The 64,819-nt window shown below is 39.2% G+C and overlaps 2 protein-coding genes across 2 annotated transcripts in view; both read right to left on the bottom strand.

The window, feature by feature from the left end:
• Window positions 1–920, bottom strand: part of alkal2b (ALK and LTK ligand 2b) — a 9,466-nt gene extending 8,546 nt beyond the window's left edge. Inside the window, exon 1 of the mRNA XM_063007908.1 lies at window positions 882–920. Coding sequence (XP_062863978.1) covers window positions 882–920 — 39 coding nt within the window. The remainder of the gene's footprint in view (window positions 1–881) is intronic.
• A 43,450-nt stretch (window positions 921–44,370) lies between these two features.
• c13h1orf115 (chromosome 13 C1orf115 homolog) lies at window positions 44,371–60,648 on the bottom strand. The gene is made up of 2 exons (XM_063007530.1): window positions 60,300–60,648; window positions 44,371–46,338 (listed from the first exon to the last, which is right to left on the bottom strand). Exons 1-2 carry the CDS (start codon window positions 60,606–60,608, stop codon window positions 46,201–46,203), a joined length of 447 nt encoding a protein of 148 aa, XP_062863600.1. The 5' UTR covers window positions 60,609–60,648; the 3' UTR covers window positions 44,371–46,200.
• Between the last annotated feature and the right edge of the window lie 4,171 nt (window positions 60,649–64,819).

Genomic DNA, 64,819 nt, shown 5'->3' on the forward strand with positions numbered 1-64,819 from the left:
AAACCAGATTCTTTATTTACCTCAGCAACATTAGATCACTACAAACACGACAGCCACTACAAATTGTGTGTTATTGTTTGTTTAAACGACAATTAATGTGTTTACCTGAGTAACCTGAGTAATTAGGCTACTGACAGAACTTCTATTAGCAGTAAACAGCAACATTGCAACATTGGGCGGTTTTTAAATATTTAATATAAGCGCCAGTCAGAGAAAATACACCAAGCAAATGTTTGATGAGCATGTAGGCTAACATAGTAAAGACTACCATTGTAATTAAGTCAATGAAGTCCTTTAACAGTGGTGTACCCGACAATGTATTGATGTCTGATATCACCAACAGTGTTCCATACAGCGCGCTGGACTGTTTGCTTCTTGTTGTTAATTTGACTATTTAAAATTACACACATAAGTTGTTAAATTACACGATTGACGCCATTAGTCCGTCCTCAGTGACATGTAGACCAAGTTATTAAAAAAGTGCGTGAAATTATTCACCATGCGGGATACCACGACCTAACCAATACTACTGTATGGATTTCTGTTATCACTAACAGTGTTCCATACATCACGCCAGTGTATGAACATTTGCTTTCGTTTTTAATTTGACCGGTCAAAACTAAAAAAGTAAGAGTATAAGGCAAATAAGACCCTACCCTGATGATTGAGATCATTAGTACTGTATGAATGAAGTTAAATTGAAAAATGCCCACAAAATCTGTGAAATGTACGGAATACCATGATATAACGATTTCCTGGCACTATGTATGTATTACCGTTAACACTAGCAGTATGTAAAAATTAGTTTTTCATTATAAGTCAACTGGAAGAATTGAGGGCTTGAAATGTAGATAAGACCCTCATGTGTATTTACATGTTACCACCATGGTGGTATCTGGAAGCATCCCTAAAACACGCATGTTGCGCACGGAACCTGTTGCGCGTATTAAATATCATACTATTATTACTAATATTCTACCTGTTTTATCCGGTGTTACTGTCAGTTAGGTAGTGCTGTGGCTCCCGGTGTGGATTACTGTGTTAGTAAAGTGCAAAGTAAAGCAGGAGTCCTGAGTCGGTGTGTCCTTTCCGCAGGTAAACTCCACTCACAGGTCCTAATGCACCATAGTAAACGGTGAGCCCAGTCTCTTTTATAGGTCAACAGACGCCTCGGTCATCCGTTGAGGTGTGTAGTGTGTGTAAGTGGGCAAGTGAAGACCCACGACTTTTTATCTTCTCCACCGTCGCGTTTCTCGGTGAAGTTTGCGCCACTTTCATCCAGCATGTGTTCCCTCGCTTTTTATTGCGCGCTGCAGACGTAAGTTCTCGTCCCATGCGGATTGTCCCGGCATGTGTTCGCTCGAAAACGCGCTCCTACTGAAACGCATTTTACCCTATTCTTTATTTATTCCAGTCACCGTCTCCCAGAGGAGTTCTTCAAGTTCGTCTGTGGTTCAGGTAAAGTGGCTTCCCCCCCCCCCACACACTGACGAGTCTTTCATTCCCTTAAACGGAAATCTCCATATCCGTTTCTGAACATCGGTTATACTGTATCTGAGTAACTTCCACAGGATACCGCAATCGATTCGTGTTTCAATTAGTCCATTACTGGAAAGCCAGATATGAAATCAAATTGCAGTCAAATAAATTCAACAGTCAGTAAGTATGTATCTGTCTCTGGAGAGTATCAGGACACCTGTAGCACCATAAAGTCTCAGTTTATATCACACGGACTGAGCAGAAAACCAAGCAGCTTGGCCTTATCTACCACTGCTTTCACTTACTTCATCCCAACATTACCACTCCCATTCAAAAAGAAAAAAAAAAATCAAATTTTGCTTCCCTCTTTTTACAAAACCTCCCTCATGAAAGCTTGCCACCAGCACCCTCTGGTAATCAGGATTATAAATTGTTGGGACAGTTACTAAAACAGTGCATTATACTGCAGGTCAGTTATATAAAATAGACAGTGGCTCAACACTGCCACATAGTGAATTTTATGTATATGCTTATATGTCATAAATTGAGGTAAATCCTGTTGTTTATAAAAACCCCTTTTAAATTATTTTAAGAGTTTGCATCAGTGGCGTAACTAGGAGCTCACTGGACCCAGTGCAAAAACAAATTTGGGGCCCCCTCAACAAATTTCATATATATATTGTAGCGTCGGCACGGGCTTTACCCAGAAAGCCTTGCGGCAGTGGTGTCTAAGCTCACCGTAGCCGTGTATCCCGTTGTTGGGAGTGGGGTGGCTGCGGTGAGGGTTGAGTAAGTAGCTTAAATGTTTGTCTGTTGTATGAATGTATGTGTGTATGAAAGGGTGTCTGTCCCTAAACCACTGAATAAACTGCCAAAGGCAGTTCACTTGGCGCCACAATATATATATTGATCAGAAGCTGATCAGTGGAGGCCCCCCCCCTGCCATGGGCCCCAGTTCACATCCTCTGAATTCCTCCATCGTAAATCCAGCCAGATGTGGGAAATATAGTAAAAGCTTGTTTAGACAATTGTAACTTTGTCTATTGCACAGAGATGAAGTTTTGTGATTTTTAACACCATGTTACATGTCTTGGTGGCTAAGTGGCACGGTGGCTAAGTGGGTAGCACTGTCACCTCACAGCAAGAAGGTCCTGGGTTCGATCCCCAGGTGGGAGCGGTCCTTTCTGTGTGGAGTTTGCATGTTCTCCCCGTGTCTGCGTGGGTTTACTCACACAGTCCAAAGACATGCAAGTAAGGTGAATTGGAGATACTAAATTGTCCATGACTGTATTCGATATAACCTCGTGTGAACTGATGAACCTTGCATAATGAGTAACTACTGTTCCTGTCATGAATGTAACCAAAGTGTAAAACATGATGTTAAAATCCTAATAAACAAACAAACAAACATGTCTTTGTGCACTGATTTGATATGTTTCCGAATGGCAGCCTGTCACAAAATCCAGCTTTATCAAACGCATGATGTACAGTTAATGTTTAGACTGGCTCTTTCAACCGAGATGGTCATTTAATTATTTATTTATTGGTTATTTTTGTGGATTAACTTTGGTAAGTATGAAGTCACAAATCACAAGTCACAAAATACGAGTCCGAGTCGAGTCACGAGTCTTTAGGCTAGAGTCCGAGTCAAGTCACGAGTCAATATAATATACACAAAACATATATTGGAAATGTAGCGTAGAAATAAACAAATAATTTCTAAATTCAGATAAAAACAACAACAGATTATTGACTGTATTTTGCCGTTTTACTTAGTGTCTTTACTTTCCTAGGTACCAGTTAAAAGCTTAAACTGACGTTTTGTTTTCATTGCAAATCACGGCACAGCAGCCAAAATCCCAAACACAGCAAAAAAAATACATTGATAATACTGCTTACCTTAGCTTATGTTGTTCCAAATGCTAATAAATTTATAAGCGTGTGTCCCATTAGAAATATAATCCGTTATTTTGTAAATGTGCTTATAATTAAAAACCTCCAAACTTTTCCCGGTTGTGAAGTAAAACACGAACTCGTTAGAAAGCCAATCAAGCGTTTCATTGACAATCATCTTTGTGATGCTGCAAAGTAAATACATGCAAATAACAGCATTTCTTACAAAAAATTACAATCAAAAGGTCTGATTGGTTCAGAAAGCGGTTCTTACAGTCATCAGCTCCAAGTCTGTCACATTTTCTGTTACTGTGAAGTGCACTACGTATTCCACCATTTTAAGTAGGGAGCGACGCTTCATCACTGCACCGGAAGCTGGCTGTAACATTTACCCATTGCGTGCGTTGCGGTTTAAAACGGCCGGAGCGTTATATATAATGTTGCTGACTTTTGTTGTCCACAAGTCATTTTATGCGAGTCACGAGTCGAGTCCGAGTTAGGGTGGCCAGCCGTCCGGCTTTAGTTCGGACAGTCCGGTTTTTCAGCTGCCAGTCCTTCGTCCACGCAATGCTAGGACGGACACTTAAAAATCCTCCTTTTGAAGTGAACTGGTTAAATTTTTGATCAATATTATCTGTCATTGGCTCAGGTACATGTTAAAACAAATGCTCGCCCACCACTGGCCAATCGCAGAAGGTCCGCCCTCTAAATGCTAGTCTGTGATTGGGTGGTTGAATTTCGCCTGCTCGCTCTGTTCTGCACACACCTCTACTTGAGTCAATTAGTAAACTTTTGGAGGCAGCGAGGAACAGATTTAAAAATCAAAAGTATACACAACATGGTGAGTAAAACAGTAATTTGTTATAGAATTCTTGCTTAAATTGGTCAAAAACTCTGTTATATGGGTTATGGTTTCATTCTGTGTGTTGCAGTATCATGTCCCCCTGTTCCTGGTATGACGTCCTCCTTTTGGGGTGTAATGTCCTCCTTTTTGTGACGTTGAATGTGGCCACCCTAGTCCGAGTCAAGTCGCTGTGTGTGCGACTTACGTGCGACTCTCTGCCTCATTCCATTTATATTATGGAACGAGATACAGATATTTAGCTGATATATGGCAAGCTGAACCCTACTATACCTAACATACCCAGATGAGCCAAAACATTAGGATCGCCCACCTAATATGTTGTCAAAACAGCTCTGAACTGCCAAGACATGGACTCCACAAATATCTGTTAGAGTCTTGCAGTATCTGGTACCAGAAAATATATCAAAGAAAGCATATCAACCACCATGGATAGCCATGCACACTCTTGGATGGTGGTCCTAATTTCTTTGGCTTTGTATACCATTATTAGCAGAATATTTAATGGAAAAAAAAAACACCTTAAACAAAATAATGTACTGATATAATATTGTACATGCAAACCATACAAATCAACTAACTATGAAATAGCGATGAAAAAATAAGTAGAGAATTAGTTTGCCAGTGCATGACACTGGATGGCACCCCAAGTTACTGTACATCCATATGTAGTTGTATATCTCTAAGGTATTTAAACCATGTAAATACAAATACTGTGCATTCATAATGCCAGTAGCTTTCTAGTATTTCTAAACGTATTAGTACCCAGCAAATTGTGTGTTGGGTCTAATGTCTTCCTAATGCAGTAATTTCCATTTTTTTATTACTATTCACTTGTCACTTGCATCACCTCTACACTGGCTACAGAGGGCCTCTAACTCATATTTACATTTACATTTTCTGCATTTAGCAGACGCTCTTATCCAGAGCAACTTACAGAAGTGCTTCCATAGTAAACATTTCATTTCTCAAGTTTAAGTAAACAACAGTCGAAGAACACAAATCTGCAGAAACCTGTTAGAACCAAGGTTTTTTTTTTGTTTTTTTTTGGAAATGGAAAAAAATGTCAGTAAATAAGTACAAGTCAGCTTAAGTGTTTAGTAAAGAGGTGGGTTTTTAATAGTTTTTTAAAGACAGCAAGAGACTCAGATGTTCGGACAGACAGAGGAAGTTCATTGCACCACTTGGGTGCTAGAACAGAGAAGAGCCTTGATGCTTGTCTTCCTTTAGTCCTGGGTGGAGGCTCAAGTCGAGCGAGACTAGTGGCTTGGAGGTTGCGCGGTACAGAGCGGGGTTTGATTAGACCGCGAAGGTAGCTTGGGGCTGGTCCATTTTTGGCTTTGTAGGCGAGCATCAGTGTTTTAAACTGAATGCGTGCAGCTACAGGAAGCCAGTGAAGAGAACGCAGCAGTGGGGTGATGTGGCAGTGTTTAGGTTGGTTAAAAACCAGACGGGCAGCTGCATTTTGAATGAGCTGCAAGGGTTTAATAGTGGACATGGGAGCTCATATGAATTTGCAAGGTGCTTTACTTTTTTTACACTAGTCAGTAGTGTACACAGTGTACCATTCCTTTTTCAAAAGTTGTACGTGGCTAGGGGTGCTCTAATGTTAATGCTAGTCCACCTCTGTGAAGAATTTAGATCATCTCTGAGTACCTGCATTGAGAAATCATTGGTTTTGGATTCCAATACATTGATATCATCAGTTATTTACACCACGCATTTAGAACATGTTTATCCATTGCTTTAATGCACAACATCTCATATTCACATCCTAACCATGTCCCTTATTTTACTGTGAGAGTTCTCAGTATGACTAATACTGCTAAATATTGGATTGCACAAACCTTTCCTGCCTCCCCTATTTTTTTTACTTGTATCCTAATAGGGGTGATGCTTTCTAGTTAAAAAACTCTTTAAGTCTGACCTTTGTAATTTAAAAGATTTAATAAACCTGACATTATAAACTATCCGAGCACAGTTAAGATAACACAAGTACTGACAAGATGCAAGTCATTTAACCTGGCATATTAAATCTTGGTTTTCTGTCCGGGTACCTACACTTGTTATACGTTTTAGTTCAAACTGCAGCTATACCATGGGCGGCTTGTTCCTTAGGGTGATCGTGCGACGCACCACCAAAGGGCAAAAGGGAAGAAATTTTTCTATCACAGCTGTGACTGTTCTGGACTGTCTGTCTCTGAATATCGTAGTCCAATTAGCATCGAGTTGTGTTCCGTACAGTACCGCCCCTTTTGGGGCGATTTCAGTCAGACTGAAATCGCCCCGGATTGCTCTCATAGACTCTCATGTTTAGGCTCTTTTTTTCTAACTGCAGGCGCTGCAATACAATCTGAATGGGTTCCGGGAGGGCTCGCACTTACGTGCTTGCGTCACACGTGACCTGGTGTCGCGATCTCGTCACCATGACTACCATTACCTCAGTTCGGAGCAACTCCAAATGCCATTCAGTCGTTGTAGTAATCAGGATAAAATAGCAACTAAAGAATTAGGGCCACCCAGACCAAATTTAAACATCGAGCAAGTATCTACAAAGGGGGAAAAATCATATAAGTTACAAGTAAATTACAAGTAAGTAATGTAATTTTTAAATTGTGAATTGTGATTGCACTTATTGTATCTCCCCAATTGTTTAATTGTACTTCTTTATTCATTGCACATCAGCCCTGGTGCCAATCTTTATTCTGGATCTGCTGCACCTAAAATAAAATGCTATCTGATGAAGACTGAATTAAATTGTTAGTGTGAAGGCTTTGCTTAATTTTATGATTAATGGTAAAGCTGGTCTCTCTCCATGTTCAAAGTTATTTGTGAGGGCAAACTGACAGATGACTTAAGATGTTAATTATTTAAGCTTTAATTTACCCATTGAACGGATCACCTTGGCCATCATCGCAACAATTGTCCCCCCCTGAGAGATTTGGCAGGAGCCGCCACTGAGCTATACGTGTAATATAAACTGGGATATAAAAAAAAGGATTATTTGAGTGGGCAAAAAATCTCCAAGGATTACCACTGGAGACTTGGTTAGATCTGGGGATCAAACCAACTTTATAACCAAAAGTTAACCCAAACTTGTTTGTAAGGGTTGCCAGAAAAATGCTTCCGCTGTCTAAGACCAAACTCAAGCACCTACAACTAGAACTTTCAGTGTTGCTATGTTCTAGCCCACTAAATGTAATGCAGACACAAAGATAGGCATGCAAGAAAGCACCAGATCTCCACTGTAAAGAATAGAAATGGATCTGTGGGGCTGTTTTTCCTCCAAATGTTCTTGACAACTTGTCCTGGACTCCATCAAGAACCAGCAGTTCAGGCTTAAACTTGGCTGTGGTTTGATCTTACAGCAGTGATTTAATCCACACGTCAGAAATGGTTTACTGACCACAGAATTAAGGTTTTACCATGGCCATACCAGTTTAATGAAAATTAAAACAGGATAAATTCCTTGCCATGTGTTTCCCAGTTCTATTTCACACTATAGGAGAGATTTGTTGTAAGCAAAGGAAGTACTACTTAAAAGTACTACTTAAAAGAGTGCCAATCATTGTGGCACATATTTCATAGATCTTTTTTTTTTTATTATGGTTCTTTTAATAAAAGTTAACTTTTTGTATTATTTGTAATTATTTGAATGAAACTAAAAGGTCAAAAGGATAAGCAATTCATAATTCTACTATTTTCTTTGCTTGTTATCCTGGGATGCAAATATTTGTGGAGGGGACCATTCACACATTCCACAAAAATAGGATTGTGAGTAATCTGTACATTTTAGATACAAAATTTTAGAGTGCAGGTGCTTTACTGGCCTGCCTGCAGTACAGAACTGTCTGTCATCCACTGACGTGTTGTTTATTATTAAGCTCTACTTTACACCTACAATAATTGGTTCTCAGTTTCCAAACAATTATGGGGTGCTATGTACAAACCTCACTCACTTTCTTAACCGCTTATCCAATTATGGTTGCGGAGGGGCTGGAGCCTATCCCAGCTTTTCAATGGGCGCAAGGCACACAGTAACACCCTGTCCCAGTCCATCGCAGGGCAGACACACACACACACACACACACACACACACACACACACCCATTCGCCTATAGGGCAATTCAGTGTCTCCAATTAACCTGACTGCATGTTTTTGGACTGTGGGAGGAAACCGGAGATCCCGGAGGAAACCCACGCAGACACAGGGAGAACATGCCAACTCCGCACAGAAAAGACCCGGACCGCTCCGTCTAGGGATCGAACCCAGGACCTTCTTGCTGTGAGACGACAGTGCTACCCACCGAGCCACCATGCCATGTACAAACCTAATCTATGTAAAAGTTGGGACATTCGTAAAATGCAGTTAGAAACAAGAAGCTGTGGTTTGAGCCGCTCAGGTGGCGCAGCGGTAAAAGTACGCTAGTGCACCAGAGTTGGGGTTCTGAATGCATCGCATCGAATCTCAACTCTACCTCTCCGACTGGGTTGGGCAGCAGCATGAACAACGATTGACTGTTGTTCAGGGTTAGAGGGTAGAGAGTCGGATCATAGCTCCTCATAACTGGTACAACTGCGGCCCCTGCTGGCTGACTGATGGCGCCTGCACAGGAATGCTGAGGAATAATGCTGATGGGGGTGTGACCCTCCGTACACAGCGTCCATTAGTGTATGAACTCGACTCGTGCAGGTGAAAAATGCAGTCTGTACTGATTGTGTACCGGAGGGGGCGCAAGTCAGTTGAGAGCCGTCCTCAGTCAGCGGTGAAGGGTCGAACCAGTATAGAGCACTCAATCAGGGTAATTGGACACGACTAGAATAGTGGAGAAAAATTTGATTAATTGGTAGATTAATTATAATTTGTACATTTTAAGAAATTTATAATTTGATAAAGATACAGACACAGAGATACAATTAACAACAGACATATTTACTTGCATTGGTAAGTAAATATTACCTACCTATCCTTACATTGGTAATCCTCACAAAAGTGTATACACAAAGGTTTTCTTAAATTTATTTAATACGCTGCTCAGGTGGTGCAGCGGTAAAAAAGACACGAGTACCTCGTATCGAATCCAGCTCTGCCTCACCGGTTCGAGGCTGAGTGGCTGTATGAGCAATGATTGGCCGGTTGCTCAGTTGGGGGGCGGGACAAAGAACCGGATGTGGGTCTCTCTCTGTCAGAATGCGATTACGACCTCTGCCGGCTGATTAGAGGTGCCTGCACAGAGATGAGGAAGAGTGCCCTTAGGGTGTGTCTCTCCGCATGCAACGCTAGGTGGCACAACACTCATCAATGTGTGGGTGGCAAAAATGCATCCGGCTGCTGCCCATGTTTCGGAGGGGATATGGGTTAGCTTCGATCTTCTCAGTCAGGACAGGGTTCGGCATAGACAGGGAGGAAGCACGATGCTAATTGAAGAGGGAGAAAAAGGAAAAAAAAAAAAAAAAAAAAAAAAAAAATATATATATATATATATACAGTATATATATATATACTATATATATAATTAAAATACATTTTAATTTGATCCCCAGGTGGTCAATCAGATTGAAGTTGAACACTGTTTTTGCTACGTATTATGTTAATGCAGCCTAACAATAGATTTTATTGCTAGACTGGCTGACCATCGGTCATCAGACATTTTACACACAACAATATCTTACCATGTTTACAATGTCTGCACTGAGCACAATCTCAGCAAAACTGGACTAATAAAAGATTGTTTTGTTTGTTTTTTCAATCGTTTCCTGGTCTGACAAATCTTTATTTCTGCTACAGCAGGCAGATGGCTGTGATCAGAATTTGGCATAAATCCATGTACTCATGAATAAAACATGCCTTGTGTTAACAGTTCAGGCTGATGGTGCTGGACTGGAGAGGGTGAAGGTTTCTTAGCTCCTAATACCAATCCCTTTATGGTTAATTTAAAATCATCATATAATGGCAACATCCAGTTTACCAATGCATCATGTCATGAAGCAGAAGTGATTTTAATCAGGTTTAATGTTTATTCATTTATTAGAATTTTAATGTCATGTTTTACTTACTTTGGTACACAAGATTCATCAGTTCACAAGTTTAATGTCAAACACAGTCATGGACAATTTATTATCTCCAATTCACCTCACTTGCGTGTCTTTGGACTGTGGGAGGAAACCGGAGCTCCCGGAGGAAACCCACACAGACACGAGTAGAACATGCAAACTCCACACAGAAAGGACCACCTGGGGATCAAACCCAGGACCTTCTTGCTGTGAGGTGACAGTGCTACCCACTGAGCCACCGTGCCGCCCAAGCAGGTTTAATGATCCAAAGGAGAACCTTTGTGATGTGGTAGAACAAGAGAACTACAAGTGTTTCCTAGAACCCATGCCACAAAGAATTAAAGTTGTTCAAAGATCAAATATGGTCCAACTGGTATAAGTATTGAGTTCTTAATAAAGTAGTCACCAAGTGTATTTAAATTCTTGAATAGTTGCAACTTAAAAGCAATGCATCTTAAGCATAACAGTGTCTTAGGCTGTATTTGAAGACAGTGTTTGTAAGGACAGTGTTTGTAAGCCCAAATATCTGCGCTAATCACCACCTATCTTTCTGCCAATCTATTTTATCATGCCAATTTTACAATGCCCATCTGCTTTGCCAGACTATTTTCAAATCAATGTTGTTTTATATTACACATATTGATATATCTGGTCATTTAATATCCATGCCACTGCTGCTGGTTCTATCATTCACAAAACAAACACAGTGCAGTCTAAGCCATGTTTCAAAATCCACTGATCATCTTTTAATCATTAACTCATTAATCTTCACTGGTGCCAGTTCCATGTCCACAGTTTTAATCCAGCTCAAACTCCTTACTGAAGCTTATACCATTCACCATGTTGACAGCAGTTTTTCTTACATTTATCTAATCTGATATGGATATTCATCAGCATGTCAGTTATCACCGCTTTGAGTAAGCTGAGCCAGCAGACTTTTTTTGGCCGTACCTGTAGATTCCAGTTTTTCCAGACCTTCTGAGGCATGTTTTTGCTGGAACAATCCCTTTGCAACTTTGTTACACCAGGCAGAGTTTATTTCCATGATTGAAATGCCTTGTCATATCATGGCTTTTCTACCAAACAGCATGTCATGTCTGACCTTAGCTTGAGTTTGTTAGGTTGGTGTTAAAATAAGCCGGGTCTACAAAATATCAATTAACATGTTGTGCAAAGCAAGTTTTAGAATGAAATTTAGATTTGTTTGGAGTTGCATAGTCTGTAAACAATATGCTAGAGTATTATAGCTGCCACCTTATTACAGTGACATTCTTTTATTTTGGTGTTAATTAAATTATACAGTCAACATGCATATACCATGAAGCTGGTTCAGTGAGTGGGTGTGTCCTTTGTACATATTGAAACGAAACAACGTTCCTCCAGGACCGGGGTGCAACATAGAACAAAAGTGCAAGACAGTACCATACAGTGCAGACAGACAACAGTACAATAAATACAAAAAAGTTCTTAGATGACAGTACTACGTATGTTCTGTGTGGTAAGAAGTACACAGATCAGCCATAACATTAAAACCACCTCCTTGTTTCTAAACTTACTGTCCATTTTATCAGCTCCACTTACCATATAGAAGCACTTTGTAGTTCTACAATTGCTGACTGTAGTCCATTTATTTCTCTACATATATTTTAGCCTGCTTTCACCCTGTTCTTCAATGGTCAGGACCCCCACAGGACCACCACAGAGCAGAGCAGGCATTATTTGGGTGGTAGATCATTCTTAGCACTGCAGTGACACTGACATGGTGGTGGTGTGTAAGTGTGTGTTGTGCTGGTATGAGTGGATCAGACACTGATGGAGTCTGATGGAGTTTTTAAATACCGTGTCCACTCACTGTCCACTCTATTAGACACTCTTACCTAGTTGGTCCACCTTGTAGATGTAAAGTCAGAGACGATCGCTCATCTATTGCTGCTGTTTGAGTTGGTCATCTTTTAGACCTTCATCAGTGGTCACAGGACGCTGCCCACGGGATGCTGTTGGCTGGATAGTTTTGGTTGGTGGACTATTCTCTGTCCAGCAGTGACAGTGAGGTGTTTAACTCCATCAGCATTGCTGTGTCTGATCCACTCATTTAACTGGGCTCCACTTATATAGCCTAAACATTGAAGAGGACAGTAAAACATTATCTTTACTAAGCAGTACACCCTTTTAACCCTGATCTAATTTTCTACAGGAAGGAGGATTGCAGAGGAGGTTTTGGGTTGGAATGTGAAACGGAGATGGTGCATGTAGAATTTATTTGCTAGGTTATATTACAGATAAACACTTGAATATGGTGAATGAACTTGTCACAGCTTTAGCTCAACATCTAAATCCTCTAATACCTTTGGTATAAGACCCTTAGTTTATCTATACTTATGATATAGACCATTAGATTATATGAGTAGAGTTCCAAGATTTGTGGACACACACATACCATACTTACTAAATACACTGATCAGCCATAACATTAAAACCACCTCCTTGTTTCTACACTCACTGTCCATTTTATCAGCTCCACTTACCATATAAGAGCACTTTGTAGTTCTACAATTACTGACTGTGGTTTATCTTTTTCTCTACATACTTTTTAACCTGCTTTCACCCTGTTCTTTAATGGTCAGGACCCCCACAGGTCCACTACAGAGCAGGTATTATGTATTTAGGTGTTGGATCATACTCAGCACTGCAGTGACAATGACGTGGTGGTGGTGTGTTAGTGTGTGTTGTGCTGGTATGAGTGGATCAGACACAGCAGTGCTCACAGTCCACTCACAGTCCACTCTATTAGACACTCCTACCTAGTTGGTCCACTTTGTAGATGTAGAGTCAGAGGCGATCTCTCATCTATTGCTGCTGTTTGAGTTGGTCATCTTTTAGACCTTCATCAGTGGTCACAGGACGCTGCCCACGGGGTGCTGTTGGCTGGATATTTTTGGTTGGTGGACTATTCTCAGTCCAGCAGTGACAGTGAGGTGTTTAAAAACTCCATCAGTATTGCTGTGTCTTATACACTCATACCAGCACAACACACACTAACACACCACCACCATGTCAGGGTCACTGCAGTGCTTGGAATGATCCACCAACCAAATAATACCTGCTCTGTAGTGGTCCTGGGAGAGTCCTGAGCATTGAATAACAGCATGAAAGGGGGCTAACAAAGTATGTAGAGTAACAGATGGACTACAGTCAGTAATTGTAGAACTACAAAGTGCTTCTATGGTAAGTGGAGCTGATAAAATGGACAGTGAGTGTAGAAACAAGGAGGTAGTTTTAATGTTATGGCTACCTGATAGAAGAAGGTGACTTATGCTCTGTGATGACTTATTTGACCTAAAATAATTATAATATATATATATACAGTAATTAAAATCAGTCATGCAATAAAAGCTGATGATTTATAAATAATGTGTTTTGCTTTGCGATTGTAAAGCCTTTCATAAATCTTGGAAAAGAACCAAGGTTTTACACATTTTTCAGTGGTTGCCAAATTGGCACAAGCTCAGCAGTGCAATGCTCTCACTTTTTTAATATTGCAAATCTATGAAATATTCTCACTCATCTAGACAGACAGACAGACAGACACTTTAAAAACTAAGACATTATGAGAATCCATTCTCACGATTCAAATACACACAATTATAATAGCTCACTTTCATTCTACTTCAGGTGTAAACCTGTTGACAGAAGTGGTGGCTCTGCTAATGACCTCAGTCATGGATTACAAATCTAATGAGAAGAAACATGGATGTGGCTCACTTAACTTTGTTTGGATTACTATTTATGGTTGTTAGGTGTTGCAGATGTTTGCATGACTGGTGTAGACAGCTTGATTATGATACAGTGTGCTTCCTTTAAGCCCATAATTTTCTGGCTCTTTAGTGCGTTGATTTTTTGTTGTTGGTTGATTCTTCAATTGTGGGCTCTTTTGACCATCTTAACTTTTGAAAAATAAAATTAGGAATAATTTAGTTTTAATTATGTCAGGATAATGCTAGAGCAAAGACTTAATGATGGCTACAATTGAGCTTATATAGAATTTTAATATTTCATATTTATTTGCGAAGTGGCATAGCAAAATGTCATTATGTGTTGGTAATGACGTGTTGTGGTAATGACAATTTTTACTTTTTTTAAGAAAAAAACTAGATAGGCCATGGATTTGCTAAAGCTAGTCAACAGCTAGTACAAGATGCATTTTAAATACATATAAATGTGTAAATTTCTTTTTTTTTTTTGGTAAAGTACTGCCATACTGATGTAAATGGTAATGACGCTGAATAAATATACTCTATGATCAGGAGGAATACATGATTAAATTACTCACATTTCCAGACATTAAAATGTTCATCTTCTCTCATGGCTGGCATGTGCTTCCTTGCAAGTCTTTGTTTCCATGGTTACAACATAAACAAGTGTTACCTTCAAATGATTCCCTACAGAAACCATACACTGTTGCGGTTATGACGATAATGCTGGGGACAGTAATATATTGCTCAAAAATATGCATAGGTTGTACAAATATGAAAAAAAAATTACATTTTGTTTCTTTTTAAGTTATTATAAAACTCATATTGTGATTTTTATAATGAATTGATCACTTTTTAGCATTTTATTAGAGCAAGCAGATAAGTTTTAAAGTCTGGGTTGGGGACAAGGCCAAAGTAGCAAAATATTGATCATCATAAAAAAATGAAAATCATAATTATTTTGGTATGTAATTTTTTTAGTGATGCAATGAATGATCTTTTTAATACCTAAAATATTTGTTTTGTAATAAAGTATTTTTAACACAAATTTATAACTTAGGGACGTAAAAGTTCCCCCAATTGAAGAATCACCCTGTTATTTAAAGATATAGTTATTTGAAAAAGCAGGGTGTGATTAATAAGTTACTCACAAATCAGTGTGGATGTATCACAGTAGCATTACTGTTTCTTATACAATGCCGTCTTTCATTTAACATAAGTCCTTCACCATCTACTGTACATGATATTGGGAAAATATTCAGGTAGTTTAAAGTAGTAGTACTAAGAAATAACTTTTACTAACTTATAAAGTGCTACATGGTCCGGCTCCACAGTATCTGAGTGAGCTTATTGATCACTACAACCAAGCGCGTCCACTTCGCTCACAAGACGCAGGGTTACTTATAGTTCCAAGAATTAAAAAGATCACGGCTGGTGGAAGAGCATTTTCTTACAAAGCTCCACAACTTTGGAATAATCTTCCTGCCTCTGTTTGGGATTCGGACAGTCTCAATGTTTAAGTCTAGACTGAAAACATATTTATTTTCTCAGGCTTTTGATTAGTATAGACAAAGGCGCAGAGCTTGGGGGTTCTTGGTCATAGAAACTTGGGTTGCTGTCGTTCTGCCTCTCTTATCCGATCACTCAGGTTTGATGATGGTGGGGAGGTGGGCGCTGATGTCCTGTGAAAGCCTTCATGACATTGTTACCTGCTCGCTCTCCCCTTTAGTTATGCTGTAATAATTAGGGCTGCCGGAGTCTTAAACTCTCTGTAAAACTGTTTTACTCAACTAGCATTGTACATTATTAACTACATTTTCTGTTGTTTTACCCCGAGGGCATTTTGATGGCAACCTATTTACCCACCGAGGTTAAGGATTGATGTCGAGACTGCCGTGACAACGATGCTGCTCCTGCCGGATGTGATGGGACCTGGCGTAATTGCACCAAGAATGACAAGAACTCACTGCGGACTTTATTGAAGACTAGACCGAATAACAACTCTATTATTTATTTATTTATTTATTTATTTATTTATTTATTTATTTATTTATTTATTTATTTATTTATGTATTATGGATTTTTTTGAGACAATGTCTGTTGTAAAAAGCGCTATATAAATAAAGTTGACTTGACTTGACAGACTAGTTTGATAAATTTGCTAAATGGCATGTGATGTACTCACCATAAAGAAAAATATTCTCTGGTTTGATGAGAGACAAAGGTAACTCTTTGGGCAGAAGAGTAAGCACTATGTCTAAGGAAAACGGGCATTACACCGATCATACATAACATTATGACCCCTGACAGGTGAAGTGAATAACACAGATTATCTCTTTATCGCGGCACCTGTTAGTAGGTGGGATATATTAGACAGCAAGTGAACATTTAATCCTCAAAGTTGATGTGTTAGAAGCAGAAAAAACGGGCGAGCATAAGGATGAGCAAGTTTGACAAGGGCCAAATTGTAATGGCTAGACGACTGGGTCAGGGCATCTCCGAAACTGCAGCTCTTGTGGGGTGTTCCCGGTCTGCAGTGGTCAGTATCTATCAAAAGTGGTCCAAGGAGGGAACAGTGGTAAACCGGCGACAGGGTCATGGCCAAGGCTCATTGATGTACGTGGGGAGCGAAGGCTGGCCCGTGTGGTCCGATCCAACAGACGAGCTACTGTAGCTCAAATTGCTGAAGAAGTTAATGCTGGTTCTGATAGAAAGGTGTGAGAATACACAGTGCATCTCAGTTGCAGGGCTGTTTTGGCAGCAAAAGGGGGACCTACAGAATATTAGGAAGGTGGTCATAATGTTATGCCTGATTGGTGTACAATTCCTATACTAAAACATGGTCATAGCAGCATCTAGCTATAGGGGTGTTATTTAGATAAACATCTGTGGGAAGACCTGAAAATGGCAGTTTGCAGATGCTATTCATCCAGTCTGATAAAGAATAAGAGGATCTGCCATAAAGAAAAGAATAAACTGCCCAAATCCAGATGTGCAAAGCTTCTCAAAACTTATCTAAGAAGACTTAGCATTTTAATTCCAGCCAAAATGGTAAACCATTTAAGGTGTAGTTATGGGTAAAATGGCAATTATATCCATTTAAAATCAAATCCTGTAACAGGGTGGACCATGCCTGGCCAGTGAGGTGAGATTTAAAATCAAGGTGTATACAAAGTTGTAGCTATACATGGAATCATTGGGACCAGCACTGAGAGCACTCTAGGTGGTCAAGGCTCCCTCCCTTCCCCCATGGCTCCAAGACGTAAGCCAATCATGTCTTTATTACTATATTGTGTGTTTCATGTGTTTCAGCCACAACATTTGCTTATAGGTGTAAAAAATCAGTTATATAAAGTAAATTGTATGCTTTCAACTTTGCACCAACAATTTGGGGAAGGCCCTTTTCTGTTCTAGCATGGTTCAAAGCAAAGTCAATAAAGACATAAAGAAAAGCTTGGTTTAAAGAAACCAAGTGTCCTGCACAACAAGCCCCTGAAAAAGTTAGTTTTGTGTTATATAGTAATAACTGTGAGATTAAAAATAGTATAAAAAGTATTAAAAATAGTAAAACACACTAGCTGGGATTTCGAATACATCGTATCAAATCTCAGCTCTGCCATCCGGCTGCCACATGAACAATGATTGGCTGATCGATGGGGCATGCGCAGAGTTGGGGAATGATGCTGATCAGGGATGGTCCCAGCTTTTCAATGGGCGCAAGGCACACAGTAACGCCCTGGGTGGGATGCCAGTCCATCGCAGGGCAGACACACACATACACACACCCATTCACCTAAAGGGCAATTCAGTGTCTCCAATTAACTTGACTGCATGTTTTTGGACTGTGGGAGAAAACCAGAGCTCCCGGAGGAAACCCACGCAGACACGGGGAGAACCCAACCCAGCCCCGCCTGGGGATCAAACCCAGGACCTTCTTGCTGTGAGGCAGCAGTGCTACCCACCGAGCCACCGTGCCGCCCTAGGAAGACAAATTGACTACGCTATTGGGAGAAAATGGGAGAAAATGCATAAATAAAATAGAAAAAAAGAAAGCTATAATTAGTCTGTAGTTTTGATAACAGAAATCTGTTTCCAGTCAGTCACAGAAAAAGAACAGTTGAAGAAAATGTTTAAATCCCAAGGCTTTCATGTCTTTAAGTGTAAAAATGTATTTTTTATGAAATGCCACCACAGCTTTTTACAGCCAAGCTCTGAAATGCCATAAATGACACCAACAACATATTTCTAAAAAGACATTACGTTACGTCTCTGCTCTATAAAAGCAAAAGCTAAAGAAACAGGTGATGCTTATCAAGTTTGGATTTGCTGATATTGTGCCATGCTGAGATTGCTTAAGATCTATCACTCATGCAGATGTGTGGACATTGCTAGAAACACATTTGCACGCAATTAAGAAAAACTAAGCCAAAGTCAACATTTTTACACCAGCTGCATCTGTCTAGTTCCATGTAGGCATTCAGATCTGAGAACTCTAAACATCGTCCTCGCTACGTTGAGATAAAACTTTTATCACATCTCCACCCACCAAAACATTCTGTCCAATATGTACAACAAGCCTCGATGTGTCAGTAAATATTTCAGTCCCTTTCAAAATGTGCAAACAGCATGTGGTTGAATAGGCTGATCTGTACCTGTCAGTAGCATGAGAGGACTTTGTGTAACTCTTTGTGTCCTTTGGGATTGTATAGGTTTGGGGAATGTGCTGTTGTTATGGTGTGGGTCTAAATAGGCTGTTACCAAGGTGAAGTTATGTTTTTGCTAAATAGTAACTTCATATACTGTATGTAACTCAGTTCTTACACAGCTCTGTCAATTATAATTAAAGAGGTATAGGCTATTTGAGCATTTTTACAACCTGACTAGATGTAACTTTTGATTCTTGGACCTTTTGGTGAGTTTTATGAATTGTAAAGTGTCTTGATAGTAGAATGTTGTATGAAAGGGCTTAAAAGCTATTAAATTTCATCAATTTAATCTTATATTCTACTTAGTTTTATATGACATTTTAGTAGAATATACACTATATTGCCCACTCATCTGCCTTCACACGCATATGAACTTGAGTGACATCCCATTCTTAATCCATAGGGTTTAATATAATGTCGGCCCACCTTTTGCAGCTGTAACAGCTTCAACTCTTCTGAAAAAGCTTTCCACAAGGTTTAGGAGTGTGTTTATGGGAATTTTTGACCATTCTTCCAGAAGCGCATTTGTGAGGTCAGACACTGATGTTGGACGAGATGGCCTTGCTCGCAGTCTCCGCTTTAATTCATCCCAAAGGTGTTCTATCAGGTTGAGGTCAGTTCTCTTTGCAGGCCAGTCAAGTTCTTCCACACCTAACTCGCTCATCCATGTCTTTATGGACCTTGCTTTGTGCACTGGTGCGCAGTCATGTTGGAACAGGAAGGGGCCATCCCCAAACTGTTCCCACAAAGTTGGAAGCATGAAATTGTCAAAAATCTCTTGGTATGCTGAAGCATTAAGAGTTCCTTTCACTGGAACTAAGGGGCCGAGCACAACTCCTGAAAAACAACCCCACACCATAATCCCCCCTCCACCAAACTTTACACTGCTCGGCCATGGAAACCCATTCCATGAAGCTCTCCAAGCACTGTTCTTGAGCTAATCTGATCACTATGCGCCTCATCATCCGCTGACCCCGCTCTGTCATTTTACGTGGCTACCACTTTGCTGTCGTTCCCAATCGCTTCCACTTTGTTATAACACCACTGACAGTTAACTGTGGAATATTTAGTAACGAGGAAATTTCACGACTGGACTTGTTGCACAGGTGGCATCCTATCACGGTACCACGCTGGAATTCACTGAGCTCCTGAGAGCGACCCATTCTTTCACAAATGTTTGTAGAAACAGTCTGCATGCCTAGGTGCTTGGTTTTATACACCTGTGGCCATGGAAGTGATTGGAACACCTGAATTCAATGATTTGCATGGGTGAGTGAATACTTTTGTCAATATAGTGTATGTATTGGATTCAGACAACAAAATGTGCAAAATGTACTGTATAATCAAACAGTTATTATATCCCATATATTAGCTCTGACCTGAACTCAGTTGACTTTTACTTTTGGACAAAATTTAATTTTTTAATTCAATTGTAAGTCAAGTCTTCTCATTCAAACTCAATTTCTCCCGCTGGCCTTTTGCTAGCCTACTTTTGCTCTGGTTTTCATGAGGCTAGGCAGTGATCAGTGGTGAAGTGGTAGCGGTTTAAAGATAAAAAAGTATTTTTGATTCATATTTGCCATTTTTAGGCGATGGAATGTATTTTTTGGATTAAATGTTAAATTTTATTAATTGGCTTTTCCTATGACATTAGGTATGTTGGGGGAGTTTACGTTATATTTGAGTTAGAATGTGGGTCAGTTGGCAGTGGTAACAAAAAAGTTTAGACAACTTTTCTGAACGCTTTACCGACCACCTTTTAACCCATTCTCTTAGACATTAACCTTTACTCTGCTTCCCCAATTTACATAATTTCATAAATCTACCACCAGTATTTTTTTTTGTGGAAATGTAGGTACAGTAACTATTTGTTTGGATCAATAAAACACTGTAATGCTATACAAGTTGTCGGCTGAAGTGTGTGCTAAACACCGCAGACACCACAGGTCGCATTTCTGTGTTGTTGCTGCCACAGACATTCATCCTGTTATTTTTTTCTGGATGGCCTGCCAGCTTTGTGGTTTTTTTGCCACTGTTTTGCTGGGTTTCCCTGTCTGGTTCTCTGGTGACCGTTTTGATTGTAACTTGCTGGTGGACTGAGTAGCTGGTGGAGCTGCACTCAAGCACTCATTGGTTTTCTTTCAGAGTCTGTGTTATCTGGCAATAACGTTGATTGCAGTGTTTTTGCTCCAATGTAAGATTGACAGTCTTTTTTATTTCTGAGTCGAACAAAGAAATAAAATAATATAAACTCACTAAGCACTTTATTATTGAACATACATTCATTTGCCATTTTATGAGCTAAACTACTATAAAGATGCACTGTGTGGGTATAGAATTAATGATGTGACACTTTGTTGCACACTGTGTTCAGTTGTATTTCTTATAAGTGATCATAATTGACTACTGTACACCCATGACAAAGTAGATGAATCAGTGGTCACACTGAGAAGGTGTTAAAGAGAACTCTGTTTTTTGAAGTTTGATATAATCCATGAAATCAAATTTGGCATTGCATAGGTTTGGGGAATGTGCTTTTGTTATGGTGTGTGTCTAAATAGGCTTTTACCACGGTAAAGTTATGTTTTTGCCAATAATAACTTCATATATAAATAACTGTAAATAACCCAGTTTTTTTTAAATGTCACTACCCACAAGCTTTACAATACCATTAGCACATCAGCAAAAAAAAAAAAAAAAAGCTGAAGCTGAAGGCTTTTTTTGCATGGCATTTACTATGGTAGGCACTACGAGATTATTATTATGAACCGGTGGCACACGAGACTGGCGGAGGACGCGGCAGGCATCCGCGATTGAGCCGTGGTCCACTAAGGGGAGGGGCGCGTGGCGAAAGCCGTGCTTGGCATCCGTGCTCGAGCCGTGCCTTATCCAGGGGAGGGGTGCGTGGCGGAAGCAGCGCTTGGTACACGCGACCGAGTGCTGTTCCACCAAGGGGAGGGGGGCATGGTGTGAGGGGACACGAAGGGGGGCGCATGCCTAAAAAGGTTGAAAACCCCTGCTGTAAAGCTTGCTTGACTGTTGACAGTGACACCTTTGTATGTTCCTTATTTATGGCACAGTAACAGTCCTAAGATATACTTTCACGGTTCTTAAAAAATGTATAATAAATAAATGAAGAACTCAATTATAAATAAATTTTTCTATTTTATTTATGCATTTTCTCTCATTTTCTCCCAATTTAGCGTAGTCAGTTTGTCTTCTGCTGCTGGGGGATCCCTGAGTGCAGTCAAGGTGGGTATACTGCTGCTCATGGCACCTCCAACATACGTGCAGCCCTTAGTGGAGCCGTTTTTCACCTATGCACTCTGCACAGGCGCCTCTCTATCTGCCAATCAGGGTCCCCCACCCACATAGTCTGGTCAACCCGCCCTTGCAGAGATATGTCTGCTGCAGGCACTGCCAATTATGCCGCTAGATGGTGCCCAGCTGACCGGTGGCAATGCCAAGTTTCGAACCAAGGAGTTCAGAATCTCTGCGCTGGTGTGCAAGCGGAATATCCCGCTGCGCCACCTAAGATGTTTTATTTAAGGGTGCCAAACCATGTAGAATTTAGAACTGATTAGCATTAAGATTAGAACTCTTGTCACTTGTCAGGCCTAGTGGTTATTTCATGATTAGTTTCATGGTTCTGTCTCAAGTGTGTTCCTGGCTTGCGTCCAATGTTTTAAAGATAGACTCTGGACCACCCATGACTCAGTGAAAACTTAGAAGAAGAAACAGTTAAATATAACCTTTTATTTTTCATCAGCTAACATCTATACTAGAATAATATATCTATATACGTATGTTGTGGTATCCTTTTTTTTCTTTTTTTAATTTTTTTAATTATCTATTTTTCCACACTTTTTCCCCCAATTTTTCTCCCCTATTCTAGTCGTGTCCAATTACCCTGATTGCGTTCTTCATACTGGTTCGACCCTTCACCACTGACTGAGGACGCCTCTCAACTGACTTGCACCCCCTCCGGTACGCAATCAGTACAGACTGCATTTTTCACCTGCACAAGTCGAGTTCATACGCTAATGGACGCTGTGTACGGAGGGTCACACCCCCATCAGCATTATTCCTCAGCCCTGTGCAGACGCCATCAGTCACCCAGCAGGGGCCACAGTTGTACCAGTTATGAGGACCTATGATCCGACTGTCTACCCTCTAACCCTGAACAACAGTCAATCATTGTTCATGCTGCTGCCAACCCAGTCGGAGAGGTAGAGTTGAGATTCGATGCGATGCATTCAGAACCCCAACTCTGGTGCACTAGCGTACTTTTACCGCTGCGCCACCTGAGCGGCTGTTGTGGAATCCTTTATTCTGACTGACGGATCACAATCCGATTTGCTGGCTTGCTAATTTAAGGGTTAAGGGTTAAGGAATTACATTGAGCCGCACGCACAGTAAAGTGCATAATGTAAAAAAGCCAGTGGATAATTTGAAACAGGTTGTGCCTGATGTGTGATATGCCAGCAGGTAGACTGCATCTAAAAGAAATAAGAATTAACAATAGAAGAGGATGGAGCAGGTTGTAAGTAAATGAAAAAGCAGGGTGATTGTGAATAGAATGAATAACACCTTGACGCTAAAAGAGCATCTGATAACGACCACTGAAAGCTATCTGACCTGCTGATCAGAGATTTACAGACTGTATTTCTGCTTTGTTGCTGTGTTCTTCTCACTTTTTGCAGATGCCTTCAAGTTAAGCCATAGCACGCAATATTAAGGAGAAGCTTACTCTTTCTCTGGCCTCATAGGCATTGGCCTGCCACTAATCTAAGCTGCATATGGTGAGATTTGGTCATAAACTAGCTTTTATTCATTTTTATCATTATTCATAACCTTACTTAATATCTGATAACTTATATCTTATTGGACTGTGTATAATTTGCAAATTATTTTTTAGGTTATCTATCCTGAAGACATCCAATGTGAAGTTTAAAAGCTGGTGTCCGTCATGGTATGGGGGCATAATTCATATTTATAACTGGCACAGTTGTAAATACTCCGTAGACCACTACACCCATAGACATTTTAAAACAACATATACTGCCATCAACATGTTGTGTTTTCATTGACTTTTAGGGCCTTTTAGGTGGTGCAGAGGTAAAGCACGCTAGCACACAAGAGCTGACATTTCAAACTTCCGGCTGGGCTGGCCGGCTATATGAACAACGATTGGCTTGTTGTTCATACAGGAAGGGAATAGCCGGATACGGACCTCATAACTGATACAATTACGACCTCTGCTGGCTGATTGATGGTGTCTGAACAGAGTAGAGGAATAATGCGATCAGGGTGTGGCTCTCCGTACACAAAGCTGATTCGCATATGAACTCGCCTTTTGCAGGTGAAAAAATGCAGTCGGCTACTGCACACATGTCGGAGGGGGCGTGTGTCAGTTCGCTCTCCTCAATCGGGGCGGGGGTATCACCAGTAGAGAGGAAGGGTAACTTTAAAAAATTGGACGCACTAAAGATTGGGAGGAAAGGGGAAAAAGCATAAAAAAACCTAAAAAAAAAAAAGCCATACAAATATAGACTACATGGCCACAGGTCAAAAACCACACGTAAAATGCTTATTTGTATTATCTGTCTAAAATGTAATCAAATGTTTTTGAACTACTAAAAAGCTAAAAAAGCAAATTGTGATGTTACAAAATGTTTATTTCATTTTAGGTTTATTAAATTTAGGCCTGGTGCCAGTGGAGAAAAGTACATGACAGTTAGGCATTACTGATCTGCTTTGGTTTTCGAGTAGTTGCAAAGCTGCAGTACTATAACATCATGTCTGCAAAGAATGGAGTGGTCCTTCTCTTTTGTCAGGGTGTATTCTAAACTCAGAGTAAGCACTCCCAGGCTTGACCAAGCTAATGGAAGGTGTTTTCACAAATTTGGCCATATAGTGTATATTTGAAAGGGATGATAGCTTGAAATAATAGCAAATCCAACTAGAATTGCAGCTGGATGAAGGATGACTGGGCACACTAGGCAAGGCAGGGCAAGGCAAGTTTATTTGTATAGCACCTTTCATACACAGTGGCAATTCAAAGTGCTTTACATAAGGAAAAAAAATTATTAAAAGCATTAAAACATTCCTGAGATCTAGAACCTCGGAAAGACTTCTTGCAAACATTTAGTTACAATTAAGAGAACATGAAATTAAAACAAAAGAGATAAAAAAATTAAGAACATGAAAAACTAAAGGAAAATATAGTAAAATATACCCTACAATTTAGAAACAAGAAAGATAAGCAATTAAGAACATGAAAACTAAAAGAAAATATAGTAAAATATACCCTACAATTTAGAAACAAGAGAGATAAAAAATTCAGAACATGAAAAACTAAAGGAAAATATAGTAAAATAGCTTATAAAAAGTACAATATGAGTAAAAATACAGATTTTTAAATAAAGATTTTAAAACATCAAGGCTAAAGAGTAGTACTAATAAAGTGTAAAAATGTAGAGCTCAATCATAGGCACAAGAAAAAAGAAAAGTTTTTAACCTGGATTTAAACATTTCTACATTTGAGGAACATCTAATATCTCCTGGCAGTCTGTTCCAGTTATATGCAGCCCAACAACTAAATGCTGCTTCACCATGTTTAGTTTGGACTCTGGGCTCGACTAGCTGACCTGAGTCCATGGATCTTAGAGATCTACTGGGTTTATATTCTCTAAACATATCTGAGATGTATCAGTAGCAGCACTTTAAATTCTATTCTGTAACTAATCGGAAGCCAGTGTAGAGATTTTAGAACTGGAGTGATGTGCTCTGTTCTCGTTGCCTTAGTTAAAACTCTAGCAGCAGAGTTCTGAATGAGCTCGGACTGTTTAATGGTCTTTTTGGGAAGTCCAGTTAAGAGACCATTACAATAGTCCACCCCAGTGGCGGTTCCTGCCAAATCTCTCAGGGGGCAATTGTTGCGATGATGGTCAAGGTGACCCGTTCAATGGGTAAATTAAAGCTTAAATAATTAACATCTTAAGTCATCTGTCAGTTTGCCCTCACAAATAACTTTGAACATGGAGAGAGACCAGCTTTACCATTAATCATAAAATTAAGTAAAGCCTTCACACTAACTATTTCATTCAGTCTTCATCAGATAGCATTTTATTTTAGGTGCTAGCTGCTCCAATTAGGGTTGCCAACTTTCAGAACTGGAAATAAGGAACACCCTGGGCTGACGGGTTGGCGGAAGGCATAGGGTGGGGGGTGGTATGGCGGGTGTTTACCTGAGCGGGAGCAGGGGGTAGGTGGTTAGGGTTGCACCTATAAAAAATATAACGGGTCTTACACCGTCATGGGAACATTATCAAAATGTTTTATTTAGGCTGTTTAACATTTATTATTTTTATTCTTTATAATAATAAATCAGAACCATATTTTAGGCAAAACAACATAAAGAACATCATGTAACATTTTTTCTCAATAGTGCAAACAATATTTTTACATAATCCATCTTCACACTGACATGCAGCGCCGGTTCTGGACTGCGTTGCTTAGGGAGCAGTGAGAAAAGTGCCGGCCCCGCTTTTTTTTTACTTTAGTTTCGCCTTACACACGGCGTTACTAAGACTAAAAGTGAACACTACTCAAAATAATAACCAAAAGCTTTCTAATTCCCACAGTAGCAGCAGTTTCCTTCTGTTTCATACATATCGCCGTCTCAGTCTTATCTGCAGCATTTCTCTCCCATTGATAAAAATACGGAACACCACGTTTAGTTTCCAAATAAGGAACGATTACGTGTGACGCAGGCACGTAAGTGCGTGCTTCCCCCCGGAAGTCATTCAAAATGCATTGCAGTGCCTGCAGTTCGAAAAAAAAAGAGCTTTAACATGAGAGTCTATGAGAGCGATCGGGGGCGATTTTCAGTTAGAGTGGAGTCGCCCCAAAAGAGGCGGTACTGTACGGAACACAATTCGACGCTAATTGGACTATGACATTCCGAGACAAGACAGACTCCAGAACAGTCACAGCTAGTTTAACACTGGTTGAATGTGATAGAAAAATGTCTTCCCTCTCTGCCTTTGGTGGTGCGTCGCCCGATCGCCCCAAGGAACGAGCCGCCCCTGGTCCACCCTACTGGAAATAAAAGCATGGATGAGCTTCTCTAGATCTTGTTGGGACACTAGACCCTTGTTTTTGGATATATTTCTAAGATGGTAGTGTATTGGAGACAACACTAGTATGGGTTTGCTATAGTTTACAATCTCTTATAACCCATATGTTCCTGTGATCCCATCATAGTAGATATCCTAGTAGAAGTGACATTCCGTCATGCTTTTTGCATTCAAGCAAACTCACTGAAATATTTTCACTACTATTCATTTGTTTACTTAGTCACAGGAGTTCTTTCCCACTGTTTACAACTCGGTGGACTAAATTCACCTTTAAAAGGAACTGAAATGACACTAAGCCAGAAAAAATACAAACCCATATTGGTGTAGCTGCTCCATGACTGGGCAGATTCCAAGAATTGTTTACCATCCCACATTACCACCAATCCAGCAGCCAATGGTGGGCCAAAAACAAAGTCCTCCCTTTGATACGGTGCTTGTACAGTTTTGTTTATGTAGCCCTCTTAAGCAATAAACGTTTGTCAGACAGTTCCTTAACAGGTGAGTGTTGTATATATTTTTGTGGCACCTAAGCATGGAGGTTGCTGGTATTTTATGCATACTTGCCACTGTTCTTTCCCTGGTCTTGCCCTAACCTGAAATATCAAACATTCCTGTTTCTGTTTTTTTTTTTATCTTACCTTGTGATATTATTATCATACTGCCAAAAGTATTCAGACAACTGATTGTGAGGTTTGTTGTTTGTTCAACTCTGAAACCAAGCTCACTAACTTTAGAGTTCCTTTCCTTGCAGCTACAACAGTCTCCACTCATTTGAGAAGGCATTCTACAGAACTTGTAGTGTGTAGGAAACATTTGTGAGGTTAGGCACTGATGTTTGGTGAGCTGAGAAGGCCTGACTTGGAATCAGAGTTTCCATAAGCATAGATATAAGGGCTTTGCACAAGCTAATGGAGTTCCTCTACACCAGACTATCAAACCATGTATTTATGAACCTACGTTTGTGCACTAGGACCCATCACGAAACAGTAGCCATATGTTGGAGTCTACAGTATATAATGTATATTTATGATTGATTTTGTGTACCTGTTGCCAAAAATTAATAATTAAATGCCTTCTAGTGCTGATTAGTTTAATACTGTCTGCCACCTTTGTTTGTTAGTTCCTTCTGTTGACTTTATTTGGAGAATTGTGACCACACACAGTGCCGTCAAAGTATTTTTCCTCTCATTTATTTTCAACACTTTTTTTCCCACTCTAAAGAACACCATGGGGAAACATTTCATATCACCCATATCAAAATATCTCAGCCATAACAGCTGTACCACTTTTGACAACAACAGCTGTAAACAATTATTTACAGATTGCTTAGGAGAAATTTTGACCCATTTTTTTTTTTGCAAATTTGCTTATATTTAGCTTCATTTTAGCATAAAATTGGCATATACACCAATCAGCCATCTGTTCCTCTGCATGTTTTGTTAGCCCCCTTTCATGCTTTATTTAGGTATTATTTAGGTGGTGGATCATTCTCAGCACTGCAGTGACAATGACATGGTGGTGGTGTGTTAGTGTGTGTTGTGCTGGTATGAGTGGATCAGACACAGCAGCGCTGCTGGAGTTTTTAAATACCATGTCCACTCTATTAGACACTCCTACCTAGTTGGTTCACCTTGTAGATGTAAAGTCAGAGACGATCGCTCATCTATTGTTTTAGTTGGTCATCTTCTAGACCTTCATCAGTGGTCACAAGACGCTGCCTACAAGGTGCTGTTGGCTGGATATTTTTGGTTGGTGGACTATTCTCAATCTAGCAGTGAAAGTGAGGTGTTTAAAAACTCCATCAGTGCTGCTGTGTCTTATCCACTCATACCAGCACAACACACACTAACACACCACCACCATGTCAGTGTCACTGCAGTGCTGAGAATGATCCACCACCCAAATAATACCTGCTCTGTAGTGGTCCTAGGAGACTCCTGACCATTGAAGAACAGCATGAAAGGGGGCTTGTAGAGCATGTAGAGTAATAGATGGACTACAGTCAGTAATTGTAGAACTACAAAGTGCTTCTGTATGATAAGTGGAGCTGATAAAATGGACAAGGAGGTGGTTTTAATGTTATGGTTGATCGGTGTAGGGTGCTGCCAAAGCCCCTTGATGAGGTTCAATTCAGGACTTTAACTAGGCCACTCAAAAGCATTAGTCTTGTAACTAGTTCCTGTGCTCCAGATCACTGTCTTGTTGCATTATGCCTAGTTCACACTACACGATTTTTGCCCTGATTTTCACTCGCCGACAGGTCGCGCTAGATGTGCCAGCTCGGAAGCAACTCGGCGTTCGCTCAGGGATCGAAAATCGGCTCTCATTCGCTATGCGTGAACTGTTCAATGACTCTATCCGAGCATTTGCCGATCGCTCGCAGATTCAAGAAAAATATCTAGCATGTTAAATATCTGGACCTGTCGGCGAGTCAAAATCATGTAGTGTGAAAGGTGTTGCGATCAGGTCGTGATTGTTATGAACACAAAATACAGAAGGGAAACCCGGGGGAGGAGAGTAAATAGGTTGAACAGGGGCATAATATAGTTTCTTTCAAAATACATTGGCACACACAAGCTTTACAGCATTTGTGACTTGATCATCCACGCCAAACCATAATACCAACGTTGCATTGCAAAAAATATTTATTTGACTTACAACTCTCTGCAGAACAGACAATCCATGCTGGCCGCCAAACCCACTCCTTCACCCAGATTCATTACTTAAGCAATAGAACACGAGAGGGAGTGTGCCGTAGATCATCACAGCCGTGATGTTATTCGCGATAACACACGACCTCAAGTGTTCTATTGCTTTTATACAACAGTTTTTACAAAATAAATAATGAAAATAAATCAAAGAAGCCCTGAATTTCATATTAAATATGCTTTAATATTGACAATACCTTCCGCCAAAAAGTAGTTCCACAACGAATATAAAGTTTAACACTACAAAGCAGACATCCCAAGTTGCAAAAACTCCTAAGGGAAAAAAAGAAATAAAAAACCTCTCACACACACCAAAGGATATGGGTGATAACAGAACTCTTAGGAGCTGCTAACTGGGCTATTAAGCTAACTGTTCGCGTTACAAACACATTAAAGTTCCCTACATAGTGCACTAGATTGTGTATCAGATCGTGGATTTATGTTCCCTACATAGTGCACTAGATTGTGTATCAGATCGCGGATTTATGTTCCCTACACAGTGCGCTAGATTGTATATCAGATAACGGATTTTAAACACGATCGTTAATAAAGTCTGTGTCGCCTGCGTGCGCGTTTGTGTGCATGAAGCTTGTCGTTACTGGCAACGCGTCAGCGGAGTAATACAGTTGTGGTGTGAAAAGGCCGTGCTGTTTTCACAAATATCAGCATGGTTAGAACCCTTCTCAACCAATCAGATTGTGAGGTCGGAAGTAACTGTTGTATAATTCCTTTTATGCTACATATCAGTGCTCAAACAATTTTAATCGCTTGCTTCATTAAACCACTTGTCACATCTTGCGTGTGTTTCGTGGCAAAACGTAGTTTGGGAGACCAGGCAGACTCGTCTGAGATTCCTCCTGGTGATAGATTGTGTAGTGTGTGACCCCCTAGCACCGATCAGTCGTGTAGTGTGAAATACACAACGACTTAAAAGACTCCCGATTACAAGAGATCAAGTTGTGTAGTGTAAACTGTAGTGATCTGAACAACTTGAAAGTCGTGTAGTGTGAACTTGGCATAACTCAAGCCAAGTCAAGTTAAATTTATTTCTATAGCACTTTTTGCAGTAAACATTGTCTCAAAGCAACTTTACAGAATCCAGAACTGACAGACCAAAAACCCCCTGTTGAGCAAGCCAAGGGTGACAGTGGCAAGGAAAAAATCCTTCAAAATTACAGGACAAAACCTTGAGAAGAACCAGACTCAGCAGGGACCCATCCTTCTTTAATTCAATTGACAGACTGAAGACCAGATATTAATCAATTAGGATTTTCAGTTTTTTTTGGTTTTTGACTGCACGAGTATTCCTCTTTAAGGTCATGTAAGACTTTTTCAAGTTTGTAAGACTATATTAACATTAATACAACATTAATATGTTGTGTCTACATAATCATGTCCAGTTGGTCTATCAGTCTATCAGTGTACGCCAACTGTTCCATGTTTGGAAATGCTTTATTTTCATGTGTAATAAGAGGGTTCTTCAAAAAGTTTCTGCACTTTTTTTAAAAAACTCTATTTATTAATAAATTTTTAAACAAATGACAACACTTTGACTTTTCTACACAGTCACCATCCGATGCATTTTCCCAGCATCGTACCAACTTTTTAATGCCATCGGCAAAAAATGTTTTTGGTTGAGCGTGTAGCCACTGATGCACCACTGCTTTTACATCATCATCGTATGAAAATCTTCTTCCACTTAAAGCTTCTCTGAGCGGTCCAAAAAGGTGGAAATCAGATGGCACTAAATCCGGACTATAAGCTCTCTCTCAGTCTCTCAGACATGACCAATTACACGACCACTTTTTGAAGATCCCTCGTATTTAGCCGGTATGATACATCATGTTACTTGTAGCTAAATTATTCTGCTTACAGAACTGTGTTGGTCCAACGTGCATGAATAACGGCTGCAAATCATTCAGTGCTAACCATTAAAATAGATGTCCATGTAGGTGCTAGACACTATTTTTACAACTGCTTAAGGTTCAGACATCCCAAGTCTCCCGGAAGTTCCGGGAGTCTCCCGTATATACATAGCGGCTCCCTGATGCCCGCAAGTCAGATAAAATCTCCCGGAATCTAGAACGAGCGGCCAAGAGCGCACACACACACACAGGCGACACAGACTTTATTCCCCGATCGCATATTGAATCCGTTATCTGATATACAATCTAGCTAACTGTGTAGGGAGCATAAATCAATTGTCTAATATACTGTCTAGTGCACTATGTAGGAAACATAATCCGTTATCTGATATACAATTTAGTGCACTATGTAGAGAACATAAAACAATTGTGTAATACACTATCTAGTGCACTATGTAAGGAACACAAATCATAATCTAGTTCTACTATGTAGTGAACATGAATGCGTTATCGAATGCGTTATCTAATACACTATCTAGTGCACTATGTAGGGAACATAAATTCGTTTTCTGATATACAATTTAGTGCACTATGTCGGAAACCTAAATCCGTTAACTAATACGCTACGTAAAGCATTATGTAAGAAACATAAGTCTATTACCTAGTACACTATCTAGTGCACTAAGTAAGAAACATAAATTCTTTTCTAATATACAATCTAGTGCACTATGTAGGGAACATGAATCTGTTATCTTTCACACTATCTAGTGCACTATGTAGTACACATTAATGTGTTTGTGATGCAAACAGTTAGCAGTTCTGTTATCACCCATATCTTTTGGTGTGTGTGAAAGGGTTTTTTTTGGGCTTGGGGGGTCAGGGTTGAGGTCCGGGTCCGGGGGTACCTCCCTGAAATGAGTTTTTGCAACTTGGGATGTCTGGCCTCCTTACACTGAGCGTCAAATATCTAAAACACTTCTGCTTGTTGATGGCATCTATCTTCTCCTCCCACAGGATGGTCAGCTCTATGATAAGAGCATGTGCACATTACCACATTACCACATTACATCAACAAGGCTGAAGAAAACATTCCCCAATAAAGTTGTGGAATATTAGTTTTAATGGAGCCTGCAGACATGTGCTTTCAGTATCTTATCCATGACTGAAATCATCTTGCAGCAGATACCTCAGCATACCTTGTGTCAGGGTTTCTAAATTTATAATGTATTACATCACATCATAAAATGGATAAACCTTAATAAAGCTAAAATTATGATACATGTAAGCTTTGCCACATATTAAATCCCACATATTTAGGAGATAAACTAATAGTTAGGCTGTTTAGGTGATCTAAAAAAAGCTGCATCATTGCTTTTGTTATAATGCTTTCAATTAACATGCTGATTCCAATTCCCCACTTTTGGAATCATGCCACCAGTACTGCTTATGCCTAGTTCACATTACACGTTCAAATTTTTTGCCCTGATTTTCGCTCGCTGACTGGTCGCCGCTATAGGGTTGCAGGCAGCGGAGGAGTTGTAAAACATGGGAGAGGGGCATAATATAGTTTCTATCAGAATACATCGGCACACACAAGATATACAGTATTTCTGACCTTATCGTTCTCGACAAAACATAATACCAACGTTGCATTGCAAAAATATTTATTAACCTCCAACTCACTACAGTACAGATAATCCATGCTGTTCGCGTAGCCAAATCAACTCAGATTTATTTCTTTTTCCTCTTTGCTTTTACACTGCACATCAGCGCACAAGCAACTTTGATCGCTCACTTCTTGTTGATGTGCATTTTTGGACGTAGTATAGTTAAACCCCTCGTCACTTCTCATGTGTGTTTTTGTGACAAAACGTAGTTTGGGAGACCAGACTGACTCATTTGCGATTCCTCTTGATGGTAGATCGTGTAGTGTGAAAACCAGGAGTAATATGATCAAATTTTCTAGTTCGAGTGCTAACTAGAACTAGATAATTTGATCATTAACTACTGTTCTATCGTCTCTACACTGGCTGGCAGTTAAATTCCGCATCGATTACAAAATACGTTTATTAACTTATAAAGCGCTACATGGTCCGGCTCCACAGTATCTGAGTGAACTTATTAATCACTACAACCCAGCGCGTCCACTTCGCTCACAAGATGCAGGGTTACTTATAGTTCCTAGAATTAAAAAGATCACGGCTGGTGGAAGAGCATTTTCTTATAAAACTCCACAACTTTGGAATAATCTCCCTGCCTCTGTTTGGGATTCGGACACAGTCTCGATGTTTAAGTCTAGACTAAAAACATATTTATTTTCTCAGGCTTTTGATTAGTATAGATAAAGGCGCAGAGCTTGGGGGTTCTTGGTCATAGAAACTTGTGGTGATCAGGGATGTTGGGTTGCTGTCGTTCTGCCTCTCTTGTCCAATCACTCAGGTTTGATGAGGGTGGGGAGATGGGCGCTGATGTCCTATGAAAGCCTTCATGACCTTGTTACCTGCTCGCTCTCCCCTTTAGTTATGCTGTAATAATTAGGGCTGCCGGAGTCTAAAACTCTCTGTAAAACTGTTTTACTCAACTAGCATTGTACATTATTAACTACATTCTCTGTTGTTTTACCCCAAGGGCATTCTGATGGAAACCTATTTACCCCCCGAGGTTAAGGATTGAAGTCGAGACTGCCATGACAACGATGCTGCTTCTGCCGGATGTGACGGGTCTGGCGTAATTGCACCAAGAATGTCAAGAACTCACTACAGACTTTATTGAAGACTAGACTGAATAATAACTCTATTATTATTTATTTATTTATTGCCAGTTATAACTTTTAGTTCTTTTATTTCTGTGTTTGTATGATTTGATGATATGATTTGTGTAAATCCTATTTATTTAAAGTATCCTTCAGACCACCCAAGAAGAATGGGCCCTGCTGAGTCTGGTTCCACTCAAGGTTTCTTCCTGTAATTTTCAGGGAGTTTTTCCTTGCCACAGTCGCCCTCGGCTTGCTCAACAGGGGTTTTTTGTATCTGTTGGTCCTGGATTTTGTAAAGTTGCTTTGAGACAATGTCTATTGTAAAAATGCACTATATAAATAAAGTTGACTTGACTTGACAATGACTGAAAAGACACCCAAGTGCAAGAGATCCAGTTGTGTAGTGTGAAGTGTACAGCGATCTGAACAACTTGAAAGTCGTGTAGTGTGAACTTGGAATTACTGACGCTGGCCGAAGAGGTCTGAGACTATCCTGAACCCCCTCCAACACATGCAGTTGCCATAGAGCTGCATCATGTACAGCATACCATCAGACAGCACAGGACACAAATGTACAGTGGCAATGAATTCTACATATTCCCTCCCTCAGGCAAAGCCATTAATGTCTAATGAGCCAGGTCAATAGCACAGCATGTGGCATGATGAACTTCTTGGAGTACAAAGTTATGAGGTCTACCTGACACACAACACAGCCTGTACTCCTTTCTGGGATTAAATCCACTTATGCAATAACTCAAGATGAGACTTGTGTAATCTGAGTGATGTCTAATAATGGTTTAAGGTCAGTGAAAACCTTCTTTGCTGCCAAGAACAAAGAATGTTGGGCAAAGCACTTTTCAGGAGGGCAGGGCAAAGAACAGCATTAATGTTGACTGTTTAATAAATCTGGTAGAGTTGGCTAACAGTCTTAGATCCAATACAGGATTGCTTTACCGTAATCATTCCATTGCATTAAAGACATTTGTAACAAAGTAACAATAATCTGAACCTTGTCTGTAATACACATTGGACAAAGGTGAGCAAAAGCGTGGACAATCTGAATGCTACAAGTCTATCTCCACAGAACTGGCTGTGTATTCATTGTTCCTGTATGCACTTTGCGTAACATCAGTAAGAAGTTTAAAGCCCACGACACTGAAGCTGACTTTGCTGGCTGTAGACAGAAGAGAAACATTTATAAAAGATGGACAAGTAAATAAAAAACAACCTCCAAACAAATCTAAGATGATCCACAGTCACAGGATACAACAGTATCAGCTTGCACGATCCATCATCATCTAAATCACGTGTCAAACTCAAGGCCCGCGGGCCAAATCCAGCCCGCCATGTCATTTTATGTGGCCCACAAGAGCTTACATTGTAAAATCGTACATAAACTGCGTAATAAACTGCGTAATCTCCCACAATGCATGCCGATTTTGTGACCCACAAAGTGACCGCATCCCGCCACTAGCATGTAGTGTTTCCACATCAGCTTTTAACTGAGGCAGTTTTCCAACAAGTGATGTTGAGAAATATTTACAAATAATCCCAAAATGTACAAGAAGAGAAAATTGAAGCAGAAGGAGGTAATTTAATAAAAGATGGGAAAGTGAATACAAGTTTGTGCTTTAAGAAGAAAAACCGGTACGTCTCTTGTGTTATGAGGCCGTGTCTGTGGTAAAGGAGTGCAATATAAATGTAGATATACATTATAAATATACAGTATAAATTTGGCATTTTGACACTAAACATAGAATTTAGCCTCCAAGAATTAAAAGGCAGACTGCAATCACAGCAGGATACGTTACAATCGGCCCTTTGAGGGCCACCATAATGCAGATGTGGCCCTCGGTGAAAATGAGTTTGACACCCCTGAATTAAATGATGACACAGAGACAAAAAAGCCACACTAGAGTTTGCCAGAACTTACCTGAGGAAGCAACACTCCCTCTGGGATGAGTCCTTTGGACTGAAATTGAATTTATTTCTGGTAAAGCACATCATTTACAGAACACAAACTGACGCCCTTAATGAAAATAACAAGGCCCCTACAGTCAAACATGGTAGAAGTTCACGGATGCTTCAGGATTGCTTTGCTACTTCTGGCATCATGAAATCTAGCATTTCTAGCCCACTGTCACAAAGCAGGATCAGAGGTCATGGGACTTGCAGCAGGACAACTACTTAAAGCATACTTTAAAAAGCACCAAGAATGGATTAAGATGAAGTGCTGGAAAGTTCTGAAATGGCCAGCAGTGAGTCCAGATCTGAATTAGAATAAACAAAGATCTTAAAATAGCAGTTGGGAGAAGGCACTCTTTAAATCTGATACAACTGGAGCAATTCACAAAAGACGAGTGGTCCAAAATCCTAGTGGAGAGATTATTCGCCTGCTTATAATACAATGTTTAAAATGGTGTAACTTGAATATTCTATAAACTGTCCCATTTTTCGAGTGTTACAGGCAGTAATTGTATTTTGTTATTACGTTGGTTTAAGAAAATTGGGGGTTGTAAACTAAAAAAACAAACAAAAGTAATTAAATATCTGCATCCTTTTCCAGTAACAATTAATTCAGTACACCTGTATATATATACTGTATATACAGTATATATATATATACACTGATCTGCCATAACATTAAAACCACCTCCTTGTTTCTACACTTACTGTATGTCAGGATCTACAGAAGTTTATATAGGATTAAAAGCCAGTACAGTGATACTTTGAAACTCAACGTCAATTGGTTCTGGGTCTGGCGTTGAGTTTAATAGGCATTGAGTTTCAAGGTATTTTTTCCCATAAGGATGTATGGGAAACCTGTTAATGCATTCCATGGTCCTGTGGAACTGCATATATTTTAGGCTCATGTAAAATAATGTTGTTTTTTTTGACACTTCTTAACTGAAAATAACAGAAATATAATATAAAAACACTGAAATACAACTGAAAAAAAAAGTAAAAATCAATACAGAACACAAAAAAACTTTACCTTAACTTTGCCTTTACTTCTTTATTGTTTCCTTATGCTTCTTAATCGTGGAGATGCTTCATGTTGGAATCAGTATTCCGTTCACTAAAGGCACATTTAAATGAGAAGCGGCACAAAAGCTTTTGTGTCAATGGCTGTGCCGTTATTTCCTATAAAGTGTGGTGATGCACAAAGCTTAACGTGACGTATTGTACTAAAACGAGCAAAGAATTTCATTAGTGGAAAGAACTAATGAGCCGTTATAATTAAGAGAGGTTTTGTGTTTCTATGTTGTCTATTATGACGTCTTACTGCACCGCTCAAGCCAAGCGCTGAACAAAGCGGCTGTTCATTGGCTGAACACGTTGAGTTTAAGGTAAACGTTAAGTTTAAGGGTACACATTTCTCGACAAAGGGCGTTGAGTTTCAAAGATTTTGAGTTTAGGGGACGGTGAGTTACAAGGTACCACTGTATTTATTTATTTATTGGCTCCATAAGAAGATTTTTTTATATTTAAAGCTCAAATAGAAAATGGAAAATTCTACAAAAACGGTGACAGGAGGTGTGGCCTTTGCCCATATTTTGTACCAATAAAATCTTTCAATACTGATAAACATCTAATAACTACATCTGCTTGTTTTTTTTTTATTATTATTTAATTTTTTTATTTTTTTATTTAATTGTCCAATTACCCTGAATGCGTCCTCTATACTGATTCAACCCTTCACCGCTGACTGAGGAGTTACTCAGACTGCATTTTTCACCTGCACGAGTCTAGTTCATACACTTGACGGGCACTGTGTACGGAGGGCCACACCCCCATCAGCATTATTCCTCAGCCCTGCGCAGGCGCCATCAGTCAGCCAGCAGGGGCCGCAGTTGCACCAGTTATGAGGACCCATGATTTTCTTACCCTCTAAGCCAATTGTTGTTCATGCTGCCACCCAGCCCTGTCGGAAAGACAGAGCTGAGATTCGATACGATGTATTCGAAACCCCAACTCTGGTGCGCTAGCGTATTTTACCGCTGCGCCACCTGAGCAGCTTACATCTGCTTGTTTTTAATCCATCTCCACTCTGTCAACATAGATGCAGCGATTCATTCATAACCAGAGCTTATTTTTATCTCATAACTGAATGCTTAACTCCATATGTTAAAGAAGTGAGTTTCATGAAAAAATCATTATTCATTTAAACCGTAGATCAGACCAGGTACTTTGAGCCAACACACTTCAGTAATTACATTTTATAAACAGTTTGTTCCGTAAATCAAATCAGAGAATACGACAATCCAAGAAATGAATGAATATTTATCAAATGAAAAAGTATGACTAAAAATATTTGAATCAAAATATCATCAGTCAGATATGGTTGGTAGGAATGCTTGATGTAATGATTAGGTATTTTAAAGAAGAGATACTGGCTAATTTCTAATGTTTGGTGATGGGGGAAAACATTACAAAAACAACATGAATGATTTACACGTGATATTACAAATGACAAATTAGGGTGGAATGTATCAGACTAAAAGAATTAGCATACAGAACAACATATTATTTAATCACTTGTCATTTTAGGCGGTGCCACATGTGAAATATGTAAAGCCAAACTACATACCTTACAAAGACATTTAAATTACCTGAATTTCTGCATACAATGTGGGTATTTATTTCCTAAATCTTAATTAAGTCACAATTATAGACAAACTCATTCAATAAACTAATAGAACACATTTTTTATTTAATCGACCACAATAACCTTTATAGGTTGGAAAAGTAATACCAGGAAAAACTTTCTTTAGGACTTCCAGTCCATACCTGTTTGAATTTTTTTTCTATTGTATTTATGCATTTTCTCCCAATTTAGCGTAGTCAATTTGTTTTCCGCTGCTGGGGGATCCCCGATTGCAGTTGAGGTGGGTATATTGCCCTTAGCGGAACCCTTTTTCACCCATGCATTCTGCACAGGCGCCACTCACTGTCCTTACAGTGTTTGAAGACCCCACCCACATAGTCCGGTCATTCCACCCCGCTGCAGACACTGCCAATTATGCCCGCTAGATGGCGCACAGTCGACCGGTGGCAACCGAGGAGTTCAGAATCTCAGCACTGGTGTTCTAGCGGAATATCCCACTGCGCCACCTGGGCGCCGTATAAATGATTTTAAAGATTCAAAGAATCTTGTAAACTCTCTGTGCATTAACGGCAAAGCCAAAAAACAGCTCTGAATGGCCGGCTACTAATGCCTGTGTGCTGGAGGGGGTGACAGTCTGCGGCCATGATATTGTAGGTGTCTGTATATCTACTCAATTACAAAAAATAAAGAGGAATAAACCAAAAAAATCTGCCCTGGTTAGCTTGATGTGCACTTATTGTGAAGTGGATACTGGAAAAATGGCTTATCCATGAAGCTATACGATACACAAGCTAACAGAGCTGGACCACCCACTGCTAAAGCAAGTAGCATAAGAATTGTTCTCACTTGCAACCCATTCAAAATGCCTTGGGAATCAACATCAGGTTAAGAACTGTTAATCAACTGTCCATCAAATACATCAAATTATTAACTTCTGGTGTTTCAGCCACACCCATTACTATTTTTTTTTTAATTATATAAGATAAACTACAGACCTTTTCCCTTTTTATTATGGACAATGCCCCTGTGCACATAGTAAGGTGAAAAAAATATATATACAATATACAGTATATATACAGTGGTGTTCAAAAAAATAGCAGTCCAACACCATTAACCTGATAAATCACTGTTTTTAGTAGAAAATATATTTCTACATAGCAAAAAATGTATTTGAAAGTGTAGTAGAGTAATGAAAACAAAGCAAACCCAACAATTAGGACATGCATGCCGTTCATTCTGAGTAATTGAAGCATTGATTGAAAGTGGGTTGTTCAAAATAATAGCAGTGAGGATTTCAATTGGTGAAGTCATTCATTTTGCAGAAGAACGTGTGTCAATTTTGGCCCTTATTTAATTTATGAGGGTGGCAAATGTTGCACATGTTGGTCATAGAGCATTTCCTTCTGAAATACTGGGTAAAATGGGTTGTTCCAGACATTGTTCTGATGAACAGTATACTTTGATTAAAAAGTAAATTTTAGAGGGAAAAACATAGAGAAGTGCAGCAAATTATAGGCTGCTCAGCTAAAATGATCTCAAATGCCTTGAAGTGAAAACCAAAACCTGAAAGACGCAGAAGGAAGCGTGGAACTACTGTTCGAAAGGATCGAAGAATAGCCAAAATGGCAAATACTCAGCCAATAATCACCTCCAAAAAGATCAAGGAACATGTGAAGTTACCAGTGAGTACAGAAGATGATTAAGTGAAGCCAATTTACCAGCAAGAACTCCTTGAAAAGTCCCGTTGTTAAGAAAAAGACGTGTCCTGAATGGGTTCAAATTTGCCATGGAACACATTGACTGGTCCAAAGAGAAATGGCTCAACATTTTGTGGACTGGTGAAAGCAAAATTGTTCTTTTGGGGTCTAGTGGCGTAGACAGTATGTCAGACGTCCCCTGAGCACTGAATTCAAGCCAAAGTACACTGTGAAGACAGTAAAGCATGGTGGTGCAAAATTATGATATGGGATGTTTTTCATACCATGGTGTTACGTATATTTATCGCATACGAGGGATCATGGATCAATTTAAATATATCAGAATACTTGAGAAGATCATGTTGCCCTATGTCGAAAAAGAAATGTGCTTAAAATGGGTGTTTTAACATGACAATGACCCAAAACATCTTGGTTACAGACAAACAAGATTGAGGTAATAGAGTGGCCAGCCCAATCCCCTGACTTCAATCCCATAGAGAACTTGTGTTCTGATATCTGAAATGCATTCTTTTGAGGCAAAACCCAAAATTACAGAAGAACTGTGGAATGTAGTCTAATCATGCTGGACTGGAATACCTGTTCTGAGGTGCCAGAAGTTGGTGGACTCCATGCAACACAGATCTCAGAAACAATTGTAATGCCACTAAATATTCGTTCAGTAATTTAAACTAAGATTTTCAGTTTATAGATAAATTTTTTTAGTTTTTAAAGAAAAATGCTGGCACTGCTATTTTTTTTGAACAGCCTAATATTAATTTTTCTTAACTTTCTGTAAAGGATTGACACAAACTGGCTACATTTTGTTAATGTTCTGATTTAGAATTGAAAATGTGAAATGTTCAGTGCATTTTCATTTATGGAAATAATGATTTTTATAATGATTTTGCGCTTTATTCACTGTTTTAAAATCACTGCTATTTTTTTGAACACCACTGTATATACAGACTTCAGTGTCTTTAATGAAGATGATCTCTGGGATGAACTAAAATGTCAGTTGTCAGGCATTGCTATCCAAGTCTGTTCAAGCAAATGGACCAACAGACACACTCCAAAATCTTGTGCAAAGCCTACCCAGAAGAGTGGAGAGTGTAGTAGCTACAAAGGGAGGCAGCTCCTTATATGGTTAATGCATATGGTTTTGGCATGGGATGTCCAGCATGCTCATGGCACTCAGAATACTAGAATATAGACTCTGACTAATGACTGAATGGAAATGAATCAAGGCAGTCATGCTTCAAATGCTAGTGAAAAGCCAGAGAATACTGAGAGTTATGTCATTTGTCTCAATGTGCTGCCATATTAATGGCCATGGTGTCTACAAGTGGTTTATTATTTAATATGCATTAAAAATAAAGTGTGTGTGTGTGTGTGCTGTTTCAGTCTGTCTTATGACACAATACTGCCACCCAATGATGAATAGTCACACTGTAAAGCTGCATTCAACAAGTACAATAATATTCAACCGTCTCGCCATTATTCAGTTTAATTATAGAATAGAATGCCTTTATTTGTCACATATACACTGATCAGCCATAACATTAAAACCACCTTCTTGTTTCTACACTCACTGTCCATTTTATCAGCTCCACTTACCATATAGGAGCAGTTTGTAGTTCTACAATTACTGACTGTAGTCCATCTATTTCTCTACGTACTTTTTTAACCTGCTTTCACCCTGTTCCTCAACGGTCAGGACCACCACAGAGCAGGTATTATTTAGGTGGTGGATCATTCTCAGCACTGCAGTGACACTGACATGGTGGTGGTGTGTTAGTGTGTGTTGTGCTGGTATAAGTGGATCAGACACAGCAGTGCTGCTGGAGTTACAGTGCCACTCACTGTCCACTGTATTAGACACTCCTACCTAGTTGGTACACCTTTTAGATGTAAAGTCAGAGACGATCGATCATCTATTGATGATGTTTGAGTTGGTCATCTTCTATCTAGACCTTCATCAGTGGTCACAGGATGATGCCCACAGGGCGCTGTTGGCTGGATATATTTTTGGTTGGTGGACTATTTTTAGTCCAGCAGTGACAGTGAGGTGTTTAACAACTCCAGCAGCGCTGCTGTGTCTGATCCACTCATACCAGCACAACACACACTAACACGCCACCACCATGTCAGTGTCACTGCAGTGCTGAGAATGATCCACCACCTAAATAATACCTGCTCTGTAGTGGTCCTGGGAGAGTCCTGAGCATTGAAGAACAGCATGAAAGGGGGCTAACAAAGCATGCAGAGAAACAGATGGACTACAGTTAGTAATTGTAGAACTACAAAGTGCTTCTATATGGTAAGTGGAGCTGATAAAATGGACAGTGAGTGTAGAAACAAGGAGGTGGTTTTAATGCTACTGCTGATCGGTGTACATATACAGGTGTACAGTACAACAAAATTCTTTCTTAGCGTATCCCAGCTTGTTTGGAAGCTGGGGTCAGAGCTGGGGTCAGCCATTGTACGGCGCCTCTGGAGAAGAGAGGGTTAAGGGCCATACTCAAGGGCCCAACAGTGGGCAGGGGAAATGTAAGACTGAAAAGCTTGTGGAATGATTCACAACTTTCAACAATTCAGCAGGTGAATAGGTAAATAGGTAAATGGTCATGCTGTTATGATTGCATGTTAATGAAGCATTATCAAAAGGCTCAGTTGTTTACAAGCAAGGATGGGTTAATAATTAGCCACGTTGTAAAAATCTGTGTGAGATATTAGACCAACAGTTAAAGAATATTTCTCAATGCACAACTGCTAAGTATTAATGATTACTACAACAGTGTATAACATTATAAAAAAAGAATCTTGAACATTTCTGTGCATTAATAGCAAGAGCAAAAACAAATATTAAAGAGTAGAGGACCACCCTAATATTTATCTAAGCAAAAAAAAGTGTACACCATGGTATTGGGTGTGTTAGTGCAACTGGCCTGGGTACACAGCACATCTGGGGCGGCACGGATGCTAAGTGGGTAGCACTGTCGCCTCACAGCAAGAAGGTCCTGGGTTCGATCCCCAGGTGGGGCGGTCCGGGTCCTTTCTGTGTGGAGTTTGCATGTTCTCCCCGTGTTTGCGTGGGTTTCCTCCGGGTGCTCCGGTTTCCTCCAGCAGTCCACAGACATGCAAGTGAGATGAATTGGGGAAACTTAATTGTCCAGGACTGTGTTCAATATAACCTTGTGAACTGATAAATCTTGTGTAATGAGTAACTACCGTTCCTGTCATGAATGTAACCAAAGTGTAAAACATGACGTTAAAATCCTAATAAACAAACAAACAAACAAAGCACATCTGTAAAGGCACTATTAATACTAAGGGGTGTGTATTATTTTAGGTGCAACATATGCTGCCATATACAATGTTTGTTTTAGGGATGTCCTTGCTTAAATTGATTGCAATACCAAGCCACATTCTACACAGCTTACAATAACGTGGTTCAGGTGTTAGACCTTACAGAAACAATAGATGACAAAACAGACTTGACTGACTCAAGCAGGAATTGGGGAGAAAAGTTACACTTTCACAACAATTAGTGTCCTTAATTCCCAAATGATTACAGAACACTGAAAGCAAAGGATCTGTAACAGTAATAAACTGTCCCAAGTTTTTCTGAAACAAACTATTAATTAACACTGTCACTACTGATTGACACTGGGCTTCTGAGTAATGCTGTTAACCCTTACTGGATTACAGTGTATTTAGTCACAAGTGTAAAATCACTGAGAATAAAAGCGTCTGCTAAGATTGACCTAAAGCACGCTTTGATTTTTGGGCTATTAATAAAATAATGCATGTATTAACAGTTTTATAATTAAATATGTAAAGGACGATAAGTAAATTAGATTTTTTTATTTACAAATTGATATGATCAACGATTAAACATAATATGGAACGTTGACATGTTTTAAATTCATTTTTAATGGTAAAAATACATTGTGTTTCTCACAAAGGGATCTCAAGGTCTAAGTATGTATCAATATATCTCTCCAATACAACTCTCCAATTTTATAGTCCCATGTGACTACAAAATGCATTTATAATAACTAAAATTTTCAATAAGCAACATACCTTTAATTAAAAACAATAAAAAGCAATAAAAAATACAAACGCTGCATAAATACTGATTTATCTTTAGGTCTTTTTTGCTTTATTTGTGTTATTTAACTATACATCCTTCAAACCCATTTATTCCAACTGTATCATTATCTGTATTGCATGTTCATGTATGAAATGTAAACGTAATTAATACTAATAACATTTAACAGGCAGAACTAAACAGCAACAGAATAAATATTTTGTTTTCTTAATACTTCAATGATTTTCTCTTTAAAATGTCTTTATTGGAATTAAATTAAAAAATAGCTTACTAACAAAATCATGCCAAAGTTCATCATGTGTTATTGATGAAAGCTTATCAACAGGAAAAAGCGTGTGATTAGGGCACTTAACAGAAAGTCACAAGCCTGATTAATCAGATTCTGATTACAGACTGCTGATACTATTTGCTTAGACTGTGATAAAAGAAAAAGCTTATTTAACTTTTAGACTAGCTAGTCTGCTAAAGCCAGGCATGGCATTATAATGGAAATATGCATCTAGAGATCCATATAAAAGATTTAGTTTTAAAGGCACGTAGAAATGTAAAGTCAAACAATTTAAAAAGTCAGTCTAATGCACTATACAAGTTAGCCAAAACGAGATGCATTTTAAACTACACACATAAGCACACTAATAATAGTAATAATTAGGACAGCAATGATACCAATACATCCCCCCACCCCCAAAATGTTTAGGCTTCTTGTAAAGTTGCACTGGAAAGTTGCTTACTGTATGGAATTACTGCAGACCCCATTAAATGACTTTAGGTAACTTTATCATGTTAGATTACCCAGTTAGTGAAATTAAGGTCTTCATTGTAAGTGAACTGACCGACTTTAAGCTGTATGATTTGGAGGTGCTACCATAATGTAACTTGATTAATATCTAGGCTTGATCAATTGGTCAATGTGAAGACTTCAGTCAAAATAGTGAACATATGTGTTTTGTTAAAGCTGTTGTGTTATACTGCATTTAATTAAAAAGAAATGTTATTGATTCCTTATTTTAGCATTTAAGTGTTGAAGAAATAACACTAAATGACATTAGGAGAAATATTAAACTAAAGTAAAAGAAACACTTAATTGAAGTAAAACATTTTGAATATGGAAAAGAATGTTTAGGTGACACAAATTATTTAAAAAAAGGGAAGTGCAAGCTGAGTAGCTTATATGGCTCAGCATACAAATGTGTGGACCTTAGTGGTTGCAAATTTCTAAAAATGATCACACATCATAATGAACCCCTCTGTAATCAGGATCATTTTAGGAATTCCAAACTTAAAAACCCTGTTACAGATCAAATCTACTTACAGCATTTACAGCGTAAATGGCAAAAATGTGTATGACTAGTAATTGCTCTGACATGCAGGTGGGTAACAAATTAAGAGATCTTACATTTCAAAAGTGCTATACACTGAACATCTGGATTAATGCATCAGCAACATGTAAAGACATTCTTCACAGTTTTGGCAGGAACTTTACCTTTACAAAGCTTGCAATTATAAAACATGAAGAGGGGCTGTTCCACTTTACTGTTGATAGCAAGAGCCTTACATTTTCTGTCCAATCATGTTCTTGCCATTGGTCTCTGGACCTCTGACACCAATGTGGTAGCTGCACTCAGGGGCCCAGAGTAGGCTGTGCTGAAACTCTGCAGACCAACCACCAAACACTTCCAGCTGTAGCGCAGAGCTTTTCCAAAGTTCTAAAAAAAGAAGTAATAACAACAGAATACAAAAGTCAATACTGAGTAGATTAATTCCTAATAAAGGTTTTCTAAAATTTCTTAGCCAGTAAGTAAAGTAGTTTAGCTTAGTGAACATGTTTGGCATTAGTTAACCATAAAGTATTTGCAACCATTACTACATTATAGGGATGTCCCGATCCGATCTCAAAGATCGGAATCGGGACCGATCAAGACATTTTTAACTGATCGGAAATCGGCTTTACTAATTACTCATAACCCGATCTTTTGTTTTACGTCAGCATGTCCGCTGTGTGGAAATACTTTAAATTGGAAAGTGAAACGAGTCCAACAGCGGTGTAATGTCTGCAATGCGAGCGTTTCACCAGGCGGTAGGAGCAGAGCTGCGTTCATTACTGTAGAATTGTACTGTTTATATGGTGTGTGAGTCGAGGATCACTCCGGTTTACAAAACAATAACTTTTAATCCGAGTATGAAAACTTCAGGACCATAACATACAGCTTTTACAAGTTTACGTGTTACAAGACTGAACGACATCTCAGTATCAAGCACTCTGATTGGCTTAGTTATGTAACCGAGCGTCGTAGTGATGCACTCGCTTAATAAAGAAATAAAATACACGGTATATTCACAAATTGTCGGGAGCAAAACACTTTATTAACTTCTTCTGTTACTGTACTGAATCGCGGACAGCTAGAGCCGAGCACGCTATCCCATGCACTATGGAAGCCCCAAAGGGTCAAAACACACTCACTCCATCAAACCAGTCACAATACAAGCACTTTAGGAACTGGCTTTCCTTCATAACAAAAGAGTGACTTTTCATTTTATTTTGGTATTCAGGTTTTACTGTAATGCTGTTAAGTAACTTATTTGTTTTTTATATTCAAGTTAAGCTGCTACACCACTTGTGAGTGGAGATTTTTGTTCATTTTTAGTGTACCACTGCATTAAACAGAATTATGTTCTTTGAATATAAAGTTCAAAGTGAAACTGTAATTATCTCACTTCATTTTTACTACAATGCTGCACTAGGTTTGTTTACTTTTATTTTGTAAAAGAACATTAAGCAATAGCTTGGATGCAGGCAATTTTTTTCCTACAGCACTGCAGAGCTATTCAGTTGTTAAACATATACATTGGATTAATTTGAATAACTAATGTACTTGAAGTGTGCACTGTGTGAACAGTATTATCTAGTTCTTATGTAGACAATATCTAGAAAATACAAGTATCGGTTTGAGAATCGGTATCGGATCGGGATCAAAATTAAAGATCGGGATCGGGAACAAAAAAACGTGATTGGGACATCCCTACTACATTATATGCTGGATAATATTGTTTGGGTTTAATTGCGTTAAGAAAATAATAAAGAAAGCCTAGGTGCATTTGCTGATGAAACATTTCCTCATTCCATTCCACCTCTAATGTGACAACAGTGCTCAGCTACACGGGTAATAAAGACCTGGTCACTGTCTTTAGGGTGTTATGCATGTACTTTATGTGTACACAGGGCAGCTTCAGGCTCATTGCAACAGTTGGTAGAAATGAACAAAGTAATGTTTCATAGAAACATTGAGTTGATGTTTACATTGTTGTTTGATTTTGAGTTGATTTTGTCAGTGTAATAAGCCACCTGATACCAGTTGTTATAAGTCAGGTTTAATAAACAAAGCAGTGATGAAAAGTTTCTTCTTCTCCCAATACGATCAGTGAATTTAGTTGATTAAGGAATATCAAATATGCTTAGTTGCCTTCATTTTGTTTCTTTTGACACATTTAGACTGCCACAGACAGGGCTTCTGAGTAAGGATTTTCTGAGCAGAATGTCTCATTAATTATGGAAGATCACCATGGCCTTAAAGCGCAAAAGCATCCCTACATCTCACTACCGTCATGTTTGGTCATTGGTATGATGTTCTTACTGTTAAATGTTGTGTTAGTTTTACAAAATACATACCAGGACCAAAGTGTTAGAAAAGGTTTGACTTAAAAATACAAATTTTGCTTTGCGATACTTGCATACCATTTATCCCAGTGTAAACGCTAAAACAATTTACGTTGGCCTTCAAAACAACAGCAGTAAAGTTTTGGTAGGCTGACCACTTGTCCAAGTTCTCTCTTTTTAAAGACAAAGGCTCTTACTGTGGTTTGCTAGAGGCCCAGAGTCTTATAAATGTCATTTTAACCCTTTCCAAAAATAAATCATTGCAAAGTGGGCTTGTTAAGACTCTTAGTCTGCTTTACATTGCTAGAAGGGTTGATGTTTAGTTTAAACATGGCCGATGGTAAGTAAGTCTGTGTTCTTTAAGTCTAATTACACAAATTTATAAAATACATGTTTTTGGTTTTTGGTGTGACACAGGGCTACATAGTGTCTCATAAAAAAAAACTTTGCATTTTGTTTTCTCAGATTTTCTTTGTTATTGAATTTATCAATAAATCAATGAAATATGCAAATAAAAAAACACAAAAAAGGTCAATAAAAAATAGTCTTTTTTTTATGCCCCTGTACTTTACAATTACTGAAGGCAGACAACTGGGCAGTGATAGCTCAGTGGTTAAGGTACTGGACTAGTACACAGAAGGTTGCCGGTTCAAGCCCCGCCACCACCAAGTTGCCACTGTTGGGTCCCTGAGCAAGGCCCTTAACCCTCAATTGCTCATCGTGTTGAGCTCATTGTGTAAGTCGCTTTGGATAAAAGTGTCTGCTAAATGCTGAAAATGTAAATGTAAATGTAAAACTTCTGTTCTGTGGTAAAAACTATGCCAGTAAAGAATGACTGGCACACTCAGACCATCATACTCACAACTAGGGGGTATTTAGAGATCTGTCAATCCACTCTCTGCATGTTTTTTGTAAGTAAGGAAAAGACCTGACTACCCAGAAAAAGCCAGAGGTGAGTTTTAAACCCAGGTCTTCATGACTCTAGTGCAAAATGTAGCTATCATATTTAGTCACAGTGGCCCTTGACACTGCTAGGATACCAAATATTAAAAGATCACCACTCGTTTGTCTCTCACATTAGAACTCATGTGCTATCCATTCCTTCCTTCTAATTCTAGAGATAGGCATAGCAGTGAAAATGCTGTCAAAAATCATTCATTAAGAATTTTAGATAGATACATTTAAATAAAAGCATTAAATATCCTTCACACAATTATAACTGTTTAGCAAAATGGCTCGACGCTCTCCGATACGGTTACTTTGATCGTATTTATATTTATTAGGGCTGTCACGCGATTAAAATTTTTAATCGAGATTAAAGAACAAAATTAATCGTGATTAAAGAACAAAATTAATCACGATTAATCTCAATTAATCGCAAACTAATAATTAAGCAAAATTTTAACAGTTATGCACATTTTTATTGCAAGAACATGTTTACCAATACAAACATTCATAAATATATGATACAATTATTAATTCTAAATTCTTTTTAGAAAGCACATTATCTGACAAAACTGAGGATCTTTTCCTGTTCATAATCCTGACACTGAACACAGGTGCACCAACCATACCCTCAACCCCCCCCCCCCCCTTCCCGTTACGCCCCTGTGCTTCTCGTATAATATCATGTAGGCCCACATCGTTAACTGTGTTAAAGTGTTTATACCAGTGGTGTCCAAACTTTTTTCGAGGAGGGCCAGATTTGATAATGTGAAAGTGCCTGAGGGCCAGCAGTCCCTGATGACATTATTTTAAACAATAAAATATGCATGGCTACCTTTGGAGTATTTCCTGGCATACAGAACCATAAGACTAAAGAAAAAAAAAAGAAATTCATATTAAACAATACTTGGCATTTTGCTTAGGTTTTCTGGCTAACTCAGAAATCATGCTTTTCAAAATATTTTGATCTAATATTAGGCATCAATAAAGCATCAAAACACAGATATGATTATTTCATAGATCTATTAAGAGATCAAGTTAGCAGACATTATCTATAAGTTATTGACTGTAGCTATAAAAAATAGTTAATTAATACAGTCCATGTAAACGCTTAGTCCATATAAATATCAGATACAAATGTGTTTTTGAAAAACTACAAACATCACAAATATAAATCATGTTTATAACCATGTGATTGAATAAACTGAATGAACTGTAGAGATGAAACATCACAGAGAGGGAGGAAGCGGAGCTATGCGGTTTTGATGGACAGGTCTAGCAGCCAATGGAAATACTCGTTACAGAGATTGCATGATTTCATTCATCTTTTCATCAACATGTAAAAAAAGTGAAAACCGCTACAAGTAGTTTTTCATCGGACAGCGACGATAATTGATTACTTTTTCTGTTTGAACAATTTAAGACAAAAGATGCGGGCCGTATAAAACCATATCGCGGACCTGCCTGCTTTATACAGTATATTATGATCCATTTAACAGCAGTCTTTATATTTAAGATTCGTATACATACATGTGTGTGTTGTGTATTTGTGTATATATACAGTGTATCACAAAAGTGAGTACACCCCTCACATTTCTGCAAATATTTTATTATATCTTTTCATGGGACAACACTATAGAAATAAAACTTGGATATAACTTAGAGTAGTCAGTGTACAACTTGTATAGCAGTGTAGATTTACTGTCTTCTGAAAATAACTCAACACACAGCCATTAATGTCTAAATGGCTGGCAACATAAGTGAGTACACCCCACAGTGAACATGTCCAAATTATGCCCAAAGTGTCAATATTTTGTGTGACCACCATTATTATCCAGCACTGCCTTAACCCTCCTGGGCATGGAATTCACCAGAGCTGCACAGGTTGCTACTGGAATCCTCTTCCACTCCTCCATGATGACATCACGGAGCTGGTGGATGTTAGACACCTTGAACTCCTCCACCTTCCACTTGAGGATGCGCCACAGGTGCTCAATTGGGTTTAGTCCATCACCTTTACCTTCAGCTTCCTCAGCAAGGCAGTTGTCATCTTGGAGGTTGTGTTTGGGGTCGTTATCCTGTTGGAAAACTGCCATGAGGCCCAGTTTTCGAAGGGAGGGGATCATGCTCTGTTTCAGAATGTCACAGTACATGTTGGAATTCATGTTTCCCTCAATGAACTGCAGCTCCCCAGTGCCAGCAACACTCATGCAGCCCAAGACCATGATGCTACCACCACCATGCTTGACTGTAGGCAAGATACAGTTGTCTTGGTACTTCTCACCAGGGCGCCGCCACACATGCTGGACACCATCTGAGCCAAACAAGTTTATCTTGGTCTCGTCAGACCACAGGGCATTCCAGTAATCCATGTTCTTGGACTGCTTGTCTTCAGCAAACTGTTTGCGGGCTTTCTTGTGCGTCAGCTTCCTTCTGGGATGACGACCATGCAGACCGAGTTGATGCAGTGTGCGGCGTATGGTCTGAGCACTGACAGGCTGACCTCCCACGTCTTCAACCTCTGCAGCAATGCTGGCAGCACTCATGTGTCTATTTTTTAAAGCCAACCTCTGGATATGACGCCGAACACGTGGACTCAACTTCTTTGGTCGACCCTGGCGAAGCCTGTTCCGAGTGGAACCTGTCCTGGAAAACCGCTGTATGACCTTGGCCACCATGCTGTAGCTCAGTTTCAGGGTGTTAGCAATCTTCTTATAGCCCAGGCCATCTTTGTGGAGAGCAACAATTCTATTTCTCACATCCTCAGAGAGTTCTTTGCCATGAGGTGCCATGTTGAATATCCAGTGGCCAGTATGAGAGAATTGTACCCAAAACACCAAATTTAACAGCCCTGCTCCCCATTTACACCTGGGACCTTGACACATGACACCAGGGAGGGACAACGACACATTTGGGCACAATTTGGACATGTTCACTGTGGGGTGTACTCACTTATGTTGCCAGCCATTTAGACATTAATGGCTGTGTGTTGAGTTATTTTCAGAAGACAGTAAATCTACACTGCTATACATCACAAAAGTGAGTACGCCCCTCACATTTCTGCAAATATTTCATTATATATTTTCATGGGACAACACTATAGACATGAAACTTGGATATAACTTAGAGTAGTCAGTGTACAGCTTGTATAGCAGTGTAGATTTACTGTCTTCTGAAAATAACTCAACACACAGCCATTAATGTCTAAATGGCTGGCAACATAAGTGAGTACACCCCACAGTGAACATGTCCAAATTGTGCCCAAAGTGTCAATATTTTGTGTGACCACCATTATTATTCAGCACTGCCTTAACCCTCCTGGGCATGGAATTCACCAGAGCTGCACAGGTTGCTACTGGAATCCTCTTCCACTCCTCCATGATGACATCACGGAGCTGGTGGATGTTAGACACCTTGAACTCCTCCACCTTCCACTTGAGGATGCGCCACAGGTGCTCAATTGGGTTTAGTCCATCACCTTTACCTTCAGCTTCCTCAGCAAGGCAGTTGTCATCTTGGAGGTTGTGTTTGGGGTCGTTATCCTGTTGGAAAACTGCCATGAGGCCCAGTTTTCGAAGGGAGGGGATCATGCTCTGTTTCAGAATGTCACAGCACATGTTGGAATTCATGTTTCCCTCAATGAACTGCAGCTCCCCAGTGCCAGCAACACTCATGCAGCCCAAGACCATGATGCTACCACCACCATGCTTGACTGTAGGCAAGATACAGTTGTCTTGGTACTTCTCACCAGGGCGCCGCCACACATGCTGGACACCATCTGAGCCAAACAAGTTTATCTTGGTCTCGTCAGACCACAGGGCATTCCAGTAATCCATGTTCTTGGACTGCTTGTCTTCAGCAAACTGTTTGCGAGCTTTCTTGTGCGTCAGCTTCCTTCTGGGATGACGATCATGCAGACCGAGTTGATGCAGTGTGCGGCGTATGGTCTGAGCACTGACAGGCTGACCTCCCACATCTTCAACCTCTGCAGCAATGCTGGCAGCACTCATGTGTCTATTTTTTAAAGCCAACCTCTGGATATGACGCCGAACACGTGGACTCGACTTCTTTGGTCGACCCTGGCGAAGCCTGTTCCGAGTGGAACCTGTCCTGGAAAACCGCTGTATGACCTTGGCCACCATGCTGTAGCTCAGTTTCAGGGTGTTAGCAATCTTCTTATAGCCCAGGCCATCTTTGTGGAGAGCAACAATTCTATTTCTCACATCCTCAGAGAGTTCTTTGCCATGAGGTGCCATGTTGAATATCCAGTGGCCAGTATGAGAGAATTGTACCCAAAACACCAAATGTAACAGCCCTGCTCCCCATTTACACCTGGGACCTTGACACATGACACCAGGGAGGGACAACGACACATTTGGGCACAATTTGGACATGTTCACTGTGGGGTGTACTCACTTATGTTGCCAGCTATTTAGACATTAATGGCTGTGTGTTGAGTTATTTTCAGAAGACAGTAAATCTACACTGCTATACAAGTTGTACACTGACTACTCTAAGTTATATCCAAGTTTCATGTCTATAGTGTTGTCCCATGAAAAGATATAATGAAATATTTGCAGAAATGTGAGGGGTGTACTCACTTTTGTGATACACTGTATATACTTTTTTTTTTTTGCTTCTATTCTTACTTATTGTATGTGTAAGCACCATTGGATTGCTACTCAATTTCGTTGTACACTGTGCAATGACAATAAAGGCATCTTATCTTATCTTATTATAACAAATAAGGAGATGTTGGCACTGCATAATGCATGGCTCAGCATACAAATGTGTGGACCTCAGTGGCTGCACATATCTAGAAATTTACAATTACTGAAGCCAGACAACCAGACAACTAAGCCAGACTGTGGCAAAAACTAACCACTAATGAGGGAGTAAAGAATGACTAGCTCACTCAGATCATGAAAATACCCAGTGTTAGCAGTGAATCATCATACTAACAACTAGGGGGTATTTAGAGATCTGTCAATCCACTCTCTGCATGTTTTTTGTAAGTAAGGAAAAGACCTGACTACCCAGAAAAAGCCAGAGGTGAGGTTTAAACCCAGGCCTTTATGACTCTGTTGTTGTGCTGTGCGTGGCACTCACCGATGGTGCAAAGTACATTGATATAATTACTGTCTGTTTTGTGAACATGACTGGTTGTGGTAGCCTTAGTGTGCCATCCATAACCAATATTTCCTATTGCTATTGAATCTTTTGGAAGTAATTGTTGCTGGCTACTATATATTAAATATACAGCAGTGTTAATTTTTTATTGCCTTAAGTTCTATACAATTGTACAGGACACAGTTTGGCATGACTTGCACATTACATGAATTTCTATTGAAGTGAATTGCTATTGAATCTTTTGGAAGTAATTGTTGCTGGCCACTAACATATACTGAATATACAGCAAAATTCATTTCAATTTTTCCTGCCTTTAGTTCTATACAGGGCGGCACGGTGGCTAAGTGGGTAGCACTGTCGCCTCACAGCAAGAAGGTCCTGGGTTCGATCCCCAGGTGGGGCGGTCCGGGTCCTTTCTGTGTGGAGTTTGCATGTTCTCCCCGTGTCCACGTGGGTTTACTCCGGGTGCTCCGGTTTCCTCCCACAGTCCAAAGAAATGCAAGTGAGGTGAATTAGAGACACTAAAATCGTCCATGACTGTGTTTGATATAAACTTGTGAACTGATTAATCGTGTGTAATGAGTAACTACTGTTCCTGTCATGATTGTAACCAAAGTGTAAAACATGACGTTAAAATCCTAATAAACAAACAACAGTTCTATACAATTCTACAGGAGACAATTTGGCATGACTGTGTCAGACAAACTTTGCACAAAAATAGAGTTTCATTAAGCAACAGAACACGAGAGGGAGTGTGTTATCGCGAATAACATCACGGCTGTGATTTGCCGTAGATCATTACAGCCGTGATGTTATTGCCGATAACACACGACCTCAAGTGTTCTATTGCTTTTATACAACAGTTTTTACAAAATAAAGAAAGAAAATAAATCAAAGAAGCCCTGAATTTCATATTAAATATGCTTTAATATTGCTTTAATACCTTCCACCAAAAAGTAGTTCCACAACGAATGAGTTGCTGCTATGCAACTGTAAAAATTCCCTACCCTGCCTTAACACAGTAGGCAAAAAAAGGCATATAGTTTAACTAGTGCTGGACAATAATTTGATATCGATATATATCGCGATAGAAAATGTTTCAATAACGGTGATATGATTTTTAAACAAATTCGATCGATATGCATTACGTCAGTGCGTGATGACGTGCGCCACAGGCACAAAGCCAGTGCTCAGAGTTACTGCTCTGATTACACTCCGCTACAACAACACGGTGGATATTAGCGGCTAAATGAGTTCAACAGCTGTGAGTGAACGAGCATCCACAGTTTAAAAAGAAGTAGTAGAAATAGTTGATAAGAGAGAATAAACTAGACTCTTTTTTTCTGTATTCTTTAAGCACAACATCTGCTGCAGCAAATTCTGCAGCAACTCTTAAGCACTTTTTATATTCTTTATCCTGGTTGAGCACTTTTGTTCGAAAATGTTTACATACAAATAATAATCAGTCCATGTTGTGGATTAAAGTTAGTTAGACCAGAGGTGGAAAGTAACGAATTACATTTACTCGCGTTACTGTAATTGAGTGTACTTTTTTGTTTTTTGTGTACTTATACTTTTTAAAGTAGATTTCACAGCCTGTAATTTTACTTTTACTTAAGTATGTTTTGTATTAAGAATTGTAATTTGCTACATTTTAAATAAGATCCGTTACTGAGTAAAATAATAAACGCTAAAGAAATCGCGTCTGGGAAACTGCTGCAGTGAATTCTGCGACAGGGAGTCGGATCTTTTGTCTCTGTTCCTTTTAAAGAGCCGTATAGTATATACATAAAGCGCGTATCGATTCCTTTATTTCAGTTTAAAGGGCCGTTCAATAGATTCAAATAATTCTATGACACATCACTAGTGGTTATACAGTTTAAAAAAGTTTTATGGGACTAAAATGACACATTACACATCCCTAAATGTTTTAAATGTTGTATCAACATGTTTCTTCTATTATATTTGAATTAAAAACAACTATTGTGAGATTTATATCCACTTGTCCTGTTTGCATTACACAGAAGAGACACCCCCCCCCTCCCCCCCGCTGTTAATAAAGTAACTAAGTGAAGTTTACTCTGAGTACATTTTAAATGAGTTACCTTTTACTTGAGTAGATTTTTAGACTAGTAACTTTACTCGTACTTAAGTAAAAATTCATTAAAGTAATAGTACTTTTACTTGTACAATATTTTAGTACTCTTTCCACCTCTGGTTAAGACATATGTTAATATTATATTATATATTGTCAAAGCTTATGTTTATTTGAGAATGATGTCGTGTTTTTGTCTGTATACAAATGCTGAATAAAAGTAAAAGGTGAAAGCTAATTTATTTGTATTATTATTATTTCTAAAATATTATGTAGTTGTAAAGGGTGAGATTTCATAGACTTTGCAAATAAATTTTTCAGAGGTTCGCAGGTACAGCCTTTCAATGTTGGTGTTCCTGGCAGTTTTTCTGACATTTGTATTATTCATATCGATTTTGGAATTATATCGTATCGACCGAAATTAGGAGTTATATCGTGATATAAATTTTAGCCATATCGTCCAGCCCTTTAACACTACAAAGCAGACATCGCAAGTTGCAAAAACTCATTTCAGGGAGGTAAGAAGAACAAGAAGAAGGCAAGAACCTCCGAAGGATATGGATCATAACAGAACTTTTAGGAGCTGCTAACTGGGCTATTAAGCTAACTGTTCGCGTTACAACAGATTAATGTTCCCTAAATAGTGCACTAGATTGTGTATCAGATCACGGATTTATGTTCCCTACATAGTGCACTAGATAGTGAACTAGACAATTGGTTATGTTCCCTACACAGTGCACTAGATTGTATATCAGATAACGCATTCATGTTCACTACATAGTGCACTAGACAATATATTAGACAATTGATTTATGTTCCCTACACAGTGCGCTAGATTGTATATCAGATAACGGATTTAAAACGCGATCGGGAAAAAAGTCTGTGTCGCCCGTTTGTAAGTAAGTAAGTAAATTTGATTTATAAAGCACTCTTAAAACAACTTACGTTGACCAAAGTGCTGTACATCGAATAAGCATACATAACACAACATTATGTTAAAAAAGTAAGAACCAAATAAAAATACAGAGTAAGAGACAAAATAAAACAGATACAAATAGACTAAACAATTATAATTACCACGGCTCCTCACTGTTCAAATGCCAGCTTATAAAGGTATGTTTTTAGGAGTGATTTAAAAACAGCGGCCGAAGGTGCTTGTCGAATATTAGGATGTAGAGTGTTCCATAGCCTCGGAGCATAAACTGCAAATGCATGATCACCTTTTAGCTTCAAACGAGCCCTAGGAACAGTCAACAAGTTCTGAGTGGCTGATCTTAAAGATCGCTGTGCGGTTGCGGGAGAAAGCATACCACTGAGATAAGCTGGGGCTTGACCATTAAGCGCTTTAAAAACAAATAAAAGCACTTTAAACTGAATCCTGTGCTGAACAGGCAGCCAATGTAGTGAGGCAAGGACGGGTGTAATATGGTTTCTTTTCTTGGTATTAGTCAGTAACCTTGCTGCTGCATTCTGGACTACCTGCAAGCGCCGCAACAGAGACTGATTAATCCCAATATACAGTGAATTACAGTAGTCAATTCTTGCAGAAATGAATGCATGAATAACTTTTTCCAGGTCAGAATAGCAGAGAAAAGGCTTAATCTTCGCAATATTTCTGAGCTGGAAGAAGCTATTCCTTACCACAGAGTTGATTTGTTTATCAAATCGGAGGTCAGAGTCAAAGATAACACCAAGATTTCTCACAGATGTTTTGACACATGTAGACAAGTGACCAAGGTTATTGTAGACACTATTGATGTGATGAGGACCCCCAAAAACGATAACCTCTGACTTGCTTTCATTCAGCTGAAGAAAATTGTCAGCCATTCACCTCTTTATGTCCTCAAGACAACTGCTAAGAGATGTTAACGAGCCATTGTCATTCGGTCTAATGGGAAGATAAAGCTGTATGTCATCAGCATACAGGTGAAAGCTGACATTGTGCTTCCTAATTATTTGACCCAATGGCAGCATATAGAGAGAAAAAAGGAGGGGCCCTAGTATGGACCCTTGTGGAACACCACAAGAGACATCAGCAGAAGAAGAGAAATAGCTGCTAATATTCACTGAAAAGGTTCTATTCTTAAAATAAGATATGAACCAATTCAGGGCCTCTCCCTGTAACCCCACCCACTTTTCCAGGCGACCAACAAGTATGTCATGGTCAACAGTATCAAAAGCAGAACTAAGGTCCAATAAAATGAGGATGGCACAATTTCCCTCATCAATAGTAAGTAGCAAGTCATTTGTCACCTTCAGAAGAGCAGATTCAGTGCTGTGCATAGACTTAAAGCCAGATTGAAAAATCTCAAAAATACCATCTCTACTCAAAAATGGTAAAAGCTGAGAATATACAACCTTTTCCAGCAATTTAGCCAAGAATGGTAATTTAGAAATTTAAAAAAAAAAAGTTTGTGTGCATGAAGCTTGTCGTTACTGGCAATGCGTCAGCGGAGTAATACAGTTGTGGTTACGGTTAGAACGCTTCTCAACCAATCAGATTGTAAGGTCGGAACTAAGTCAAGTCAAGTCAAGTCAACTTTATTTATATAGCGCTTTTTACAATATACATTGTCTCAAAGCAACTTTACAAAATCCAGGACCAACAGATACAAAAACCCCTGTTGAGCAAGCCGAGGGCGACTGTGGCAAGGAAAAACTCCCTGAAAATTACAGGAAGAAACCTTGAGAGGAACCAGACTCAACAGGGCCCATCCTTCTTGGGTGGTCTGGAGGATACTTTAAATAAATACACGATTTACACAAATCATACAAACACAGAATTGAATGATCTAAAAGTCATACAGTGGTAATAAATAGATAAATAAACAATTAAATAATAATAGGGTTGTTATCCGCTCTAGTCTTCAATAAAGTCTGTAGTGATTTCTTGTCGTTGCAATTACTCCAGACCCTACAACTAACTGTTGTATAATAAAGCAATAAGCCACTCGAGACCGTGCGTTACTGCGATTCTATCATGGGGAAGGATGTTTCTAAAACGTCTTTCCCCGTAATAAAATCATAGCAGTAACGCACGGTCTCGAGTGGCTTATTGCTTTTATAAAACGGCGGTCAACATAAAATATAATAAAGTACAACAATGTTCAATTTACAAAAACACTTACAAAAAGCATTCTTCCGCGAAATCAGGTAGTCCGTTAACACTGTTGTTAGGCAACATGAGGACGAACATAACATTCGCAATAAACATTCCTCCACAAACACTATTACACTATTTCTTCAACGAAACACCCGTTTAATGATTAGGATTACTGTTTATATTAATCTGGACATTTCCATGTATAGTACATGACTTAAAATAGTGTTTAACCAAGTTTGTACTTTTTCTTTTCAGTGGCGTATTAATATGGAATGATGTGAGGTGGTCATAGGTGTGCATATATCGGGGATTTTACAACGACTTCAAACGCGGCTCAGCCAATCAGATTTTAGGACCGGAACTATCCGTTTTATAAAGCACTTTAAACCTTTGCACATGACAAAACCACATCACATGACATGTCTTAACGTAACCAAAGAATCTTATGACAAGAAAAAAGCCCTTAAAGACCATGTAAAACAACATAAATTCAGTGGTAATTATATAACACATTTATGTAACAAACTGTGACATAAATATGCATTTTATATCGAAGTTCCGTTTTAAATTACTATTCTGAAACGACTTTTTCCTGCCTGTCACTGACCGGTTTACTGTTAAGAGTGAACGAACAGTGTTCCGTACGCGTTGTCATTAGAAAAAAAAAAAGAATTTTCAGGTTCAAGTGTACTTAGGCGACCAATAATAACTTCATAATTAATTAAAAAAATGCACATACTTTCCTGAATTGTTTATATTTGTGTTGTTTCTCACAGCTTTCTTCGACAGTTTTATCCGCGGTTTGTTCCTCCTGCAGTGGCTCGTATTTTTCAGGCAGTACAGCGAAGTGCACTTGTTTGGCTGATTTCTCTCGGCGCCTGACAGGCTCATTAGTGCACTTCTGTTTAGGAGACCCCTTGTCACCGACCTCCTGCTTCCCGGTACTTGTTACCTCATGTTCTTCTACAGCACAGCTGATAATTCTGGATTTGTCCTCCTTTTTGTTTTTAGTCTTCCTTTTAGTTTTGGGAAGTTTGAACCGCGGCATGTTGGAACGCTGAGAAACCTGTGCTGTCACTTCACCTACGTACTGTGCTCCCTCTGAGCGCATGCGCATTACGAGCTAGACCAGTGAGCGCAAAGTCGTTTGACGACATTTAAAAATCATCATATACACTGACTGCTCAGCCATAACATTAAAACCACCTACACTCACTGTCCATTTTATCAGCTCCACTTACCATATGGAGGCACTTTGTAGTTCTACAATTACTGACTGTAGTCCATCTGTTTCTCTGCATACTTTTTTACCTGCTTTCTCCCTGTTCTTCAATGGTCAGGACAGGACAGGACCACCACAGAGCAGGTATTATTTAGGTGGTGGATCATTCTCAGCACTGCAGTGACACTGACATGGTGGTGGTGTGTTAGATCAGACGATGGAGTTTTTAAATACTGTGTCCACTCACTGTCCACTCTATTAGACACTCCTACCTAGTTGGTCCACCTTGTAGATGTAAAGTCAGAGACGATCGATCATCTATTGCTGCTGTTTGAGTTGGTCATCTTCTTGACTTTCATCAAAGGCGCTGTTGGCTGGATATTTTTGGTTGGTGGACTATTCTCAGTCCAGCAGTGACAGTGAGGTGTTTAAAAACTCCATCAGCACTGCTTTGTCTTATCCACTCTTATCCACTCACTACACACATAACACACACTAACACACCACCACCATGTCAGTGTCACTGCAGTGCTGAGAATGACCCACCACTTAAATAATACCTGCTCTGTAGTGGTCCTGTGGGGGTCCTGACCATTGAAGAACAGGGTGAAAGCAGGTAAAAAAGTATGTAGAGAAATAGATGGACAACAGTCAGTAATTGTAGAACTACAAAGTGCTTCTATATGGTAAGTGGAGTTGATCAAATGGACAGTGAGTGTAGAAACAAGGAGGTGGTTTTAATGTTATGGCTGATCGGTGTAGTATGACATATTTGTAAATGATTAAGTAAATGGTTAATAAAAATACTAATTCATTACCAAATCATGTTATTAATTAAGAAATCTTGTTTACACTGGTCACTTTATCCACTTTTTATTTATATCCTTTTTACAGTTTTTTGGCATGGATTTCATTTGTTTGTAAGGTTTTTTTTAGATTTTGACTTATGTTGAACTGATTAAATCACATAATTGCTGCACGGAAATTCAATACTATCAAATTTAAAATGTGCCCTAATAGATGTATATCTCATATCCGAGGAGGCCGCTGAAATGTTCTATACTCACTGCCGTGTTTGTTGATGTAGCGACGACCTGTGGATTGTGACATTATAAATCATTGTGGCATCATAAAATGATAAATTATGACCATAAAAAGAGGGACATGATCAACAATATTCAAATAGCTTTTAAACAATCCCAGGTTGGTATTAGGGGCCCATGTTACATGTATCACCAGCTGTCGAAACTGTTGACACGACTGGATGGGTCCTTTAATCAGTTTGTTCACACCAAATTTTGGCCCTTCCATCCTTACCACACAGAAAAAGTTTAGTTCATTAGTCCAAGCAACCTGTCGATTTTTCATGAGCCTGTGCTCACCTCATATTACTGCTCCTGGCTAAAAGGAATGTACCAGATGTGATATTCTGCTGGTAAAGCCCATTCAGCTTAATGTCCGATGTGTTGTGTGTATCAGAGTGCTTTTCTGCATAGCACATTTTATTATTTGCAAGATTGGTTATTTGAGTTATCACAGCCTTCCTGTCAGCCAGGACATCAATCAATCTGGCTGTTCTCCTTTGACCCCTCATCATCTAGGCCAGTGGTTCTCAAACTGTGGTACGCGTACCACTGGTGGTACATGAAGCAGCACGAGCTGGTATGCCAGATAATCTCGGCACCGAAAAAATAAATAATTTAATAATTATAAATAAGAAAAAATTAAGCAAAATGTGTAAATTACTAATAAAATCTGTTTCAAAGTTCTTATAATTCTGTTTTAATAAAATCAGTTTAATTTAATTAAAACGAATGTGTTTTTAAAATATTCGGGGCTACGCAGCCACCGTACTTCATTACATCTATTCTTCACGTTCGCGGTTTCCATCTCGAAATTTCAGAAAAGTTATCAGTACAGTTATCAGTAAGGTTATCAGTAGCTCTCTCACTTTTATCAGAGCAGATCTGCGTTTGAATCTCACTGATCTCGTTTCTGACATCACAAGGCTGCTCCGCTAAACACTCACTGAAATGATCAGTGGTAACTGCATATATATTGTGGCGCCGGCGAGCAGGAAGGCGAGTGTCGGGGCCGCGAGTGAGCTGCCTTTGGCAGTTCACTCAGTGGTTTAGGGACAGACACCCATTCATACTCACATACATTCATGCAACAGACAAACATATAAGCTACTTACCCAACCCTCACCGCAGCCACCCCACTCCCAACAACGGGATACACGGCTACGGTGAGCTTAGACACCACTGCCGCAAGGCTTTCTGGGTAAAGCCTGTGCCGACGCTAAACTATACTAGTGATGGGTCGTTCGCGAACGATCCGATTCTATTGAACGGATCTTTGAAATGAACGAAAGGAACCGAGTTTTTTATTTCTGCGCAGTTCTAGACTGTAATCCACCCATTCAGCTTCACATCAGTAGAGGGAATTAATCGTAAATTGTAATAAGAGCTGTTTATTGTCGATATTCAAATCCGAAACACTTTCAATATCACAGAGAGCGAGCGAGACACACACACAAACACACACACACAGAGAGAGAGAGAGCTAGTAGTACAGTATAATGACAAATAATTGAGAAATAAACTATAAACTTATTTAATTGTGTTAAATCTGATTATTTCATGGCGCTTATGTTTTAAAGCAGAAACAAACACAGTCACATCTCTGCACAAGAGAGGATTGTTCTGAAACTTAATGCGATGCAACCACAGTATGTCTCTAACCTGTAGTGTTTTTCCTTTTGAAGTAATTTTTTTTTCTCGTTTAAGTGTTGTTTGAATTAGGCCTACATTTAAGGCAAGGTAGCAAAATTTTATATTAATATCGGGGGTGTCTTATAGCGCCTCCCGAAGAACGAAGAGCCATTTCTTTGAACGGCTCTTTAAAAGGAACCGAGCCAAAAGATCCGGCTCCTTTCAAGAAGCCATAATTCCCATCACTAATATATATATACACACACACCTAATTAATGTGTGCCATATGTGGTTCTGTGATGAGAAACATAGGTGGTACTTGGAAGTTTTGGTTTGATAATGGGTGGTACTTGGTCTAAAAAGTTTGAGAACCACTGATCTAGGCATTTCCATTTGCAGAACTGCCACTCACTGGTTGGGGCGAAGACTGGATTAGCAGATTGACATACTCAAACCAGCCAATCTAGCAACCAGCTACCATCAATTTTGAATCTGTTGTGAATTTATTTTAAAATAATCACAATCCTTAGTGTGGCAAATATCTAAAAACAAAGGCAATGGCAAAGAATGCAATGACTTTTTTCAGCAGGTGTCAATGTTTACAATTTTATTAAGACTTCCCTCCTATAGCCTATGTCTTCAAGCACAAGTTGGTTCTGGACGCTTTTAAGGGAAAGTTAAAATGTTTCTGTCCAGTCAACAATAAAAGCACCCCAATATTTGGTGAGCTGTTTTTTGTTTACAAATGTATTCTGGGAATGCACTTTGCCCAGTTAAGTTGGCTCTCTCCAGCACTTTGTATTTATTTTATTGGGGGACTAGGGAGGGGGTTCTGAGGTATCATTGGTATCTGAGGTACCTTTGTATCATTTGATATATATCATCCACATTTTGAGCATGTAGTTTTAGAGTTGGTACTTTATACAAATGTAGGGGCATAGAACCATTAAAGTAAATAAAGAATAAAGACAATCACATTTGATTAATCACATTTGATTAAAGAAGGTTATCTGTCTCTCATTTCTTACCAATCTTCCTGTCCCTGCTGCTGAGAAGCTCAACTACAGCATGATGCTTCTACCACCATATTTCACTATAGGATCACATTAACCAAGTGATTTCCATACACATATACCTAAACTTCCATAAATGGTACCAATTTTATTAAAATCTCAAAAGAAGGTGTTGAGCTAGTGTGATTGACTGTAGAACTGTAGAGGACATAAAACATGCAACATATGTTAAGGGCCCTGAATGTAGGATTTAGGTTTTCCAGGACTTATGAGTGTTCTTTTTTAAAATAGTAGCTACAAATGTACCAAT

The sequence above is a fragment of the Trichomycterus rosablanca genome, chromosome 13 (assembly GCF_030014385.1).
Source record: "Trichomycterus rosablanca isolate fTriRos1 chromosome 13, fTriRos1.hap1, whole genome shotgun sequence".
In the NCBI taxonomy this organism is placed as follows: Eukaryota; Metazoa; Chordata; class Actinopteri; order Siluriformes; family Trichomycteridae; genus Trichomycterus; species Trichomycterus rosablanca.

Coding starts and splice junctions, on each gene's coding strand:
- c13h1orf115 (XM_063007530.1), bottom strand. CDS start 60,608: ATGCCGCGGTTCAAACTTCCCAAAACTAAAAGGAAGACTAAAAACAAA. Junction 46,339..60,299: donor AATATAAACAATTCAGGAAA/GTATGTGCATTT, acceptor TTCTTTTTTTAG/AACTTTGGAAAAGCTCTGCG.